The sequence below is a fragment of the Lepidochelys kempii genome, chromosome 9 (assembly GCF_965140265.1).
Source record: "Lepidochelys kempii isolate rLepKem1 chromosome 9, rLepKem1.hap2, whole genome shotgun sequence".
Taxonomy (NCBI): domain Eukaryota; kingdom Metazoa; phylum Chordata; order Testudines; family Cheloniidae; genus Lepidochelys; species Lepidochelys kempii.
The window spans coordinates 72,198,042-72,270,130 of record NC_133264.1 but is presented as its reverse complement, the minus strand read 5'-3'; the positions used below and the strand labels follow the sequence as shown (position 1 = coordinate 72,270,130).

Sequence of the window (72,089 nt, the reverse complement as noted above, 5' to 3'; positions counted from 1 at the left end):
TCGGTCCCTAGTCTGTAGCGGTGCATGGGATTCTTCCATCCTAAGCTCAGAACTCTGCACTTGTCCTTGTTGAACCTCATCAGATTTCTTTTGGCCCAATCCTCTAATTTGTCTAGGGCCCTCTGTATCCTATCCCTGCCCTCCAGCGTATCTACCTCTCCTCCCAGTTTAGTGTCATCTGCAAACTTGCTGAGGGTGCAATCCACACCATCCTCCAGATCATTTATGAAGATTATTGAACAAAACCGGCCCGAGAACCGACCCTTGGGGCACTCCACCTGATACCGGCTGCCAACGAGACATGGAGCCATTGATCACTACCCGTTGAGCCCAACAATCTAGGCAGCTTTCTATCCACCTTATAGTCCATTCATCCAGCCCATACTTCTTTAACTTGCTGACAAGAATACTGTGGGAGACCGTGTCAAAAGCTTTGCTAAAGTCAAGGAACAACACGTCCGCTGCTTTCCCCTCATCCACAGAGCCAGTTATCTCATCATAGAAGGCAATTAGATTAGTCAGGCATGACTCAGGACCCTCTTAGAACAGCAAGGACTGTAAACAGTTTTTAAATTGAAAGTTGGGTTTGCAGCACTAGTGTACACTATACATTCCCTGTGTCCTGGAACCAACCCCCTGGTCCCACTGATGAGGGGTTCAGGCATGACTACCCCAGGATTCCCACTGGCAAGAAGATGGGTAAAGGGAGTTAGACAGCTTGAAAGTAGAACAGATCCTTGAGATATTAAAAAGATGTGCTGGTAATGTAGTACTGTTTTTGACATACCTGAAATTATTGTAAACTGGTCTTTGGTTTCTCATGGCCACTGCTGTGGAAATCAGACACCTTAAGGCTTAACTGCTGTTAGGCAGACAGCTAACAATTTCAAAGAAATATTGAAATTTTAATTCTGTATATTTCTCCAGGAAACAGACCATGTTACCGAGGTGGAAATCTCTCAAAGCATGACTTAAGGCAAAGCTACACCACACACTAACTCTATCCCCCAAATGGCTGAACAGCAAAGTATAATGAATCAGATTTGCCTGATTGAAAGTTTGCAGAAACTAAGTTGTTACATCAGTGTATGCAAACAGTGCCTTGGGACTCAAGCTAAATTAGAGGCTCTAGGGTCTGAGAGCATAGAAAATCCAGAGCAAAAAAACAAACAAAAATATTAGAATTATAGTCTTTATAGTAGAACCACAATGTGGAAAATACAGAAGTAAGTTTAGTGAAATTATAATAGTCTTAAAATAAAATTGTAATTTTTTACCATAACAAAACTGTAGTTTTTTCTTATGATATAATATTACTGTAGTAAGAATGGTAATGAGATAAATGTATATTAATGAAGTTTAGTTTCTGAAGTACATGCTTGCTATATTCAACTATAGGTCTTCTAATATTACAATATAGTTTTTATAGATTATACAGCAACTGTGAATTTACTAGAGTGTAGAGACTCTGCTACTCCAGCTTCTTTACTGAACTCTGTTGTATAAACGGCTTTTGATCTTCTTCAGCCATTGCTACAAATCACACGAATGGGGTGCCAGCCTCATCCACTATATTCTTCCTTTTCATTTATTTGAGTTTTCCTTTGTTGAAGTGGTGAAGGCCCATCCATTTTTTAGGACAGAAGGATCAGGGCAGTAGTCCCTGCTCACCAAGTGTCTAATTTATAAATTAATTGTGTCTTTCATCTACAGCCCATGGATTTTACAATATTGTATGAAAATTCAGTTACAATAGTAAATGTTTGTTATTCTATCTATGCATACACAAACACTTTATATTAGAAACCTGCTCCATTAGGAGAGAGAATGCAATTAGGTAGTCAGAAGCCTAGTAAACTCCTACCAAATATAACCAAATCCAGACAGCTAGGTTTCCATTCTTAGCAAGCCAGAGTTTTCCACTCCATATAAAATTGAAAAAATTCCACAGCTGTTCAAGTCTTTTGTGAAAAGTGGCATACTTTATTATGAGAGCTGTCCTAGTAATTGATAGTCTCCAATACATTCAATGAACTTTACAGCTCAATTCTATTGATTAATCATGTGAAGAAATTGCAACTTTCTTGCATATATTAGTCAAGCAAAGTTGTTCACTGGATAATTTCTACAGCCCTTTTACACAAGCAGTTTCCGGAAAGTATTCAAAATTCAAGCCATTCTGATCTGACATGTAAGCTGTATGGAACAATGGTGTTTACGGATTTGGGAAGTGTAACTTTTCAGATCAGGATTCTGGTGAAAACACCCATGAACACAAATTGAATATTTAACTTTCCTTTCAAGTCTAGAACTCTGTACTTGAAAGTGTGATAGTGGTGCAAAGAGAGAGTTTTCATACATTTTAACAAATGTGATCCTAGTTTAAATTTTGCTGCTGCCATAAACATCTATTCACAGTGAAACTGGTGAAAGTCTTGTATTAGGCAAAACTATTACTTTTTCATAGGTGGAAATCTACCGTTTCATAGCTCAGTCTGATTTGTGAGGTAAAATGACAGTTTTCAACTGGCAGAAATGAGGCTTCACTTTTTCATCTGCTCACAATGATTTTTGGCTAGTTTAGTTTTCATATAGCTATCCCTGGGCAAATTCCTCCTGTTTTGCTTACATTTCCTGTATATATAGAAAGAAGACATGAAGGTACATCCACAAAGCAGCTAGACAGTATCCCTGCCTAGTGCTCCCTTGAACAATAGTTTGAAGGAGCAGCAAACACTTCAATGCCCTACTGGTATACTCTACTAGTTTAAGAGTATGGATAGTCCCCTCAGCTTTCTCCATGTACAGCTGGAAGCTAGTGCTCATTGACTTTTTCCAAGCAGCAGTTCCATTCTAATTGTTCTGCTCTAGACATGAACCCTGAGATATACAGCATGGATGGCTCTACTCTTCTTTGACATGTTCTGGAGAAAGTAAAGTACAAGCTTTTGTCTCTGAGCTGACATTGCCTGCCTTTAACTTAACAGTGCCCCAGTCTCTTTCAGGGATATTTTGAGGTTGCTTGAGTGTCTGGCAACCTATGCAAATGAGCTTAGCTCTCATGACTTCAGCGTAGCTATGCTGAAAACAGAACCATGAGATAGATCCTCAGCTGCTGAATGCCTCAGTCATGAATGAGGAAAAATGGAGTTCCCCCTTCATATGTCAAAAAAATCAAATCCTCCTGGCTTATTTTGATGTCTAGTGGTCATTGCCCTGTTCTCCTACTATAATCAGCATTTCTTCTTCACTGTGACCATCTCACCCCAATTATGGTCCTGAGTAATTCCATCAAACAGTTTAGATCCTATTTTAACCTATTGTTCCTGCTCTCACGAGCACCTCATGTTGGTTAGGTGTGAACCGCTACACTCTCTCTCTTTCTGCTCCCGGTGCCCCGTCAGTGTTAACCTTGTCAGGTGTGTCTATATTGACTCAGCCCTCCAGCTAAGTCACACATTGTCTAAAATATATGAACATATGAACAAAAACCCTTCCAGGGTAAAAGGTCCAATGGGGCCTGACCCTGTGCCCTTGTTAAAGTCTTTATCCCCTGTCTCTGGATTCAGTCCTCACCCCCTTCTGTGCTAGCTCTAAGACCTCGTCTGCCTGCATATAGAGCAGTGTCCCCAGGGCTTTTGCCCTGGACATACTTCACCTTTAACAGTTCTTATTGCCCCAGCTCTCCAGATTGGATTTGAAGGATTGACCTGTCCCCTTTGCAGGATTACCAAATCCAACAAATGGTGGGTCCTCTGCAGGCTCTTCAGTCCCGCCTTTGAGCCCTTTAAATTCTAGCCCCTTTCTTGAGTTTCTAAACAAAACTTGCCCCCTTCTCGGGGCTTTGGCCACTCTGTCAGTGGGGGGACCTGGACCTACTCCAGGTCTCAATGCAGGGACTCTACAAATAACAAAAACACATGCTGCTTTCTTTAATATTTTCTGCTGCTGCATTCCCTGGGCTGCTTCCTGTTCTGTCCCAACACCTTTATCCATTACTTTAGGATTATGGTCCTTGGGTTCTCTGTTCCCTGCTTCAGAAGGCTCTTCCCCCAGTATCTTTACCTGGGGAGTTTCATAGCCATCCAGTCCTTCCTCACGCTTCTGGTCTCAGCCAGCAGCTGACCTTCTCTTCCCCTGTTGCTTCTTTTATCTGAGCCTGCAGTGCTCTGATGGGCAAAGAAGCAGCCAGTCTAGGCAGGCTTGGAGGACCCACTTCACTGCTCCTTTTCCGGGGAAAGTTATGGTAGGACCACAAGGCCTCCAGCAGGAAGCCTCAAATGGCCTAGTACACCCTGTCACAATTCTGGTCAAAGTTGTAAGAACATCTCACTTTTACATTTCTGGGACACAGTTAATCAGATACTATTTACAAACAACAAGACATCAAATTCATTTTATTTTAATTAATCATCTAGAGTAACTTTTCATTCTTATGAAAGTTTGCAAATGTGTCCTACATACACATTTCAGTTATGACTGAGACATATTCAATATGCACTTTTACTGGGGAAAAAAAGTTAAATTTCTAAGGGCATGTCTACATTTGCCATTTAAAGTGCAAAAAGTCCCTTTTTTGCACAAAAACCATGGGAGCGTCTACACTTGCTAATTACTTTTTTCAACGCAAAAAGAAAACCATCTCCACGAGAGGCATACAGCTCTTACCGGTGATGCTTTTGTGATGAAGTGCAAGTGAAGACATGTTCTTCCTGTTTACACAGCTTTTAGCCTCCGGAGGATATCCCATAGTGCCTCGGTGACCACAAGACCATCGTCAAAGTGGAGAGAGCTGCACTGTGGGAAAGCTGCCCTAGAGCGCTGCTTTCATCGGAGATGGAAATGCTGCTAATGTAAATGCTCTCTGATGCCTGAGGAACTGAATACACAAACCAGCACTTTACTTTCAATGGTTCCCTATCACTGGTGAAACTTACAGCACAAAAACTCTGCAAGTGTAGACATCCCCTAAAAAGTGAGAATTAGGGTATCGGCTGAATGGTAGTATATCTACAGAGGACGTCATCTGACTTACTTTCTTATGCTGGAAAAAAAAAAAACAACAAGATCATTTTGATCCTTCAGCTACTCAATAATTATGATATTAATTGCAGGAGACTTAATTGTGTTAAGATTGATTGATGCACTTATATTATAAAAATGAAGTTAATTTGAACTTAACTTTTTTATTAAAATAACCATAAATCTTTCTACCAATAATGCTGAATGTAATGATAAAATGTGGAAAATGAGAGGTGCATATTTTTAGCTCTGGAATCCCAGAAGGCTTATATATGTCAAATCAGATACAGTATTTGCATACAAATACCACCACCCTTTATTTGAAATACATTGAAGAATGATAAATTCAGATAAACCATTGCTTTCTTCAGTAAAGTTTACTTTTCAAACACATGGATCTACTGTAAAGAAGTGTTGGGGTTGTTACTGTTAACTCTGCTTATTGTGAGTGCAAAATGCTAGTTTATATTAAAAATGGAAACAAAATAGTTTCTCGAAAGATGTGCTAATGTTCCACAACAGAGAAATAAAATGAACAATATACATGAAAATATTCTTCAAAAGTCTACGTATATTGAACACACATTCGCAGTCATACACATTGCTGTAATGAATGACAAATGGCACATATTCTTTAAGAGGTTGTATTGATTTTTGAAACAGTTGAAGTTAGATAGTTTCATTAAGAATGCATACTTCTTAATTGCAACTTACTCCAACAGTTTTAACGATAGTAAATCAATCAACATATATGAACAATTATAGAGACTCAAAGACAGAAGATTCATTCTTAATACTTTCCTCCATTAACTAGATCATAGGAAAACTATATGGCTATGGAATTGTTAAAATGCACATTTTACAATTATTATTTTTTTACAATATAGTATCAGCTAATTTGAAATAGATAGCACAATATCTGTAATACTCCTGTACAACTTCAAACACAAAAAAATAAATCCAAAACATTCTAAACAATTTTAGCATTTATAAATTGCAGGACTAAAGTGACAATAAGGCACGTAGTGTTTCAGGCATGGTAAGCGCTGTCCTGGACACACAGAAAGACAGACAAAATGCAAGGAATGTGCTTTAGTTAAGGCCATAACTTCATTAACTCATGTGGGAACTCATACAGTTCAGGTCATGATTCCATGCACTATAAGATGGGTAGAAAGTTGGCTAGATTGTCAGGTTCAATGGGTAGTGATCAATGGCTCCATGTCTAGTTGGCAGCCGGTGTCAAGTGGAGTGCCCCAGGGGTCAGTCCTGGGGCCGGTTTTGTTCAATATCTTCATAAATGATCTGGAGGATGGTGTGGATTGCACTCTCGGCAAATTTGCGGATGATACTAAACTGGGAGGAGTGGTAGATACGCTGGAGGGCAGGGATAGGATACAGAGGGACCTGGACAAATTGGAGGATTGGGCCAAAAGAAATCTGATGAGGTTCAATAAGGATAAGTGCAGGGTCCTGCACTTAGGATGGAAGAACCCAATGCACAGCTACAGACTAGGGACCGAATGGCTAGGCAGCAGTTCTGCGGAAAAGGACCTAGGGGTGACAGTGGACGAGAAGCTGGATATGAGTCAGCAGTGTGCCCTTGTTGCCAAGAAGGCCAATGGCATTTTGGGATGTATAAGTAGGGGCATAGCGAGCAGATCGAGGGACGTGATCGTCCCCCTCTATTCGACATTGGTGAGGCCTCATCTGGAGTACTGTGTCCAGTTTTGGGCCCCACACTACAAGAAGGATGTGGATAAATTGGAAAGAGTCCAGCGAAGGGCAACAAAAATGATTAGGGGTCTGGAACACATGACTTATGAGGAGAGGCTGAGGGAACTGGGATTATTTAGTCTGCAGAAGAGAAGAATGAGGGGGGATTTGATAGCTGCTTTCAACTACCTGAGAGATGGTTCCAGAGAGGATGGTTCTAGACTATTCTCAGTGGTAGAAGGGGACAGGACAAGGAGTAATGGTCTCAAGTTGCAGTGGGGGAGGTTTAGGTTGGATATAAGGAAAAACTTTTTCACTAGGAGGGTGGTGAAACACTGGAATGCGTTGCCTAGGGAGGTGGTGGAATCTCCTTCCTTAGAAGTTTTTAAGGTCAGGCTTGACAAAGCCCTGGCTGGGATGATTTAATTGGGGATTGGTCCTGCTTTTGAGCAGGGGGTTGGACTAGATGACCTCCTGAGGTCCCTTCCAACCCTGATATTCTATGATTCTATGATTCCTTCCTTAATTATTTCTGTCTGATGGAGGGCTACTGTCAGCACCCTACCCCTCAACACTTGGTCCCAGCCCATTGATGGAACCCCAATGACCTCACCTCATATGAGGATCAAGGGACTGGGGAAAAGAAGGTTGTCTCCTCACTGTACCAGACATTAGGAGCCTGCTACATTGTGACATTTTGAACTTAGCCTCCTGACCCATCCTGAGGAGGGGAAAAATTTCCTTCCTCGTTCCAAAAAGGTGACCTCTGTGATGGCCACAGCAGACCAAAAACAACCCTCGTCCTATACCACTCCCATGGTGGGAATGCGCCTTTGCATTTATTACTGGCATGAAAAAACAACAAATATTTCTCTATCCCCTGGACAGAGCCTTGATAAAAATTATTTCATTTCAGTTCTTCACAAATCTAAATTCAACTAGAATTAAAGTGTTCCCTCTAGCTCATGGTTACATGATATTTTTTTGGGAAAAATAATTAGTTTTACATCTGAATTAGAAATGTGTGGTTTAAACATCTATGTACATTGGCCATTGTTAAAGTTACAAGAACTACCTGTACCAGTCACAGAATGGGATTAAAAAAAAACAACCCCAAACACCTTTTATATGGGCTATTACTCAACTAAATGAGTTATAATGTTTTATGCTCTCCTCTGAAATACCTGGCTTTACCACTGTTAGGGACTTGTCTATACTACAGGGACTACAATAGCAGCAATGAAATGGTTTTTTCCCATTGCTGTAGGAACTCCACTTCCTCCAGCGGTGGTAGCATTTTTCTGTGGGCCTATTTACATCTACACCCAGGTTTAGGTTAGCATAGGTACAGTGCTCAGGCATGTGAATTTTTCATACCCATGAGCAACATATCTATGTCAGTCTAAATTTTTTGTGTGGACCAGGCCTTAGGAAAATAATCGTGGATAAGATGTGCTTTTGATCTCTTTTGACATGGCAAGTCTTATTTACTGACTAGAATTGTGAAAATAGATGTTTTAAAGTGATATTTAAAAAGTGATATTTAATGAAAAATATTTGTAGTTTTGTTCTAGACCATTTTAATACCCTTTACTTTACCCTCCAGTCACCACCCAAAAAAGTGTGCAACACAACTGGAAATTTTGTTTCAGAAAAAATAAAAACCCATCTACACTTTCACTTAAAAAATGAGACCTTTGTCAAATTCATACCATGCAATTCCATAGGCTCCATTATTAAATTGATCAAAATTTCTAAACTGAATCACAATATGAAAGAAGTGTATTTCTGAAGTTTTTGAATACTTCATCCAAGTTTATTTCCAATCACCTTTAGTCAGATGACTTGCACTTTGCAGTGAGCATCATCCTAGGAGGGGGTGAGGAGATGTAAAAAGGAGAATGGTAGTTGCAGCTGCTCAGCAACTTCCATGTTAGACCTACTATTAGAAGCATTTTCAAATTTTCTATGGTAGCACTAGAGTTATCTGCTGAATAAAAAGCAGATGAAACAGAAGTAAGGGAAGGCAAAACAGAAAACTGTTTTTAATGGTTCCCTTTCCCATTATGTCATTTTATGGTACCCTAACTAAATGTGCTGATCAAGTAACAATGGTACATAAACAACAGTGAACAGCTCGCATACAAGCGTTGTGCAAAATATTTGCATGATCGCGTTCAAAATGTATCTCACTAGAACATTTCAAATCAAATATTTCTGTGTGCACTAGCACTTGGAGTTTGCCACTTAATACAGTGTTATATAATGCACAGCTATGTATTTATCTTTTTAGTATGAACTTCAGTCTACTTAGTCTATGTAAGTGATTTACAGACTGTGAAGGTTTTTGAACTCCTGTCATTCTTTAAAAAAGAGTTACCATACTTTTAAATGTTTGGTGGTGGTCAGTGCGTGTGTGTACACATGCGCACATTAATTGCAAATTTCTTTCTGTACATTATGTGAAACTGAATACAGCAGGCATGGCCTAGTGGGAAATATACATATTTATAGGAACTGGATATCAATGTTTGAAAACTACAATATACAGTTTTAAGCTGAAAAAAATGTGCATGCACAGCTGAGCCTGAAACGATGGAAAGTCCTTTGAATACTTGATGTGAAAAATCCTGTAATACAGTGACTGTTTAAGAATGGAAAGAATTTTTGAAGTACCTGCTGACACTAGAAAGCTGACCCACTGCTTTATTAACCAGTAAGCAGAGTAAGAAGCTGTACTGTCATTTGAAAAATGGTATAATCTAATAAAATGGATAAACGGAAGAAATGAAGAAAACAATTTTAAAGACTGTATATGCTGCACTTTGGGAGCTGCATCGTGATATTATAATTTCTTTTTTCTAAATCTATAAATTATAGAAATGTCAGAAGATCATAATCAGTTGATAGGTATATCCATCTATTGGTAGCCTAGCAAATCTTAGGAGAAGTTCTTGCAATATCATAACATATTGTCCACCCAATTTCAATGAAGATCATGATGTGTTAGCATCTAACCAATATGGTTTCTCCAAAGGAAAATCAAGTCTTAGTCTTACTAATTTTTAAACATATCAATTAAGAAGTAGATAAAGGCAAACCAGTTGACATAATTATAGACTTTTAAAAGGACTTTGACAAGGTACTTTTCAAGAAGCTACTAAAGAAACTAAGTCATGCGGTGAAAGGCAAACAGTTGCCTTGGATCCAAAACGAGGTCAAATGGCAAGAAACAGACAGTAGGAAGAAAAGGTCAATTTTCATCATAGAAAAAGGTGAACAGCTAGGTGCCTCAATGGTACAAATTAGTTCTGATGTTCTTTACCATATTTACTAGTTATCTGGAAGGTGGTAGTTGTGGTGGGGGTGAACACTGAGGTAGCAAAATTTGCAGATTGTAACTTTATTTACATTTGTCAAATCTAGAGATAACAGAGGAACTTCAGCGATCTAACAAGGCTAGGTGAATTGGCAACATGATAGCAAATTAAATTTAATGTTGACAAATACAAAATAATACACAATAGAGGGAAAAAAATAAAGTACTCATACACCTTACAGGGTTCTAAATTCACTGTATCAACCCAAGAAAAAGACATGGACATCATTGTAGACAGCTGAAGGAAAACCTCTTCTCAATATGCAGATGCAGGCAAAAAAGCAAACAGGATGTTAGAATGCTTCAGGACTGGGATGGAAAATAAGAAAAATATTATAATGCCATTATATAAACCAATCGTCTGGTCTCATCTTGAATATTCTGTGCAGTGCTGAGAACCCCATCTCAAAAACAATATTGCAGATTGAAAGGGGGCCCAGAGAATAGCAATTAAAGTGATTAGGGGCATGAGAAACTCTCATATGTAGAGAATGAAAAGACTGGGATTATTGTCCAAGAAAAACAAGCCTCTACACTCAGCTAGATGGCAGTTCTTTGATTGTCTATCTGTATGTAACACTAGCAGGGTGGCTTGCCCCTTCATGGATAGAGGTTGGGGGCCTGAGATGTCTTCACTAAAGGGGTAAGTCAACCTAAGTTATGCTACGCCAGTTACATGAATAATGTAGCTGGAGTCGACGTACCTTTAGGTCGACTTACCCCGGTGTCTTCACTGTGCTGCATCAATGGGAGATGCTCTCCAGTCGACTTCCATTACTTTTTTCGGGGACCTGCAGTATCAGGGTTGACTGAAGAGCACTCTGCTGTCTATTTAGTGGGTCTTCACTAGACCGGCTAAATTTATTGCAGCAACGTCAATCTCCCATAGTGAAGACCAGCCCTATGTAGACACACCTGAGTAAAAAGAACAGCAGGAAGCTTCAGAGAGGGAGAAGCTCAGGGAGAGAGAGACTACAGAGTCTACTGGCCATGAGTATACTCCAGGAGGGAATCCTGAGTTTTCAGGGGAAAAAAGGATTCTAGACTGGGAAGGCCTGGGAGACCCCAGCGAGAAGACTGGGAGCAGGGGCTTGAGAATTTTTATGTTAATATCTCTGGTGAACTTAGGAAGAATGTGTTTGTGGAGTGCTTAAAGGGCCCCGAGCACAGAGACAGAGCACTGCAGAGCCTCCCCAGCCACGAGGCGGCGCTTGAGAGGCGCCTGCCAGAAGACAAACATGTTAACTTTTGAATGCTGCATCTGATCAATTCTGAGTTTTCAGGGAATACTCTAAGCCAGGGATGCTGGAACAATTTTTATACTGGGGTGTTGAAAGTAGAAATCATGTATTTGTTTGTTATAACTACTTCAGGCTAGTTCCAGCATCCTGCTCTAAGCATAGAAGAGAAGAACCCTAACAATTTTGATGAACGTCAGCAGAGAAGCAGGAAATGGGGGGCACATGAAGATCCCGACACCTTGTTAGCAGACACAGCAGCTTGAACCAGCTCTGTATTTCTCTATGAAAGTGGGTTTCAACCTTTTTTCATTTGCGGATTCCTACAATTTTTTGGGAATCTTAGTCATAGTCTACAGAACCCAGAGGTCCTCAAATCACAGGTTGAAAAAAATCACTACTCTATAAAATGCCAGTTAATACCGGCCATCTCCTCTTTGCTCATCATCCTAAAAGAGTTTAGCATGTTAAAACCTTGAATGACTTCTCACCCAGACAGAAAGAAAATATATAAAAATGGTGGAGATATTGTGGAGGGAGGAAGGAGGAATGGGTGTGCTCACAGAGTTCTTGGCATGCGGGGGGTGAGGGGAAAGCTCTTGTGTGGGGGGAGGAGGTAAGGGGATGTGACAGAGTGCTGAGAATGAGCACTATTGTCACTGTAAATCCCATTTATTCCCCCAGAGTGGGCCTGATTGAGGGAAGGAGTGGCTAATTACTAGATCATCTTGGGCGGGGGAGTGCTAATAAACTAATTAGATCATTAACAGCAAGAGAAGAAAAGGAGCACAGGACGGAAGTGTAACAGGTGGGAGAAGCTGGGCTGGCTGAGGCCAGGGACAAGTCACATTTCTGCATGTAAGGATCTCTTCCCTCTCTCCCGTCTGACAAAAGGGGATGATATTTCTATGTCACTGAACAGAATTGCTGCACAGGACTGTAAAAAGGGTGGTGGCTGATACAACAAAAAACAAAGCACACAGAGGTGGTTACAAACCAAAGGTGTCAGAGACATTTGTGCAGGAAGACAGGAGTGGACGGCCACACCCTGTCACAGGAGGACACAAAAAACCCCTGGCATGGGGGAGGTGGAAATGAGGACACACACACTGCCTGTCATGTGAAGAAGAAATGAGGCACAAGAGGGGTAGGGGTGAAATTGGGGGTGCACCGAACCCCTTACATGGGTTGGGAGAATGGGAGACCCTAGGGCACACAAAGCTCCAAGCATGGGGGAAGAGGGAATGAATGGGAGACAGATCTTTCTCAGGAATCAGTCTGAGTGTGTGTGATAAACATTCCCACCTCCAGCAACGAAGGCCCTTCAAACTTCTCCACCTTCTGCTCCAAGTGTGACTGAGTCTCATTTCTTTGATCTTGCCTTCTTTAACAAACATGTATATTAAAGGGGAAAATATATACTGCAAAAAGATGCTCCTCTGCATGCTCTTCTCCCCTGGGGAAAGGATAAGAGAACAAACCACACGTGACAGATTTTAATCATGTTGCTTAATGTTAAAAAAAAAATAAAAATAAAAATAAGTCTGCAGCAAGACTCGGAATCCAGGTCAACTGACTCAGGCTCACACTGTGAGGCTAAAAATAGCAGTGTAGACATTCCTGCTTGGATTGCATCCTGGGCTTGGAGACTCACTTCCATTGCCTGGTTTCAGAGCCCAAGTGGGAACATCTACAGAGTTATTTTTAGCCCCACAGTGTGAGAGCCCTGCCAGCCTGAGTCAGTGGGATCTGAGACTCACTGCTGCAGGATTTTTTTTTTTTTGGTAGTTTAAGATATACCTTCAGATACTGTAGCAATGAATACACTGTAAGAACCTGCACTGAATAGAATAGATTACACTAGAATGAGTCGGAGAGGAGACACAGAGCCCCAGGTATGTGGCAGAGGGGGGAAATGGAGAACAAACCAAGACCCTGAAATAGAGGGGGATGGAGGGTGACACACAGAAAGTTTGTGGGAGGAATTAGCTCAGCCTACAGATGCAATAGGTCTGTGACCCTCTACTTTATTGGGATTCTTTACCTTAAAATAGTGGTGCCCAACCTTATTACACAAGAGGACCACATAAACCTAATCAGAGCCTTGTGTGGGCCAAACAGATTTTACATATTTTATTGAGATTTGAAGTCACCTGTATTGATTTATATTTTAAGTTCAGCATGGTAGCTATTTAGGTAGAAATAACCTCTGTACAGTATTGTCTATTTACACACATCTGTAAACTAAAATTTTAACATGATAAAACACTAATTAATTGGCCATTAGTATATTGTGTTGAAACAGGCAATGGGCCTTATGAAATGCTATGCTGGGCTGTGTACAGCCTGCATGTTGGGCACCCTGTCTTAGAAAGTAAATGAATAAAAAGGGACCAGAAAAAAGTATATAAAATAGATGACCTACAGAAGGTAGAATAAGAGTTTCTGTTCTCCCTGTCTCATAACACAAGAACAAGGCACCATTCAGTAAAATTTAAAAGGTGGCAAATTCAAAAACAAGAAAAGAAAACATTTCCACAAAATGTATAATTAAACTGTGGTACTTGTTGCCGTAGAATGTTGCTGAGGCCAAAAACTCCACAAGAGTAAACAAAGGACTGCATATATATGCATAACACGAGTATTCAGGGTTATCATAGATTTAATGTGTATTTCTAGTGTCATTCAACTCAACACAAACCTGTCAACAAGGAAAAGTTTTTTTAAAAACCTACCTCTATTAAACATTTCCAAACTGTTTTTATTGCTGTATTATATTTGCAAGGAAAAATGCAACCTTCCTAGGAAAAAATAAAACACTAAGCTAACAAATAATAATATCCTGGAAATGGTTACGAAGATTTACAAGAATGAATCCAAAATAAGCAGCTGCGATTTTGCTTTTCTCACTGGCATTTCTCTCTTGGCATTTGTGATCCTTTTAAGTAACAACACTTTACCTAAGACAGAAGGTGATTTTTTTAAAACACCCCTGTGATGCATGGCTAGAAAGGTTAAACATCCTGCAAAATAATTAACCCACAGAAGACATGGGAGATAATGTTTGCAGTTTTGTGTATTTACATGTGTATGAGTAGGATGGACAATGTAATCAACAGTCCCTGTCTATGCTGTATTCTGTATTCAGAATACCGGAAACCTACTGACCGCTATTCCTACCTACATGCCTCCAGCTTTCACCCTGACCACACCACACGATCCATGGTCTACAGCCAAGCTCTGCGATACAACCACATTTACTCCAACCCCTCAGACAGAGACAAACACCTAGAAGATCTCTATCAAGTATTCTTACAACTACAATACCCACCTGCAGAAGTGAAGAAACAGATTGATAGAGCCAGAAGAGTTCCCTGAAGTCACCTACTACAGGACAGGCCTAACAAAGAAAATAACAGAACGCCACTAGCCGTCACCTTCAGCCCCCAACTAAAACCCCTTCAACACATTATTAAGGATCTACAACCTATCCTGAAGGATGACCCAACACTCTCACAAATCTTGGGAGACAGGCCAGTCCTTGCCTACAGACAGCCCCCCAGCCTGAAGCAAATACTCACCAGCAACCACATACCACAGAACAGAACCACTAACCCAGGAACTTATCTTTGCAACAAAGCCCGTTGCCAACTCTGCCCACATATCTATTCAGGGGACACCATCACAGGGCCTAATAACATCAGCCACACTATCAGAGGCTCATTCACCTGCACATCCACCAATGTGATATATGCCATCATGTGCCAGCAATGCCCCTCTGCCATATACATTGGTCAAACTGGACAGTCTCTACATAAAAGAATAAATGGACACAATCAGACGTCAAGAATTATAACATTCATAAACCAGTCGGAGAACACTTCAATCTCTCTGGTCACGCGATTACAGACATGAAAGTTGCGATATTACAACAAAAAAACTTCAAAACCAGACTCCAGGGAGAGACTGTTGAATTGGAATTCATTTGCAAATTGGATACAATTAACTTAGGCTTGAATAGAGACTGGGAGTGGCTAAGTCATTATGCAAGGTAACCTATTTCCCCTTGTTTTTTCCTAACCGCCCCCCCAGACGTTCTTGTTAAACCCTGGATTTGTGCTGGAAATGGCCCACCTCGATTATCATACACATTGTAAACAGAGTGATTACTTTAGATAAGCTATTACCAACAGGAGAGTGGGTTTGTATGGGGGGGGGGGGAAGAGAAAACCTGGATTTGTGCTGGAATTGGCCCAACTTGATTATCATACACATTGTAAGGAGAGTGATCACTTTAGATAAGCTATTACCAGCAGGAGAGTGGGGTGGGGGGAGAGAAAACATTTTGTAGTGGTAAACACCCATTTTTTCATGCTTTGTGTGTATAAAAAGATCTTCAATACTTTCCACAGTATGCATCCGATGAAGTGAGCTGTAGCTCACGAAAGCTTATGCTCAAATAAATTGGTTAGTCTCTAAGGTGCCACAAGTACTCCTTTTCTTTTTGCGAATATAGACTAACACGGCTGTTACTCTGAAACCTGCTGTATTTTGATAATTCAAAGGTCAAAAGAACATCCTATCATGTAAATGAATTGTAAACACAGGATATCTGTATTCATCTCTCTTTGAAATGTACTGTGAATGGTGGAGGAACAAGCAAATGACCTTATGTTAATTTGTATAGCTAAGTACAGGTCATGGCCCTCCTTCAGAGTCATCCTAATTACCCTTTGGTCCCTGAGGAATTCCAACTTGTCAAAAGACATGAAATTATATAAAAGATGCTTGGGTCCTGATTCTGTCATCTCAGATCTGCTTAGACTTTATCAGGGGAAGTTTGAGTTGCAAGACTGAGGTCCCAGTTACGCTGGTATGCCCTGAATGAGAGATTTGGGCATTGGACTATGACCTATGAACTGAATTCTGAATTTGCAACTACAAAGCTCACCATCCCTGCTATGAATCTGAACCTCAATGAACTGAACTCATGTATGTATATATATTGATCTTTTAACCATAGTCTCTCTCTTTTGTTTTTAATAACTTTTAGTTTAGTTAATAAGAATTGGCTGTAGCATGTATTTTGGTAAGATCTGAAACATTCGTTAACCTGGAAGGTAATGTGTCTGATCCGTTGGGATTGGTAGAACCTTTTCTTTTATATGATGAAATAAGATTTACAGAAATTTTCATCATATTTGGCGTGGGTAGCTGGATGGAGGCCTGAGGATGGATCACTTTAAAGGAACTCAGAGTAGCAGCCGTGGTAGTTTGTATTTGCAAAAAGAAAAGGAGTACTTGTGGCACCTTAGAGACTAACAAATTTGTTAAGTCTCTAAGGTGCCACAAGTATTCCTTTTCTTTTTAAGGGAACTGTGTTGCTTCGACTTCTGAGTAACTAGTAAGGTAATAAAGAAGCTGTTTTTTTGCTGGTTTGGTGAATCTAAGTATTGGAATATCCACCAGCTTTATGGGGACTGTCTGCCTCATTCTTTGGGGTTCATCCTAATTAAGTGACCACAGCTGGCTCCCCACCAGGACCCCAGTCACAACCCCTCCTTACTTATGTTTCCAGCCTGAACCAAACACATCTAGTCAGTGCTGTTAATATGGGTTCACTGAGGGCAGAAGATTGTGTATGTAGCATACATTGACTGAGCAACAAGGAAGTTCAGTTGTGTATTTAAAAAAAACCCCAAACCCATATTTTCCACAAATTGTTTCCCGCTCTTCAAAAAATAAATTAGTCATAGCGAATAATGCACTAAGCAAGACACTTAAGCACATGCTTTACATGCTTCACTTTAAGGCAGAGTTTAATCCTATTTACATTAGGTCTCAAGGTTACCCCTTTGGGGTGAAGGCAGGCCTCTTGCTTACCTCATACACCATTCGCTAGGCAACCACAGTCCTCTGGCCTGGTCCTGTTGCTTAGCCCCCTGGCTGTTCCTCTAAGCAAATCCACCCCCTTCCGGGGGATATAAAATAGTTTCAGGACCCACGAGAGGTCCAGGTCCCCTTCTTCTCACAAAGAAGGGGAAGTAGTCTTGCAGGGAGTCTCAATACCCACCCTCTTGTGTGGCTAAAGGCTGTGAGATAATCCTGGGGATTATAACAAAAGAAATAAACCTGCCCATCTTTTTTCCTCAAAGAGTATAGACTAGCCTCATAAAGAAAAGGAGTACTTACTCTCAAGCTGTTCCTCATCAATGAGCCCACTACCTTTGCTGGTCTGGGAACTCTAGCTCATTTGAGAGAATGACCCTCACCTGGCCCGAGTTTTTCTTTTGAAAGCCTGCCTCCAGGCCTGACAAGACAAAGGGGGGGGGGGGAGGCTGATTGTGAACACAGATATTCTTTATCTCCTTTTTGACCGGTGGGAGGGTTATTTGCCATACCAAACTTCAACTCAACATAGCACATGATTAAAAGGAAGGTTGTGGAATCAGGGCCTTTAGCATTTATGGGCAAAAGTTATGAGCAAAAAGGATTTTTCCTTCATAACAGAAACTTTGGGCAGGTGACAGAAATCAACTGTCAGCTGGCAAACTGAAATTCCTATTGCAGGTCAGGCTGAATTATAATAGCCAGCCATGCTCACAGATCCATTTATTTTAAACTGCTTATAGTAGCAGGATTGAACAAACACACACTGTTAAGGTATAAAATTATATAACCTTACTGTAAATCTGGTTTTTCATACCGTAGTCTCAACACATTAAAATGTTCTTTACAATGTTAAACTATTTCTGAGATTTATACATTAACCTTGCTGAAGCAGATATCTTCTCATAACATTAAATAATAAACTTAATTCAGCAAAAGAGGCTAGTAAGTGAAAATTTGTGTTGAGTTTTGTAGAAATAACTCAAATAAATAAAAAATGGAATAAATCAACATTAATGATGATATAAATGAGAAAAAAAATGGAAACAAACAGCTATCCATGAACTTCAATGTTAAGATTCAGCTGTTGCATACTGCACAACAGTAAGTAAGTTACATGAGAGTAGTATCACACAAAAGAGTTATATTGGCACATGGAGGATTACAGCAATTATTTCTTGGCAGGTAACAAACCTACTGTATGATGTGTACTTCCCCTTAAAAATAGTACAGTAATATAGTATAGTAATTCACAATCTCCGGCTGAGCATGTCCCCTGACTGCAGAACAATTATAGAGCAGAAGACAGTCATGCCCTGCAGCCGAGAAGTTTTAATTTGTATAATTTCTGTGGGCTAATCCTGTCAGGGGGTGGGTTTGCCTGCTGCATGGAATAGGCAAAAATCATAGATTTTCAAGCCTCTGGATGCCTCAAGAGCTGCAGCAATGTCCTGTGCACTGAAACACAAGTCTCACTATGTCACAAGTGTCACCATATTTGTAGTTTTACTTAAAGATTCAGCTCCTGGAGTCAAGTGATTATATGAGAATCTCAGTTTTAATTTAAGTAAATTTTAAGTCCTCATGGTTGTTGAGAGAAGCTTGTTAACAATGAAAGCTAAAGACTCAAGAACCAGAAATCAAATAAGAACTCATAAATATGAAAATACATTTTTAAAAGGAATGATTTTTAAGCCAAGTTCTTGATTTTTGGATGCCTGACTTCTGATTTTTATACACTAAGATTGACAACACTGCATTAACAAAAGACTAAGGCATTTGTACAGATAGGCATTGCCTTTGCACTCTTGTTCCCAGGGAACTGTAATGGAAATGGTTTCCTGCTTACAGCAGCATCAAAACCAAATCCCTTCCTGAGAGTTTCAGTGCTCTTCTTTGTATCAAGGAAACGATCAGGAAATACAGAAAAAATTAAAGGAATCTTTGATCTTTCACTGATCACAATTCTAAAGTCTATTCACATGGAGCATCTAAATGGAAATGTAAACTACACATTGGAAAATATGGAAAAATGTGAATGATATAAATAAAAGCTCAAAAACTGGATTAATTAGTTCTTTAGAATGACAGGACAGATCTTTCAGGTATGTAAAAAGGCAGGTATGTAAAAATTATTTTAAAGAGCTGCTACACTTCCACATAGTGATGAGGGGATAGATTTATGAGGTACACCTGAATAAGGATAATTTATTAAAAATATGATTTTTGTTCATATTGCGGTAGAAATGAAATGAAGGATTTTGCTATGAAGATTTGCTTCAATGACGGAGTTAAGCCTTGAACTGAATGAATGAGGAAACTGGGAATAATGGAAACAACTATTGATAGTATTTCTGAGTGTAGCAGAAAGGACTTCATAACAGTTAAATAAAAAGTTCAGTACGACTGCATTGTATAAAGGAAAAGACCTAATAAATTTATAACCGGTTCACATTTGAAGTTGAATAAAGATGGCAGACCCATAAAGAGTCTCTCTTCTAGTATAACTATCACAGAAAACAATCTGAGCAGTTGAAATACAATCATGCAACACTTTGAATATTTTGTAATCTCATTCTGATTTTCTGACCATTATTTAAGAAACCAGCCAAGAAGAAATATCTGAGCAAGACAGGAATGAAAAGGGAGTGAGTACACTGTGTCAACTGTAAGTTTTGAAGGTAGCAACACCACCACACTACACTGACCTTTAAGGCTATATCTTCACCTGGATCTGGGGATGTGATTCTCAGCTAGTCTTCATCGCGCGAGCACAATAAAAACAGAGATGTAGTTATGATCGCACAAGCAGTGTTGAGTGGCAACGCAGGCTAGCCTCCCCAGGCACATACGCATGGGGCCAGGCAGGTGTGTACTTGCCGTGGCTAACCTGTGTGCTGCTGCTCGCTGCTGCCTGTGCTACCGCAGCTACACTACTATTTTTAGTGCAGTAGTTCAATGAGAGCTACCACAAGTATGTTTACACAAGCTGGGAATCACACCCCTAGCTCCAAGGGTAAATGTAGCCTAATGGTATGTCTACACTCTAGCTGGAAGGTGTAATATCCAGTTTGAGAAGACATACCTGTGCTCTGATTAGGGTAGCGTGCTTAAATTAGAGGTGTAGATGCAGCCATACGAGCGGCAGGATTGGTTAGCCACTCAACTATGTACTTAGGGTCTCAGACAGCATTGTATCTGGGGTGGCTAGCCCCTCCTGCTGCTCACACCACCACAGCTACACTTCTATTTGTATTCGAGCTAGCATGGGTGTATCTCCAGAAGGGAAGATGTACCCTAAAACATTATTGCAAACAGTAGCAGTACTTTTTTCAGTCTTCTCTCCCTCAGAGGCCAGGCATGAAGAGAAAAGAACATTCTGATTGTAATGTAAAATCATGAACATGGTTGTACAGAGGAGGATACAATTAGTAGAGCTAGTTGAATATTGCAGGAACAGGTCATAAACTTTAGCTCAGATTTTAAATGGACTTTTAGTTCAGTCACATTCATTCCCACAATTACTGTCTCACAGTTTAGGGAAACTGCTCCTACATTTCTACTTGTGGTCCAGCCAAGGCAACCACTCTAGGCTCAGCCATCACCTCTCTTGGTGAAGACCCGCATTTCTCTTCCATTCCACCAGGGTATTTCCATACTGCCCAGCTCTCCAGCCTATTCTGTGATCTCCCAAGCAAAGTCAGGTTGCCTAATAAGCCACCATCTGTGCAGTCTCCCTCGTACAGGCAATGGAATGGTTGCATGCAAATTACTTGTGGTGTAAGGATGGTGATTGGTTACATCTGCTATTACAATGGTCTAAGACTCTTTGTATGATATAGATACATATGTTGATGTTGCATAGGTCTAATTTATAAAGTCAAAACAGTTGAGAACTTAAAAAACGGGCAGCAAAAGACTGTGAAACACAGTGATGTTTTAAACTGGTGATATTTTAAATAAAATCAGTTATCAGCCATGCTTGTAACTGCTCTCTTTGCTTTACATTGACTCTGTAGATATTTTAGGCTTCAGAGTAACACACAGTGAAGATTCCTGGAATCTTCTTAGAGAGATTCAAATATATTTCAGCAAATTTGAATGTGTTTTCATTCCATTATTCTCTGTAATGATACGACTCGCCTGTGATCCTGGAGAGCCTTTGCCCCAGAATGCAGGGCAGCTACACTGGAACCAGAAGAGTGAGGCCATGTAACCTGGAATCAATGTGACGAAACAAATCATAGGCCCTAGGGGAGCCAATAGATCTGGGACCACTGCAGCTCAGTTTGCTAACACTCCCTCCATGTACATACAAAATGATTCTAGAAACCCTTACCAAGTCCTTCCTCCCCTACCTGCACATGTTTTGCAGGAGATGATGCTGAGTACCTGTCGGTCCCATTCACTTCAGCAGAAATGGTTGGTATGCAGTATATCTCAGGATCACACCCTTTGTTTCCTTAAACAAACTATGCCTTTCATTTTGTTACTGTTGTGCTATCCACAGTTTACAGCAGAAAAATAAATGTTATATAATACTGCACTGACTGGGGGGAGGGGGGGAAGTATAAAACATACCAATAGATGGCAGTGTTATTCTATTTAAAAAAAAAGCTCCAGAGTGAGATTAAGTATAGTCATTTAAAACATTTATGATGAACAATAAATTAATATAGCCAATTATTACAATGGAAATTTTTAAAAATGGCATATAGCTTCTCAGATTAGATCAGCCGGCAGCACTTTTAAAATGTATTTTGATCTGTTTAATCACCCCAATGGCCATCTTTATGGTACTAGTAACATACTGCTACCTAGTCTTCCATAGATAGGACTTTTTGTTGTACAGCTCCTCTATCTAATTTCTTTACCTATCATTTTGCAGGACAGAAAGGCAGACCTGTGCAGGTCAGACAATCTAGGAGGCTTTTTTAAAGTTCTCAATCCTGCAGCACTAAGGCTAGCAGATCTCACACTGAAATAAATTTGGAATTTCCAGTGGCAAAGGAAGAAGAATAGTTAGCTGGAGCAGCTGAAGAGAGGAAGCAAAATAATTTGACAACTTGAAATTTAAAGCAGCAGGATATAATATTTTAACTGAAAAAGCTTTTCATTAGAATTGCTGGCATTCAAAAAGTCTATATATTTGTCTTTCTAAACTACTCCTGTTTTATCTCATGATGGGCAAGTAAAGGTATGCATCTAGGATATTTGCAACCATCTTGGATTAGGTCATTTTACTGAGGAGTTATATCATTTGCATAAAGTGACAAAGTTTAAAGAATCTCCAAACTAATATTTATTGGAGTCATACTGTAATCCTTAATGCAATTTAAAGTGAATTAATGAAGATTAGTGCATGAGAAAATATCTGACACTTGGGGATATAGCACTAGTAAGGTTTAGGGGGTATTTTTACAAACATTTAATAAGCCCGCCAAGTAAATCTTGGACTCATTGTTTTTGGACATGAAAGAATTTGAAAATCCTATTACTTGCTTTGTGCAAGTGGTCTAGAACGACTGCTGCTAAAGTCTAATGCATTTTGCATTATCACTTATTACAGCAAAATCCTACTTGTGAAGCCAAGGGAGTTCCTGAGCACACATCTACAGAGTTATTCTACTCCTCTTGCAATATTTTAAATCACATACATTCTCTTGTTGTGAAAATGTAATGGAGTGCATGACAGCTCTATATCTCCTTTTTCAAATAACATACTCTCGTTGCTGTAAGACTTTGTGAAATTAACTTATTTAAAATTTCTTTTGGCAATCATTTGGAATCTTTCACTAATTCAGGCTAACTTTCCTTTCCTTCTCCCCCCTTTTTGAGCACCTCTCAATTCATATTTGGTTTGGTCTTTGAAAACTCCTATTCACAACATAATTAACTATTGGTAATTACAGAATTATATCTTATTTCTAATGATGCAGGCCAGTGGTTCTCAAATTTTTCCATTCCAGGCCTTCTTTCCCCATCCCTAACTGGCCAAGAAATATACAGGACTCCTAACCTAAAGAAACTTCCTTCTAGATGAATACACAAAGGGGAGCTTTTGTGTGTAGATCTGAACCCTCCTGGGCAGAAGCACCCTCCACTGTGGCACTAGTCCCCACACTTGTGAGCCTTAGGGTATGTCTACACTACGAAATTAGGTCGAATTTATAGAAGTCGGTTTTTTAGAAATCGGTTTTATATATTCGAGTGTGTGTGTCCCCACAGAAAATGCTCTAAGTGCATTAAGTGCATTAACTCGGCGGAGCGCTTCCACAGTACCGAGGCAAGCGTCGACTTCCGGAGCGTTGCACTGTGGGCAGCTATCCCACAGTTCCCGCAGTCTCCGCTGCCCATTGGAATTCTGGGTTGAGATCCCAATGCCTGATGGGGCTAAAACATTGTCGCGGGTGGTTCTAGGTACATATCGTCAGGCCCCCGTTCCCACCCTCCCTCCCCCCGTGAAAGCAAGGGCAGACAATCATTTCGCGCCTTTTTTCCTGAGTTACCTGTGCAGACGCCATACCACGGCAAGCATGGAGCCCGCTCAGGTAACCGTCACCCTATGTCTCCTGGATGCTGGCAGACGCGGTACGGCATTGCTACACAGTAGCAGCAACCCCTTGCCTTGTGGCAGCAGACGGTACAGTACGACTGATAGCCGTCATCGTCATGTCTGAGGTGCTCCTGGTCGCCTCTGTGAGGTCGATCAGGAGCGCCTGGGCAGACATGGGCACAGGGACTAAATTTGGAGTGACTTGAGCAGGTCATTCTCTTTAGTCCTGCAGTCAGTCCTATTGAACCGTCTTATGGTGAGCGGGCAGGCGATACGGACTGCTAGCAGTCGTACTGTACCATCTTCTGCCGAGCAGCCATGAGATGTGGATGGCATGCAGTCCTTCTGCACTGTCTGCTGCCAGCCAAAGATGTAAAAGATAGATGGAGTGGATTAAAACAAGAAATAGACCAGATTTGTTTTGTACTCATTTGCTTCCCCCCCTCCCCTGTCTAGGGGACTCATTCTTCAAGATCACACTGCAGTCACTTACAGAGAAGGTGAAGCGAGGTAAATCTAGCCATGTATCAATGAGAGGCCAGGCTAACCTTCTTGTTCCAATAAGGACAATAACTTAGGTGCACCATTTCTTATTGGAACCCTCCGTGAAGTCCTGCCTGAAATACTCCTTGATGTAAAGCCACCCCCTTTGTTGATTTTAGCTCCCTGAAGCCAACCCTGTAAGCGCCCCTCCCAGCGTCAGAGCAATGGCAAACAATCGGGCATCTGAGAGTGCTGTCCAGAGCACTCACAATGGAGCACTCTGATGGGGCTAAAACATTGTCGCGGGTGGTTCTGGGTACGTGTCGTCAGGCCCCTGTTCCCTCCCTCCCTCCGTGAAAGCAAGGGCAGACAATCATTTTGCGCCTTTTTTCATGAGTTACCTGTGCAGACGCCATACCACGGCAAGCATGGGGCCAGCTCAGGTAACCGTCACCCTATGTCTCCTGGGTGCTGGCAGATGCGGTACGGCTTTGCTGCACAGTAGCAGCAACCCATTGCCTTCTGGCAGCAGACGGTGCAATACGATTGGTAGTCGTCCTCGTCGTGTCCGAGGTGCTCCTGGCCACGTCGGCTGGGAGCGCCTGGGCAGACATGGGCGCAGGGACTAAATTTGGAGTGACTTGACCAGGTCATTCTCTTTAGTCCTGCAGTCCTATTGAACCGTCTTATGGTGAGCGGGCAGGCGATACGGACTGCTAGCAGTCGTACTGTACCATCTTCTGCCAGGCAGGCAAGAGATGAGGATTGCTAGCAGTCGTATTGTACCATCTTATGCCAGGCAGGCAAGAGATGAAGATGGCTAGCAGTCGTACTGTACCATCTTCTGCCGAGCAGCCATGAGAGGTGGATGGCATGCAGTCCTTCTGCACCGTCTGCTGCCAGCCAAAGATGTAAAAGATAGATGGAGTGGGTCAGAACAAGAAATAGACCAGATTTGTTTTGTACTCATTTGCCTTCTCCCCTGTCTAGATCACTCTGCAGTCACTCACAGAGAAGGTGCAGCGAGGTAAATCTAGCCATGTATCAATCAGAGGCCAGGCTAACCTCCTTGTTCCAATAACAACGATAACTTAGGTGCACCATTTCTTATTGGAACCCTCCGTGCAGTCCTGCCTGAAATACTCCTTCATGTACAGGCACACCCTTTGTTGATTTTAGCTCCCTGAAGCCAACCCTGTAAGCCGTGTCGTCAGTCGCCCCTCCCTCCGTCAGAGCAACGGCAGACAATCGTTCCACGCCTTTTTTCTGTGCGGACGCCATACCAAGGCAAGCATGGAGGCCGCTGAGCTCATTTTGGCAATTAGGAGCAGATTAACCACCACACGCATTATCCAGCAGTATATGCAGCACCAGAACATGGCAACGCGATACCGGGCGAGGAGGCGACGTCAGCGCAGTCCCGTGAGTGATCAGGACATGGACACAGATTTCTCTGAAAGCATGGGCCCTGACAATGCATGCATCATGGTGCTAATGGGGCAGGTTCATGCTGTGGAACGCCGATTCTGGGCTCGGGAAACAAGCACAGACTGGTGGGACCGCATAGTGTTGCAGGTCTGGGACGATTCCCAGTGGCTGCGAAACTTTCGCATGCGTAGGGGCACTTTCATGGAACTTTGTGACTTGCTTTCCCCTGCCCTGAAGCGCATGAATACCAAGATGAGAGCAGCCCTCACAGTTGAGAAGCGAGTGGCGATAGCCCTGTGGAAGCTTGCAACGCCAGACAGCTACCGGTCAGTTGGGAATCAATTTGGAGTGGGCAAATCTACTGTGGGGGCTGCTGTGATGCAAGTAGCTCACGCAATCAAAGATCTGCTGATATCAAGGGTAGTGACCCTGGGAAATGTGCAGGTCATAGTGGATGGCTTTGCTGCAATGGGATTCCCTAACTGTGGTGGGGCTATAGACGGAACCCATATCCCTATCTTGGCACCGGAGCACCAAGCCACCGAGTACATAAACCGCAAGGGGTACTTTTCGATAGTGCTGCAAGCTCTGGTGGATCACAAGGGACGTTTCACCAACATCAACGTGGGATGGCCGGGAAAGGTGCATGATGCTCGCATCTTCAGGAACTCTGGTCTGTTTCAAAAGCTGCAGGAAGGGACTTTATTCCCAGACCAGAAAATAACTGTTGGGGATGTTGAAATGCCTATATGTATCCTTGGGGACCCAGCCTACCCCTTAATGCCATGGCTCATGAAGCCGTACACAGGCAGCCTGGACAGTAGTCAGGAGCTGTTCAACTACAGGCTGAGCAAGTGCAGAATGGTGGTAGAATGTGCATTTGGACGTTTAAAGGCACGCTGGTGCAGTTTACTGACTCGCTTAGACCTCAGCGAAACCAATATTCCCACTGTTATTACTGCTTGCTGTGTGCTCCACAATATCTGTAAGAGTAAGGGGGAGACGTTTATGGCGGGTTGGGAGGTTGAGGCAAATCGCCTAGCTGCTGGTTACGCGCAGCCAGACACCAGGGCGGTTAGAAGAGCTCAGGAGGGCGCGGTACGCATCAGAGAAGCTTTGAAAACCAGTTTCATGACTGGCCAGGCTACGGTGTGAAAGTTCTGTTTGTTTCTCCATGATGAAACCCCCCGCCCCTTGGTTCACTCTACTTCCCTGTAAGCTAACCACCCTCCCCTCCTCCCTTTAATCATTGCTTGCAGAGGCAATAAAGTCATTGCTGCTTCACAGTCATGCATTCGTTATTCATTCATCACACAAATAGGGAGATGACGACCAAGGTATCCCAGGAGGGGTGGTGGAGGAGGGAAGGAAAATGCCGCACAGCACTTTAAGCGCAGCACTTTAAAAGTTTACAACTTTAAAATTTATTGAATGACAGCCTTCTTTTTTTTGGGCAATCCTCTGTGGTGGAGTGGCTGGTTGGCCGGAGGCCCCCCCACCGCGTTCTTGGGCATCTGGGTGTGGAGGCTATGGAACTTGGGGAGGAGGGCGGTTGGTTACAGAGGGGCAGCAGTGGCAGTCTGTGCTCCAGCTGCCTTTGCTGCAGCTCAACCATACACTGGAGCATACTGGTTTGGTCCTGCAGCAGCCTCAGCATTGAATCCTGCCTCCTCTCATCACGCTGCCGCCACATTTGAGCTTCAGCCCTGTCTTCAGCCCGCCACTTACTCTCTTCAGCCCGCCACCTCTCCTCCCGGTCATTTTGTGCTTTCCTGCACTCTGACATTATTTGCCTCCACGCATTCGTCTGTGCTCTGTCAGTGTGGGAGGACAGCATGAGCTCGGAGAACATTTCATCGCGAGTGCGTTTTTTTTTCTTTCTAAGCTTCACTAGCCTCTGGGAAGGAGAAGATCCTGTGATCATTGAAACACATGCAGCTGGTGGAGAAAAAAAAAGGGACAGCGGTATTTAAAAAGACACATTTTATAAAACAGTCGCTACACTCTTTCAGGGTAAACCTTGCTGTTAACATTACATACATAGCACAGGTGCTTTCGTTACAAGGTCGCATTTTGCCTCCTCCCACCGCGTGACTACCCCCTCAACCTTCCCCCCTCCCTGTGGCTAACAGCGGGGAACATTTCAGTTTAGCCACAGGCAAACAGCCCAGCAGGAATGGGCTCCTCTGAGTGTCCCCTGAAGAAAAGCACTCTATTTCAACCAGGTGACCATGAATTATATCTCACTCTCCTGAGGATAACACAGAGAGATAAAGAACGGATTTTGGTTGAATGCCAGCAAACATACACTGCAATGCTTTGTTCTACAGTGATTCCCGAGTATGTGTTACTGGCCTGGAGTGGTAAAGTGTCCTACCATGAAGGACAAAATAAGGCTGCCCTCCCCAGAAACCTTTTGCAAAGGCTTTAGGACTACATCTAGGAGAACCGCAAATGCCAGGGCAAAGTAATCCTTTCACATGCTTGCTTTTAAACCATGTATAGCATTTTAAAAGGTACACTCACCAGAGGTCCCTTCTCCGTCTGCTGGGTCCAGGAGGCAGCCTTGGGTGGGTTCGGGGGGTACTGGCTCCAGGTCTAGGGTGAGAAACAGTTCCTGGCTGTCGGGAAAACCGGTTTCTCCGCTTGCTTGCTGTGAGCTATCTACAACCTCCTCCTCATCATCATCTTCTTCGTCCCCAAAACCTACTTCCGTATTGCCTCCATCTCCATTGAAGGAGTCAAACAACACGGCTGGGGTAGTGGTGGCTGAACCCCCTAAAATGGCATGCAGCTCATCATAGAAGCGGCATGTTTGGGGCTCTGACCCAGAGCGGCTGTTCGCCTCTCTGGTTTTCTGGTAGGCTTGCCTCAGCTCCTTCAGTTTCACGCGGCACTGCTTCGGGTCCCTGTTATGGCCTCTGTCCTTCATGCCCTGGGAGATTTTGACAAAGGTTTTGGCATTTCGAAAACTGGAACAGAGTTCTGATAGCACGGATTCCTCTCCCCAAACAGCGATCAGATCCCGTACCTCCCGTTCGGTCCATGCTGGAGCTCTTTTGCGATTCTGGGACTCCATCATGGTCACCTGTGCTGATGAGCTCTGCATGGTCACCTGCAGCTTGCCACTCTGGCCAAACAGGAAATGAGATTCAAAAGTTCGCGGTTCTTTTCCTGTCTACCTGGCCAGTGCATCTGAGTTGAGAGTGCTGTCCAGAGCGGTCAGAATGGAGCACTCTGGGATAGCTCCCGGAGGCCAATACCATCGAATTGTGTCCACAGTACCCCAAATTCGAGCCGGCAACGTCGATTTAAGTGCTAATCCACTTGTCAGGGGTGGAGTAAGGAAATCGATTTTAAGAGCCCTTTAAGTCGAAATAAAGGGCTTCATTGTGTGGACGGGTGCAGGTTTAAATCGATTTAACGCTGCTAAATTCGACCTAAAGTCCTAGTGTAGACCAGGGCTTTGACAAAGTCCCTCACCAAAGGCTCTTATGTAAATTAAGTTGTCATGGGATAAGAGGGAAGATCCTTTCAAGGATTGAGAACTGGTTAAAAGAGAGGGAACAAAGGGTACATTTTCAGAATGGAGAGGGGAAACTAGTGGTACTCCCCAAGAGTCAGTCCTAGGACTAATCCTATTCAATTTATTCATAAATAATCTGGAGAAAGGGGTAAACAGTGAGGTGGCAAAGTTTGCAGATGATAATAAACTGCTCAAGATAGTTAAGACCAAAGCAGACTGTGAAGAACTTCAAAAAGATCTCACAAAACTAAGTGATTGGGCAACAAAATGGCAAATGAAATTTAATGTGGATAAATGTAAAGTCATGCACATTAGAAAAAATAACCCCAACTATACATACAATATGATGGGGGCTAATTTAGCTACAACAAATCAGAAGAAAGATCTTGGAGTCATCGTGGATAGTTCTCTGAAGATGTCCACACAGTGTGCAGCGGCAGTCAAAAAAGAAAACAGAATGTTAGGAATCATTAAAAAAGGGATAGAAAATAAGATGGAGAATATCTCATTGCCCTTATCTAATTCCATGGTACACCCACATCTTGAATACTGCATACAGATGTGGTCCATTCATCTCAAAAAAGATATACTGGCATTAGAAAAGGTTCAGAAAAGGGCAACTAAAATGATTAGGGGTTTGGAACGGGTCCCATATGAGGAGAGATTAAAGAGGCTAGGACTTTTCAGCTTGGAAAAGAGGAGACTAAGGGGGGATATGATAGAGGTATATAAAATCTTGAGTGCTGTGGAGAAAGTGAATAAGGAAAAGCTATTTACTTGTTCCCATAATATAAGAACTAGGGGCCACCAAATGAACTTAATGGGCAGCAGGTTTAAAACAGAAAAAAGGAAGTTCTTCTTCACAAAGTGCACAGTCAACCTGGGGAACTCCTTGCCTGAGGAGGTTGTGAAGGCTAGGACTATAACAGGGTTTAAAAGAGAACTCAAATTCACAGAAGCTAAATCAATTAATGGCTATTAGCCAGGATGGGTAAGGAATGGTGTCCCTAGCCTCTGTTTGTCAGAGGGTGGAGATGGATGGCAGGAGAGAGATCACTGGTCATTAGCTATTAGGTTCACACCCTCTGGGGCACCTGTCATTAGCCACTATCAGTAGACAGGATACTGGGCTGGATGGACCTTTGGTCTGACCCAGTATGGCCATTTTTATGTTCTAAGTGAATCTGGGCTCTGTATGGTGGGAGGGGCAAGATGGGGTGGGAAATATACATCAACCCTCTAGAACCCCGCAGGAACTCTACTGAAAAGGTAATGACCTAGGCTGTATCACCTTTTCTGTAGCATCTCATCAGAAAGTCCTCTTCAAGGGCTCCTTGGGGTACTGGCCGTTGAAGAAGCGCTGGCTGCACAGTTCTATTGAACTATGATGTTAGAGGAGAGCAGAGAGACAGGGGTTCCTGGAGTCAGTACAGAAGCCCTAGGCTTCTGGGAGAACCATCCAAATCTCATACAGATCCTGGAGTCATCTGCATTTTTGGTGGTTGAACCACTGTGCATCCTACAATAGGGAAACTGCATGCCTCCCCTTGCATCTGAAGAATTTGGAGAAAACAATGGGAACCCCTCCTAAGCTACCTTGCATGGGTTTTTACCACAAGGGGACACAATCTACCTCAGGGTCTGAAGGGAACTGACTTGGATGGGAATTTTGCCAGAAGAAGGATTGGTGTTTTGATCATATCTGATGTAGCCATGAGAAATTCTGTAAACTGGAAATATTCAGAAACTGCAAACATTATGCTTGGGTGCCAGATTTCCTGTTTCAGAGTCATGCCTTGCTGGAGTGTAGAGGAGACCCTTTTATTAAGCGTTTAAAAAACAAACAGATGTACCATGTGAAGAGTTGGCTGTTGTCTTTGTCCACTCAAGAAGCCAGTCTAATTGTACCTATCTGCTGCAGATTGGTAAAATAAGACTTATATGTGTGCTGACACGTTAACAATAATGCAAATTAACTTCAGCAAACAATGTCCATTGAGTGATTTTATTTTAGTTTTTATTTTATAGTGTTGTGTTTTGCTTTCTTTCTTCTTTTTTCAGATTAGCAATTAAATCTTATGTTTTAATGCCAGCAATATCAAATCCAGATTTGGAAACTGGAGTAAATTATGAAGCCTTCTTTAAATGTTAAAAGCAGATTAAAGAAGAGAAGATTTAATATCAAGTTGTGAGAGGAACACACAGCTGGAGAGTAAACTCTTTAAAAAATAATCTATAAACTCCTGTAGCATAAGCAGAGCTTAATTAAAATGATGGCACTTTAAAATATATTTGGTCCTGCTCCGACACTGCCAGGCCCTCTCAGAGGTCCAGACAGGCCTGGGCCACTTCCAGCTTTTTGAGGCGCCTAGCCATAATAAAAATAAAAAATGACGACACATGAAAACAAAATAAGGCACAAAAAAAGTGAGACACATAATTTGAATATTTTATTTAACAAATGCTTTTCTAGCCTCTCTCTTTTATGGGATGCGCATAAAAACAAGTTGCAAAACTTACCAAATACCAAAAAATTAACCAGTGTTTAAATTTGAGGCCCCCTTTGAGCTTGAGGCCCAGACCAAATGGCCCTCCTCCCCCCACCCTCTGATTGGCCCTAAACACTGCATCCAGCTGAGGTTCCTAATCCTGGTCCTTTTTTCAGCAGATCCTGTTTTTTGGAAAGTAAATTTTGTGGCACTGGAGAAGTATTACAAAGGTTTTCAGCAGCCAAGAATTCTTTAGCAAGATTCCTGGTGCCTGCATCCCATGAGTGCCGGGAGGATTGTTAGCATTGCTAGTGGTGCTAGACGTCCCACAGAGGGTGGGGCAGAGGCAGAGCAGAGCCCTAACTCTACCTCTCCTCCCTCACGGGCTTTGTCTGGGCCTGGTGGTGAATGGAACAAACTCCTCCAGTGAAAGAGTAGCATTTCCCAGGGGCCAGAGAAGCATTTAGCATCCTCAGCAGACAGAATGCCTCTAGAAACAGTCTCCTGCCTTTAAAAACAACCAGAGTAGAACCCTAAATATTTAAATCTGCATCTGTGAAATACTGGAAACAACTTTCTACTGGTACATGCACTGTAATGGATATAAATGGTCAGTGTTTTTTTTTTTTTAAATATGAATTCTCTGCTAAAATGAAAATAGTTTGTTTTGCTCCAGTCCAATTACAGCAGTTGAGTGAACTAATCCGTTTAGCTTCTTCTAAGGAAACTCCTCTGATGCATGAATGATTGTTTTAATCAAATCTAACATCTTCCAAAATTTGCTGATTTGCTAGTGCACCTTAAAAGGCACAGCTAGCCTGATCATGCCTTCTATCTATCTTTTGAGGGAACACTTTCTGTTCACCTGCTAATGTTACCTTTTATTTGTCATTCTCAGGTAGGAACCCATTACACTCTTGTGAGTTTCTGAAAAGCTAAGCGAACTGCTTCCTCCTCTCCTCCTCCTACCCATTGCTTTTTTACTTTATAAAAGTGTGAATGCTTCATTAACACTTCCTGGGTTATAAACATCTATTGGGGAAAAAAGTATGAACAACCTGTATCCTTTATCCATTACAGATAAAGCCCAGCCAGGAAAACTCTATGCACACCTAGGGGTTGAATCCTTTCTTTCTATACCCTAAAGCACTGCAGAAAAATCTGGTGTGATGGCCTGAAAGGGAGATATATTTTTAATCTTTGAGACCTATGAAAGATGAGCTTCAGTTGCTTGTACTGTTGTGCAGTTGTTGATGTGTATCCTATGGCACTTAGGACACATCATCTGGGGAAGATGGGTGCTATATTGTTTAATCTACCTAAATTCTCGACAGAAACGATGATATATGTCATGGAAGGACGAAAGTTCAACAGAATAACATTAACTCTAGAATCTACAATTGGAAGCACCATATTGCGATTATATTTTTGCTCTTTTGCAAGGATTCAAATGGGGACAAGGAGGAGAGAAGAGAAAGAAAAGTTAAATGTAATCAATCTGCCACTCTGTACTAATATCACCTGACAAGGAAGAAAACAGCAATCTTGTGATAATTATATGGCTGATATTGGGAGTTTTCAGACAAAAAATATGCTACTGATGAACTGTAATGGTAATGCATTGCTGTATCATAGTCCCCGAGCTGTGCACTTTTCCATTGTAAACCCATCTTTTCAGGGATTTCTCTCACCTATTAATAGTCAGTCTAGACAAACTCAACATGCAAGTCTTAGGCATGAAAAAAAACCCAAAACTTTAAAATATTGTTGAAATTGATTCACTAGTTTTCAAATCCAGTGTAAAGAATAAAATAAATTTTATATATGTGACTGATTTTAAACACATTTTTGCATGTTAAGCACAAATAAAAGGCAACAGGCCTCATTTTTATTGAGACACAACCACAGCAAATTAGTCAAAATACATTTTGTTAATTTTTGAAATCTAACAAAAACATCTGATAGTCTTTAAATGGAATTTTTTCAGATTTTTTGTTCTGTCTTCAGTGCCCTAAAATCAATCATTTACCAAATATAAGATTTTAGCTCAGTGTGAACATAGGAATTAATTGTGTCAGTTTGTCACCTGTTAGATCTGTAATGTGTTTTATATAGATGTATCAATCCATATTATTCCCTTCCCTGCATGCTGTTTACTTCTGGAGGATGCATCTCTTTATAACTGGACACATCCATTGCTATCAAAAGCTAAAGAGTGACTAATACTGTAGTCTGATAAGACAAGGATGTGACATCTTAGACTGTTGTAGTTCTTTTAAAAATGTTATAATGTCCATAACCTGTGTGCAGACCCTCCTCCCTAAGCATGATGAACATAAGAGGGTTTCAGGTTCAGGATTGGGCCCCACCATTTGCAGCACACAAAATGGAATGGTATACAGCTGTCTGGTGCCATCATACTGCAAACACTTTTCTGTCTGTCCCACACCCACAACCCTCCCAACCAGGTTAAGAAATATCTGAAGTTCCAAGATTACACAGCAGGGATGGCGAAAGGTCAGTTACTATTAAATGTTTACAGAAAACACTGCTAGCAATTCTAAATGTATCTTAACTCACAACACAGAAAAGGGGTGTATAAATGTTTTTAGGACTTGGTTCACAGGCAGAAAATCAAAACACATTTCAAGTAACAATACAGGCAAAGCATCTGTCACTGGACAATGATTAAAGCCTGGTCTACACTACACAGTTAGGTTGACACGAGCTACCTTGCATCAACCTAGCTGTGGAAGTGTCTTCACTTAAATTTGGCTCCCTCCAAGGCAAGTGCCTCTCTATGACAATTTAGTAACACCACCTCCCTGCGCGGTGCAGTGTCACGCTTGATGTAATTAGGTCAACGCACTGTCAGTATGGTCACTGTGTTGCTTACGTCGACTTACTGGCTTTCAGGAGCTCTCCCACAATGACCACCTGACAATATAATTGATACAAGTGCGCCAGGTGAGGATGCACATTGCTGACACAAGGAGCTAAGTGTGCACACATATGAGATTTAATAAATGTGGTGGCAGTATGCCGACGTAAGTTAGGTCAATATAATTTTGAAGTGTAGATGTGGCCTAACTGGCTCCTCTTTCCCTACTCCAAACATTGATCAGTTTCAATCACAGTAGTGATTAGTACTCCATAAAAGCTGCTAAGTGCAGTTAGCACTGCTGTCAAGGTTCCTCCCCCACTCTGAACTCTAGGGTACAGATGTGGGGACCTGCATGAAAGCCCCCTAAGTTTATTCTTACCAGCTTAGGTTAAACGCTGCCACCATCAAAGTGTTACACAAACAACAGGGGAAGTGCCCACTTGGAAACGTCTCCCCCCCAAAATATCCCCCCAAGCACTACACCTCCTTTTCTGGGGAAGGCTTGATAAAAAAATTTGCATAGGTGAACACAGACCCAAACCCTTGGATCTTAAGAAGAATGAAAAAGCAATCAGGTTCTTAAAAGAGAATTTTAATTAAAGAAAAAGTAAAAGAATCACCTCTGTAAAATCAGGATGGTAAATACCTTACAGGGTAATCAGATTCCAAACATAGAGAATCCCTCTAGGCAAAACCTTAAATTACGAAAGACACAAAAACAGGAATATATGTTCCATTCAGCACAACTTATTTTATCAGCCATTTAAACAAAACAGAATCTAAATGCATATCTAACTAGATTGCTTATTAACTCTTTACAGGAGTTCTGAGCTGTATTCCTCCTCTGTTCCCGGCAAAAGCATCACACAGACAGAGAGAGCCTTTGTTCCCCCCTCCCTCCAGCTTTAAAAGTATCTTGGCTCCTCATTGGTCATTTTGGTCAGGTGCCAGTGAGGTTATCTTAGCTTCTTAACCCTTTACAGGTAAAAGGGTTTTTCCTCTGGCCAGGAGGGATTTAAAGGTGTTTACCCTTCCCTTTATATTTATGACAACTGCTGATAAACAATTATTAAAAAAAGAATGGGTTCATCACCATCTCAAGCAAATGCTGATAAAGTTGTTGAGAGATTGAGTGCTCCTGATAACAGAGGTTTGTAAACAAGTGTGAACAGTGAAGACAAAAGCTTTGCACAATAACCACATTACAACTTCGCTGATACTCTCAACAGTGCAACCCCAACCTTAAGGTGATAACTAGTGAAGGTGCCCTGTTATACTTGTCTGTAACATGTAAATTGTCACTGGAATGAATGGCTAATGACCTTTGGCTACAGAGGAACAAAACCCTTTCAAAGCTATGTAGCTCCACAATGTTCACTTAGTGCTTTTCCAGTAGCTTTGCACACGATGTAGAGGTGTCCCTCAGCACAGGCAGATGTCATCCTCTGCTTCCCTCCTGTGCCAACATGTGTACACAGATGGCATCTCTGATTTCTCTTGCCTGCTGGGAACCAGGACCAGTCTGCAAGGGGGTGAGTTCCAGCTGTCTATAGAGAGTTTGTAAACCAGACTTGTCCTGAGCCCACTCGCAAACACTCCCCTTTACCCTCACAAATGTTATGAAGTGTGCAGCAGGTGAGAATTACACACATGGCATTGGCCAGTTTGGCATCTAGACAAGCGTGTAGGCATCACCAATGAAATTTCAGCTTACAAAATGTGCACTCCATTACCGTTCTGCAGCTACTGAGTTTGTAACTGAATTCACTTTTCCCGGACTTCAGTGTCAGGGTACAGTTTTCTGAGCCAAATTAGAAGGGAATATGTGGGGGTCCTCCAAAATAACAGTTGGCACAGACACATTCATAGAATCATAGAATATCAGGGTTGGAAGGGACCTCAGGAGGTCATCTAGTCCAACCCCCTGCTCAAAGCAGGACCAATCCCCAATTAAATCATCCAGCCAGGGCTTTGTGGAGAACCATATAGTTTCTGGGAAATTAAGTCCCTTCTTTCCTCTTCAAGTATAATCCCCATCTCCACAACACACTGGCATCACATACTTTTCCAGTGTTGGTATTCATGAACCTGCCTCTATGGTCCACTAAGCCTTGCAGAATGAACAAATTGTAATCTTTTTGATTCATATACTTACTCACCCCTTTTGATAGGCAAAATATTGGATATGGGTGCCATTTGTGGCCCCACCACAGTTTGGAAACCCCACATTCTGAAATCCAACTCTTGTTTCTGGAATTTTCCCTACGGCAACCACCCCTGGTAGATCAGTGTCAATTGCCTTGCAAACCTGCACAACCATGAACCTGGCAGTTGAAGTTTCAACCCTGAAGTGGTTAGCAATTAAACTTATAGCTGTCTGGTGTTGCCAGCTTCTACAAGGCAATAGCTACCCACATCTGCTCTGGTATGGCTTTGCTGAATCAAGTGTTCTGGCACTTGAGATTTGGTACAAGCCCCTCACAAAACTCCACAAAGGCCTCTTTCCTCATTTGAAAGTTCTGAAGCCACCATTTGTCATTCCAGGGTTCCAAAAATGATATGATTCCACCACAGGGTGTTGGTTCTCCTGTACCAGAATCAATGGGCCACCCATTGGCACACCATGGCAATACCAGTATTCACCATATTTTTACCCTGGGAGCTGAATGAATTGCCATTCACCCTTCAAGGTCAGCCGTCTTCTATGTGTCAGAAAGTTCTGTCCAAATTCCATCCAGCATTTTCCTGATCATCTACTCTGCTGCATAGACATTTGTCCCATGCTAAGGAGTTGGAGCAGAATCATATCATCTTCCCATGTGTCTTCCACCCAGTGTGGGCAACGTGATCAGAAACTGCCATCAGCAAATATTTGAAGCTGTGGGAGCGGGGGGATTGGTACCAACATCACACAGCAAAGTGGCTCCCTGTGCTCACAGAACCCTGGGATGCCACCCCTGAAATGGTAGTGCTAATGTCATGTAATGGTGAAAATGTTCACTTGGGTATATGTGTGTACATAGCGATATATCTGTGTCCAGCACAGCATATATAGACACTTAATGGTACGCGGGAAAACCTAAGCATGTACATGCTCAACTAACCAAGTATGTGCACATTATAGATGTAATCTAAGTCACTTTTGAAAATGGATTTAGTTAGTTTTGGTATGAAATCCTAGTGACTTTACTCATACATATAGTGCAACTGACTTCAGTCAGACTAGGTGCATGGGTAAAATGAACATGTACAGGCCCAATAAGTTTAATTCTTTTGTTTTAAGTGTGTATTTTTATTGAGTATTCATTTATTCATTTACTGAATTCATTCAAACTGAGTATCCATCTGTTTTTATTCATCTACATATTTGCCTTTGGGATGCAATGTCAAGTGTCACTTTTACTTTGGGGAGAGGTCTTTTGAATAGCTAGATGAAAGAATGTTGTTCTGACTAAATCCACATTTTTACACTGGAAGCCAATGGAAAGCTATTACTAATGATATGCATCTCATTAGCAAATGGAACCCTTTTTAAAAGTAGTCTTCATCTATTTTTTATAATTATCATCACTGTCTCCATTTTCTTCCTCCTCCTCTGAAGTGAAACTTGAAATATGTGAAAGCTTTTACCGTAGAGATCATTATGAGGAAACTGAGGTAGAGAACACTAACTGGGGCAATTATGTTTCTGCCAACTGTAGCACTAAATCTAACAATTGGACATGTGATTATGGAAAGTTAGTTTCTTCACTGGATTCTCACTTTACCAGTAATTAAAAAGGTATCATCTAATAACTATAAGTGGTAGAATAAAAATGCTTTTTTTGCTGTTGAATATGCAGATTGATTCTACTCTATGGGGTTGACAAAAGCTCCACATTATTCAGGTCTTCCATTACTACAGTGAAAGAGTAGAGCTGTGGTCAGTGATGGCCACGGTTTTTCCTCTCTTACTCTTATCCTAATGTTTATAGATATACAAGTTAGAAAGAGTGATACATTATCACTCTCTCATGAGCTGTAAAGTGGGTTTACATTGGTGTTACTGAGGATACAGTATGAAAACAATGGAGATGTAGGGTTGTAGCTGAGTTCATAAATTGGCCTGAAGAATCTCTATTACAGGTGATAATGTATGAATCAAAAAGAAGCACCTTAACTGTGAGAGCCTACAGTAAAATTGCCTCACTGGTGGTTCATCTTTTCATGTGCACACGGAACAGGTATGTTCAGGAAATCAGTAAGACACAATGAATATAGAATCTCGCCATTTCATTTTTACCAAGTAATCTTTTAAGGAATCACTTTTTAAGACTAACATTGCCTATGCTGTAGACCTATTTAGCTCCTCTTAACTTGGCACTGGCACTTGTTTAGTCTTATTGGAAAGCCTCGCACACTTTGCTTTAGCAAACAAAACAAATGTGGCACCTCAGTTACAAATACTATTAAGTATTTAAGCAGGCCTCTTTATAGCAATTATTCAGAACACACTTTCTCTACAGCCAGGTATGTTCTTACCAAATGATAAACAAGCCTAAACACGAAAAATCTACAGCACCCTGACTCTTCTGACTGGGAAATGAGTGATTAAATAGCTAAGCATGCAATGTAATTACTGACACACGGAAAGAAAGCATATGTTTGCTCATTTGTTTTGTTTTTCCCACACCATCAAGAATTGGAGGTTACATTTATTTTGGCTGAGTAAGAACACATTGTTACCATACCACCCAGATAGACACACCTTTTGTCATTTGTAGCAAGAATATTAAGGGACCCAGACATGCCATCATTATGTGGTACCATTCCAACTAAAGTCAGTGGGAGCAGCACCTACATATCAGAAGGCAGAATTGGGCCAAAGCACTACTTAAAATGAAAGTCGGTAACTATAATGTAATCCTGGGCTAAATTCTTTTCAAAAGTACTCCGGTACAACTTCACTGAGATTGGACCAGTGTAAGTGAAATGAGGAATATTTGATCTACAAAGTAGCAAAGGCTACTGGTATTGAAATGTTTTTATTTGTTTAAACAAACATATACACAGCATATGCAGTAATGGTAATGAATTTCAAATGTATGTTATCAGCATTCCTTTAAAATCTACATATAGGAATAATCAATTTAAAATATATGTATTACGTATGGGAAAGTTTATAATTTTATAAGAGTATAAATTGTAAGTTTTTCTTCCCCCATTCAATTCCCCATATGAAATACTTGGTCATAATTTAATAGAAGTTTTAATGAATGGTTAAGCAATTGTTATATAACATCCAAGAAATACTGGTTGTTTATGTTTTAGAACCATCTATAACACCTACTGCTGTGCTCTAACATCTATTAGAAATGTGTGAATCCTTTCCTCAAGTATATATAAAGAGTATAGTTATACAAAGTGTGAACAAACTCTTGTTAATGAGAAGTTAGAAACATTTTAAATAAAAATTCATACTTTTAAAACATTATTTTTGTTTATTTAATTGTACTTGTAACAGATAAGACAATTTTCTGAAGTATCCTGAAAAACACCTTACTGAATTAAGTTTAAGTATCTTAGGAGTTCATTGCTTTACAAAAATCAAATGTTTATACATTATTGTGGGATTGTATAGAAGGTATGTAGCAGGGTAAGACATGACTAATGCAAACCTTGCTAAGTATTATGAGTGCCAGTTATGTATGAAGCTTATGCATTTTGAAGCTTCACCTTCAGAAGTATTTGTCTGCTGATCCCCTGTTACATGAGGACAAGATCAGAGGCCCAAACAGTACAAAGGAGTGACTCTCAGATACACAGATGTGCTTGTTCTGAGCCAACGTGGTTATAAACTTGTAAACCAACAGATATAAATCATCCACTTCCTAGAAGGAAGAAGCATAATGCTTTTTCCAATTGGTTAGCATGATTTTTTGATCTACAATATTACTATTAAAATATCTACTAGCTGGTTTTGTTTCTTTCTAATTTGGTATTATTAAACAACTACTCCATAACATAGCTGGTCAGGAATCCACCTGTGGATTCCTGACCAACTATGTTAATTCCTGCCCAATCCTAAAAGCGAATTACTGCATCCAGTATGAAGGAGCAGTGGCAGAATTTCTGAAAATGTCAAATCTTTTTTAGCCCAACCTTGCTAAACCCACAGATGTGTAGAAATTCCCTTATGTCCTATTAATAGTATTGATGGATTCAAAGATTCTGTTTTGTGCTCTGTTACTTTACAAGGACCCTTAAAAGTGTGAGACCAGGAGTCAGAATACACTGTGCTCATTGACCTTTTGCTTCAGTATGTCATTTCAGTCTCTTGTGCAGAGAATGTCTGGTTTTGCTCTGAGGTTTGGGGACAAAGATTTTCCTTTGAATAGTAGCAACAACTGATTCTACAGAAGCCAAACTTTATTAGAAAAAGTCTCAGCAATTCTTTTTTTTCCACCTTCCTTAAAATTATTGGCTCAGGATGTTCCTGCTTGATTCACGTGCAGAGGGGAACCTCCCTGTGAGGATCCCCTTTGAATATGGGGAAGGGATTTTAATCACTTTTATTGGCATTTCCTATCCTTTCTTCTGGATGGAACTTTACAAGTCCAAGGTCTGAGGTGGGGATAAGTGTGAAAGCTGAATGAGCTGAGAGAAGAAGGCAGGGTGTAGGGCAAAGCATACTGTCCTTGTAATGGCTCCAAGGAACTTAAGCAGAAAGGTTAAATACTACCTGAGGCTTTATTAACTTTTGCACTGAGCGGCTCCCCTGGGGTTCTGGCCCACCAGGGGCCAGTACTCATGCAAAAGTGTAGTACTTCTGTTTGGCTGGCCTGGACTGGTCATGTATTCCTGGGGTACATAGATTTATGGGCAAGCACCATGGACTGTTCTACAAGTCCCATGACCTATCCCCCATCCCTCTGATAGGATGATCAGAAGAACTCCACAAGGGGATATTCATGCAATTTCCCTCCCCATCCCAAAAGCCCCTCTTGTGGTTTGTCCAGGAGGGCATGGTTAAGTACTTGTTAGTTTGATGATAAAACAGCTGCTTCAGGGTAGCCATTCTGTATCCACCAACCACACGTAAATTATCTATTCCTATATGGAATTGTAGAGAGACAAGGTGGGTGAGGTAATGTATGGAACCATATCAGATTGAATAAGGTTAAAAGATGTAACCTGTTCTCATCTATGCAATAGTTAAAGAAGTGGAGTAACCTGTCCTTACAGTTCTAGACATGCAGGCTACAGCTCCCACACTGATGATGTAAGGGAAATGTACTCAATAGTATCTTTTTTATACAAGTAACTAGCATGAGTGTCAATATTGTTCAGTTTAGTATTAAAGGATGATTGGATAGTAAAAGGCATGTGATTTAAGTTTATCAAATTTGCATCAGGCACTCATCAAAGTCATTCTAGGCACATCTAAATTAATTCTGTTGCATGTTGAATAATCCTGTACTCCAAGATAACTTAAACAGGCTGTCACCAGGTAACTAGTTGTTACACAAAAGTAGTGGTAAATTCTTTTGGGACAGGTGGAGAGCTGTCTTTCAGATGCCTAAAATAAAGGGAAATACGCTGCATCGATGAGGCCTCCTCAAATTTCAATGAGTTTTAAAGGGTGCTGCTTTTTAATTATATACAGAAAAGTCAACGTTTTTTTTTAAAATTACATACAGAAGAGTCAACGTGGTTTTTGTAAAGGGAAATCATGCCTCACCAAAATGAGTAGAATTATTTGAGGGGGTTAACAAGCATGCAGACAAGAGTGATCCAGTGGATATAGTGTACTTAGATTTTCAGAAAACCTCTGACAAGATCTCTCACCAAAGGCTCATAAGAAAAGTAAGCTGTCATGGGATAAGAAGGAAGGTCCTCTCATGGATCAGTAACTAGTTAAAAGATAGGAAACAAAGGGTAGGAATAAATGGTCAGTTTTCATAATGGAGAGAGGTAACTAGTGGTGTCCCTGAGGGGTCTGCACTGTTCAACATATTCATAAATGATCTGGAAAAAGGGGTAAACAGGGAGGTGGCAAAATTTGCAGATGATACAAAACTACTCAAGATACTTAAGTCCAAAGCACACTGCGAAGAGTTACAAAGGGACCTCACAAAACTGGATGACTGGGCAACAAAATGGCAGATGAAATTTAATGTTGATAAATGCAAAGTAATGCATATTAGAAAACAATTCCAACTATACATATACAATGATGGGGTCTAAATTAGCAGTTAGGAGGAAAAGACATAAAATATCTTATTGCCTCTATATAAATCAATCTTGAATACTGCACGCAGATGTGTTTGCTGTATCTCAAAAAGATATATTGTGAATTGGAAAAGGTACAGAAAAGGGCAACAAAAATTATTAGTAGCGATTAATAAAATTGGGATTTTCAGTTTAGAAAAGAAACTACTAAGGGCTGGTATGACAGAGGTCTATAAAATCATGACTGGAGAAAGTACATAAGGAAGTGTTGTTTATTGTTTCTCATAACACAAGAACAAGGGGTCACCAAAGGAAATTAATAGGCAGCAGGTTTAAAACAAACAGAAGGAAGTATTTCTTCACACAATGCACAGTCAACCTGTGGAACTCTTTTCCTGAGGATGTTGTGAAGGCCAAGATTATAATAGGGTTGAAAAACGAACTAGATACGTTCTTGGAGGATAGGCCCATCACTGGTTATTAGCGAGGATGGGCAAGGATGGTATCCTGATCCTCTGTTTTGCCAGAAGCTGGGAAAGGATGACAGGGAATGGATCACTTGATGATCACTTGTTCTGTTAATTTGCTCTGAACCACCTGGCATTGGCCACTGTTGGGAGACAGGTTACTGGGGTAGATGGACCTTTTATCTGACCCAGCATGAACGTTCTTATGTGCTTATGTTCTTAAATGATTAATATGGGGGTTGCAGGCTACTGCACTGAGGTACAGTGTAACACAACCATGGCATGGTACCTTCTTCTACACCCCCCATATCACAGACAATGCCTTTTTGCATATCACAGACAATGCCTTTTTGCAAAAAAATAGAGTCCTTACTTTTTGTAATGCATTTGGAAATCATGGATAAAGGTGGCTGTATTAGAATTAATACAGTAAAAGTTTTGTGTTTAAGAAATATATTCATTTGTATGCTGTATCGTTCAGACTTTAGTACTTTTGATGAATGCTCCTTTTTACCATGTCTCATTTTGTGACTAGACTGAAAAAAAAAAAGATTACGTGAGAAGCCTCTGTTATTTCACAGTTTGGAGCAGGTGAGGCAGAAAGAGATTATTATCTATGGCTGGTTACAAGAGATGTTAGACTGAGTTGTCTTCTGGTGCAAAATAAAATCAAAAGGAAGATTTATTAGCATTAATTTAGCATTAAGTAATAGAAAAGCTTTACCTATGGAAGGTCATTTTTATTTAACTGGACTCCTATAGTCTTTGCTGTTTGAAGGATTATCTTTCTGCTGTGGTTTTTTGAAAGTTGAGCACATTAAAGAAAATCATTATTCTGTCATTCAGTGATTGCTTTTCAGTAGCATGCTGATGCTTTCCTGATGGAACGTTACTTTGCTGGGTCCTGCTTCCTGCCTGCTGTGAGAATATCTACAGTGGGTCTTCCTTAGTGATGGGAGAACTGGTTTGCATAAAATTAGAACGGACATAAATGTTTCATTTTCCTTCAAACCAAAGAGTCAGACTTTGAGAGGTGAAAATAAATTTGGTTAACTTGAAAACAAGAACGCAAATTTGGGTGGCCAGACAGCAAGTGTGAAAAATTGGGACGAGCGCGGGGGGTAATAGGAGCCTATATAAGAAAAAGACCCCAAAATCAGGACTGCCGCTATAAAATTGGGACATCTGGTCACCCTAACACAAACAAACAAACCAGTCTCTGGCCTTCATCCTGAGGTACCAGAAGCAGAGATTTGTTGAAACAAAGCTCTACTTCTGGTATCATAAAATAAAATGAATACTCCTAACATTTTAAAATTATGTTTGAGATTTTGAAGTGTTTTACAAATACCAATAGCCAGGTAGTTCCACTGAGGCACAGACTAACTGAGAGACAGAATAGATGTTTAACCCTTTTTGCCTTTGAAAAGCTCCCTTGAAGTGTCTTGTGCAAGGTCACAAAGTGTGTCAGAGGCAGTGTGAGGAAAAGAACCCAAGTCAGTCCCACTGTATTAACTTGTGGACATTGTAGTCTCTTTAGGAGGCCAAATTAAAGGAGATTTGAGAGAAGACTCCATGGTTTCTTTCATCAGGCATGCAATAAGTCCTACTAGGGAAAGGTCTTCCAATTGATGCAAAGGCATTAGGATTAGTGATGGTCAAACCTCAAAGAGCTAGGGTGGTGGTGGGGAAATGAGCCCTAGACAAATGAATTAAATATCCTAATATCTGGATGTGTAACTCATCCCAAGCTTTTGGGTGTGGAAATGGAATTGGCAGTACTAAGACACACCAGGCTGTCTTGTGAGTTTTGCAGTACTTCTTCCAGATTTCAGCTGACTTTTGGTTAAGCAGAGTTCAGAAAATCAGGGCTGTATTGTAGTCCTTGTTACTGTTAAGTCAATTTATATTCCTGATCAGGAAGGGCCTTCCTTAGGAGGTAATTCATTCTCCAAGATAATTTATTGTAATTAATTATTCTATCTAGCTTTTTATACTGTACTTATCACCATGGTTTCTGTCACATTTACCTCTTTGTGAAGACCAAAAACAAGGGAATGCAGAGAACTGGTGGGGTTAGTGATGTAGATACTGGGAACTAGCCTAAAAGCACCAATTCATTACAGATAGGTCACTTGTAAGGAACAGTCCTCACAAATGGAATAACACATAATGATGATATTTAGGACTTAGAATAGTCGACATTAAGAAGTTGACATTTACCTAGTTGCTACAATATGCAATAGGAAAATTACAGTTGTTTGCACCACTTAGAATAGGAAATAACTAAAGCATCTCAGATACCAGGGTGTAGCAACTGTTGATTTTCCAATGACCACTGCACATTTCATCTTAAAAGTGCGTTAAGAATAATGGGAAGCCTCAGCCTAGTTGCTAACAGAGAAACTGAGGTTAATCCTAACAGGTTCCCTATTGGACCAATGATGTTTAGATATGGATGAATCTATTTTCCGTGTCTGGTAGTATTTTCTTCTGAGCTTAGCTCTTCTTCTTTCATCACAGAGCTGAAATGATAATCCTAGGACAGCTGACCCACAGATTCTGAGGAAGAGAATAACAAACAGACCTGTGAATAGTTTGCTATTGGAAATAGATAAGGAAAAGCCATCTGTGACCGAAGCTTATCAAGATGATTCATCTCAGCATTTATTGTAAAGTTTTTATTTTTTTGTTTAGTAAAGTATGATGGGAAGTGGAGCAGAGTCTGGCTTGTTAATATTGGTAGATTGAGCATTTGAAACCTATTAAAAAGACTGCAATTTTTGTTGTCTATTTTTTGTTTCAATTGATTAGTATTCCCATTTGTATGACATTGCACCCTTACAAACTGATTAATTTGTTTCTATCAATGTAGTGATTCAAGCAGTTTGAGAACAAAAACATGACTGTAGGAATGGTTATATTGGCCTGTTTAGTGTGACATCGACAGGATTAATTAGCACCTACAGACAGCGACCTACTGTGCTCATTACAATGAGATGGGAACGTTTTGTCTGGATTGGCAGAAGAAAGGCAGTGGCTCCTTTAAGGGTCCCCTTCCCTTCAGGTGTTGGGAAAGGGGTCCCTGGGAGTGATCAGCGAGCAGGGGAGGAAGGCACCACCTGAGAGTGAGCCTCAGGAAAGCCATTGGCTCCTCTGCACATTAGGGAGGTATCAATGGACACCTGCCTCTCCCCTCCAGCCTGAGCCCACTCTCATGGTAGGTGTCCAGTGAAAGTACTCATCCCATAGGGATTTTGTTTCCCTGATAAATCCGAATTGGAAGTGGATTTAGGATAAGGCATTCCCTAAATAAGTTGGGGAACAAGGTTGGGCTCCTAATGTCTGGCACAGCAAAGAGACAACCCCCTTTCTCCAACCTCTTAAACCTCACAAAAGGAAAGGGCAGCAGGGTCCCAGTAACAGGCTGGGACCACCTGAGGGGATGACAGCAGTCCTCCACCAGGAAGAAGTGATTAAGGAAGCAATCATGACTGGCACTGTACCAGTTTTTGCCAGCTAGATCCTAGATGAGTTAAATTAATAAAGCTGAGGCCAAATTAAATCATACCTATTGCATCTCATCTTTCTGTGTGTCCAGGTCTAGGTGTTATAGAGTCAGAGTTTAAAGCCAGAAGAGACCACTGTATCATCTAGTCTGACCACCTGTATATCACAGGCCACCAACACCACTCAGCACCTGTCCATTAAATGCAACACCTGAAATTAGACCAAGATATTACAGCCCATAGGAGACTAGACTGTTCTGTGCTACAGGCAGAGACTGGGAGGTACAGAGGTGCACCAGAGCTTGTGGCCACTGCAAAGGCAGGGAAATGATTAAGTGAGATATACTCAGATAATCTTGGCAAGTAACCCACACCTAAACACTGCAGAGGAAGGCAAAAAACAACAAAAATCTCAAGGTCACTGCCACTCTGACCTGGGGAAAATTCCTTCTCAACCTCACATATGGCCATCAGTTAGACCCTGAGCATGTGAGCAAGAAGCAGCATCTGAGAGAGAGAGAATGTGCTAACTGCTTAGGCTAAACTATCTATTTGATCTTGTATTTAGCTTTGACAATCTGAGTACCTTTCCTAGACCCAAAGAAGAGCCCTGTCTAAGCTTGAAAGCTTGTCTCTCTCAATATTACCCCACCCTCATTGTCTCTCTCTGTGAGACAGTAACTGAGTCCTGCTCTTGATTAAATAAATGTGCAATTCAAGATGCTGCAAAAATAGCTCTTTATGGATATAAAACAATCCATCAACATGATTTTGCTAACTAATAATAGTCTGTGGATGAACTACAGGACTTTTGCAATCACCACACAGAATCCTGGGAAGGAAACTTCTGCTCCCAAGTTTCAGCTGAAATCAGTCACTTCATAATGTGCCAATATTCCATCCACATGCAGCTAGACTTTCCTTAGCCTTGACCTCTAAGATCATCTCATTTTCAGAACTCCGACCTCCCCTGCTCCCAATACTGGGGACAGACTTCCCGCAGACACAGCACTGACAAGAGAAGGAAAAAGATCCTGCTGAAACTGTATATGTACCACACATTGGAAACATAAGATTCTAGTAAAGCTACTGCTTTGTACCCAACTGGCATAACTTTGAAGTGACAAGAGACACCCAAAGTCCTTAGCTTCCTCGACTGGCTCCCTATAGATATAAGAAAGCAAACATTCCTTCTGTTTTGCAGGATGGATAATATACAGTATGCTGAAGGATTGATGACAGACATGCACATGCAGCAGAGAAGGGATTTCTATGCTTTTCCTTCCAGTTCATTATCCTCGAGAACTTTTTCCTTAAAAAAAAAATTTACCCTTCTGAATTCCAGTTCTATTTAAGGAATTCAATTAGTTTATAGATTTGTAGAAATTTAAGGAGAGAACATTTTCTCCCATTTAAGTCTATTCTACTGCTGTTTTGTATGAAAACCCTATTTTCTAGCCAATATTCAACAAATGCTAACTGTATACTTTACATTTGTCTATACTATTTGTGCCAAACATACAATCTTTTAATTTATTTCACACTCCGATATTCCTTTAAGAACTCCCCTGGATAGTTATAAACATTCTTTACTGGCTTCAGAGCATGACTTATCTATTTATACTGTAAGTACTTCAGGGCCAAAACTGTGGGAACCTGTGCTACTGGTTCACAGTGGTTACAGAGGATCCATGAGCCTCCACCCAACTCCATGAATTTCATCCACCAGAAAAAGCATGCACTCTGGGCCTTCTGCACAACATTCCCCAGTACTGTGGCATTCAGAGTCAAGCGCATTACAGATGGACCAGATATAGGAGAGGGTGAAATAGGGGTGTATAGATGCATGGTCCTGTGGCCAGGCAATTCTGCACACTTACAATGGCCCATGGGGCCATTGCAACTGCAGTGCAAGTGAGCTGTCCTCCCAAATAAGGGAGATGTAAACCGATACTCCTCCTTCTCTGCATTGCATGGGATGAACTCCACCTTGTGGCTTTATTCACTAGCTAAAGATCATGCATATCTACGGCCTATAACAAAATCTCATTTTCCAACTCCTGTAATCTGACAGGATTTCCCAACACCCTGATATGACCCTTTTGGGGTAAGTTACACAACAGTCACATCTCCTCATCACCTTTTTCAAGGGAGATCACCCTGAGCTCCTGAAATCTTTGCTTATGAAATACCAATTTATTGCCAGTCCAAAGAGTAAACTTGGGTTTGAGCTAATACAGCACTGAATTAGGAATACAGGAGACCTGAATACTGAGGGAGCTCAGATCTTTTGTCAGGTTTCCTGCAGCCTGGCTCATGACTTGTCTTAACATGACAGCAGATAGAGATCAAATAATATAGTCTTGCTCAGTAGATTTTTCAATTTAAGTTTATTACTTTAAGTTACTGTTTACACCCTCTTAATATTTCTGTTTATTTAATGTATTTAAGTCACTAGGTACTTTAAAAGCCATCCTCTGCACTTCCTTTAACCCGATTGGGAAACACAGACCCCTCTGTACAAAGTTACCAGTTATTTATTATTTGCTAAGGGCCACTGTGCTCATCAATGTACAATATACAAATAAAAATAGGATCCTGGAGCTTACAATCTAAGATACAGGCAAAAGTGCAAGAAGACTGCACTGGGAGACCTAGAGAATGGTGATAATAATATAGAAAGTATTAGGCAGTTTTGGTAATATAATGGCAATGGCTTTATAAAGACAGGGGTTGACAGCAATATAATGAAATAGGTTAGCATTTTTTTGTGGGCCTCATGGAAAAGTGGTTATTTAAGAGAGATTTAAATGGAGAGAGTGGGAGCCTGGAGCAGTGAAATAAGCCATAAGGAACAGCATTTCCAGGCAGAGAGGGGAGTCTGCAAATATTAAGAAAGTCATAATTTATTTGTTCTCCACTGTCCAGTAAAGACTGTTTTGACACTGCTTCTCAGTATTGAAGATCTCACTTGTCAGCAAAGCCCACTAATAGGAAAGATGTAATTGTGATTGGTTTTTTTTTGCTTTTTCAGTTGAGATCCATGAAAAGTGAAAACACCAAAACTGAAAATATCTAAATCCATCTATGACTTTTGGTGATCTTATGGCACTGAACATTTGTCGTAATTGTTACCACAGAAAATGGTATGATTGGCTGAAGTGTTCAAATAAGTTATTACAAGAAGGACATGTTAATTAGCTCTCCTAGTTTGCTTCCTAACACAAGAGATTCTCCATAGGTATGAACAAAACATAAGCACACATATGGTAGAACTAAAATCTATTTTTGTTGAATAGAGTTCTCTTGTTATCTCAGCATGCACTGCATGAGACCACATATCGTTTTTCAACCATCTGCACATCTTACAGCATTGTGGACCAAAAATACCCTAATTATCCAGACACCAACATTTTATTTGGGTGTTTTGTAATCATGAGTTCACTGGTATATCATTAATCATCAATGGTTTGTTTGGTATCTGTGTAGATGCCAATGATGCCACTTGCATTTCTATAGACATTATATTATACAAATCAGATGATAGAAGTTAATGCTATGCTATGAAGTTAATGCTAAGAACAAGTATCCAGTTGTGATCATCCCTTGTTGAATGGCTAGTGGAGAATGTCAGTTATACTGTGAGTACGAAGTATCAAATGGAGACTGATGGATTGTCATGGTGTGGCGACTCACCCCCGCAGTGCCTCCTGCTGGTCGTCCAGGGAATTAGCGTTCCAGCCTCCAAAGCGCCCTCTGCAGGCTAGTGTCCTGCTTGCTGCTGGGCCCCCCCATGTCCCTCCTGGACCCTGGTGCCCCTTTTACCCAGGGCGCTGGCTCCTGGCAGTATTCCCACAGTCTCTGGGTCTCCCCTCCCCGGGGAACCCCCACCCAGTATCCCCACCTCACCTCAGTCTTTGGCTACTGCCAGTCGCCATTGAGCCCCCACACACTGGGGCAGACTGCAGTAGAAAGCCAATCATCACAGGCAAGGGGGGTTTGGACCTGCTGCCTCTGCCTACCTTTGGCTGCCCCCTGCAACCCCAGTACCTATTTAGCCTTACTCTAGGCCTGCAGCCTGGGGGGGTTTCCAGGCTGAGCTCTCCAGCTCCTCTGGCCTTCCCCCAGCCCTGCTCCACCTCAGGTATTCTCTCAGCTTCCCAGCAGCCAGGCCCCTCTCCCTCAACAAGGTAGAGGGAGCATCTCTACTCCTGGCCCACTGCTCTCTTATAAGGGCAAGCTGAACCCTGATTGGGGCATGGCCACAGCTGAGTCTACTTCCCCCAATCAGATGGGGAACTGCTTGCTCCCAGGCACAGCCCTCTCCTGGGCTGTTTTAAGCCCTTTAAGGCTGGAGTGGGTGACCACCCCGCTACATGGATACAAAAGCAACTGCTCAAATGAGAACCCCTAACTCTTCCAATGACATCATCTACAATGGTACAATTTCCAGTTTAAACCCCAGGCCATCAGTCCCATGATCCCACCCTTGGTCATGCCCATTTTGGCACCTATCTCCCAAAACTGCCTTCACCCTTTTCACCAAACCCTTACCTGCTTCCACAATGGACTGGAAGATCCTCTTTAAGTGGTAAATAGCTCTACAACTGACATATAAACAGAGAGAGCTACAAGTGACCATGTTGCATGTTAAAGACAATGTAATCTTCTCTTAAGGAATCTGGGAGTGTAAACCTACTAATTCAGGTGGTTAAAATGCACCAGAAAACTTGGAATCCATATCAGGGTACTCACTAGCTTATTGTACAGATGCCTATAAGATTTCACATACTACCTAGGAGCTTATTTTAGAACAACTACAACAAAAAATTGTCGCAGAAAGGCAATGGCAGGCTAACTTGGTAGACAGAATTCACTTCATGCAATTCACGCAGCTGTTGTAAATGTATCTTAACCCATAACAGTTGTCTAAATATGTCTGAGAAAAAGGATTAAAGGCAGATTATGATCAAGAAACAGTTTGGGGGATACTTTATTGTAATGAATTACAAAAAGTAAGACCAGATCTCCCACACTTCTTACTGAGAAAGCAGTTAACATTTCAATACTATCATTTCTGAAATAAAGAGGATTCAAAACACTAGTCAATTTATTATATAAGGCGACTGTAAAACTACATCTGCAACCATGGAAAGCTCTAGGTCTTTTGTTTTTTAAAAAAGTATTTGTGTGTGTGTGTGTGTGTGTGTGTGTGTGTGTGTGTGTGTGGTTCCTAAAATAGTCACCCCAATATTTATGAACATGAAGTTGAAGCCAGACACGCCCTCTCTTGTTATTCTGGGGCCCAATTATGTTCAGGGTACATGAAAAATGTCTCACTTTAGAGAAGAAATTATTAAAGTGCACGTGAGAAACAGCTGCTAACACGATAGCCAGAGGAGAAGGTGGTCACGTTTCCAAGGAATTCTGAATTGCGAGCATGCACACACGGCAGGAGAAGTCTGGTCTCCATATAAGAAAATTCCTTAACCTTCCTAGTTAGCTTATCCCTCCTCTTTAAACTAGAAACAGTAAAGCAGGAGGTGGTTCATCTATGAAAAAGAACAGCTCAGAAGCAGAGAAAGAGCCAGGGCCCACCAATTAAAAAGGGGTGTATTTAAAACAGAGTATTCACCCATACCAGACTGGAAAACAACACATCAAAACCTGAGCTTGACCTGTTCACCTACCAAAACCAGTATGGAAAACAGTATTTACAGCAAGGTGCTCACTTTTATCAGTCATTTGAGTAGCAGAGACTTGGGTAATGCAAATCCCCTATTTTCTCCACTTCACTGCCAAATAACGTCAAAGTTGGTTACATTAAAAGCACCCTTCTTCCAGCTAAGCAATAATAGATTATAAAACCTACTAAAAACAGCTTATTACAGGATTTAGGGTATTCCTTCCCCCACACACATTCAAGAGACTGTAACAGGAAATCAAAGCCTGTGTCCTTTGTGCCAGAGCGGAGCCTACAACTCAATGGTGCGCAACCTGCGGCCCATCAGGGCTAGCCGCTGGCGGGCCGCCAGATGGCTTGTTTACATGTGCATGGTTGCTTGCAGCTCCATAGCTAACTGTGGCCACTGGGAGCTGCGGGCAGCTGTGCACAGGTAAACAAACCATCTGAGGCTTTCTTTGATGAGCTGCGTGCGGTCCATGGGCTGCAAATTGCCCACCACTGCTACAACTAGCCAATAGACACATTGTTAATTTTTTTTATTTATTAAAAAAATCACAATCTCTGGGCATGTGCTATATATTCATTGTAAAGCCTAATAGTAAGTATACACATTAAAGTACTATACCTTTCTTATACAATAATTAAGAACTGTGCAGTGCAGTAGACAACTGGAAAAAATTAAAGAGGCATCATCACTGTAGGTATTCAAGAAGAGGCTAGAAAGGAGGAAGATGTAGATATTAGTTACTAAATGGATTACAAATGGATGATCAAAGTAGTGTCAAGTCATAGCTCTGAGTCTATGTACTTGGCATCTTGGGAGAGACACTCAGTTTACTTGTGTAATCAATACATTTCAATAAGTATCAATCAGTCATAAGTGCCCTTCGTCACTTTTATACGCACACCATACAAACACGTCTGCCATGTGAGCTAATCTTGCTTTTGGCATATACTGATCTCAAGTGAAGGGAATTTATATTATTCCCTTATCATATTAACCAAAAACTATTTTCAAGTTTCCCCCTCCTATTTCCACTGGAGTCACGGGCTCTTCAGTTCAAGTTAAGTGCCTGAAAGCAAAAACTTTACTTTTTATAATTCTTTTTCCAGCTCATGTTCACAGAGCCCCGACATTTTCTTATTCTAGCCATGAATAATGGATGGGCTGTTGTTTTATAACTTCCAAGGAAATTCCACAAGATTATAGATTGTAATAAAGCTAACATATTCTTCCCTTCACTGTCACATGACCACCTTTAACACCGTTTAATTCAGCAATAACCCCTACTGATTTGTATTACAAAAACCAAAACACACTTGTTCTGAGTAAATTCACTCACACAAGGTATTCTAATGATTTGCAGCATAAGTCCCCATACAGAGCGATGACATGAAACAATTTTTAAAAAGAAAATAAAATCCTTTTTTGTCTGTAATATGCTGCCTGTTCTACAAGCTATATGCATGCTATGTGGAGGCAGTATAGTCTAGTGGTTAAAGCAGTGAATTGGGAACTAGGAGACCTCTTACCTCTTCACAGGGTGAGAGGGGAGGATGCTGGGATGTAATAATTTCAGTGATGAGAAGTGTGGGTGTGATTAAATACTAAGTAACTGATGTACTGGCATAAGACTTCCTACCTTTGCTCAAAGTTCCAAATCCATCAGTCTTTGAGTGCAGGCACTTTCCAGGCTTGACTGCATATTTGGTGGGGTGCAAACACTGACATTCACATACTCTCTTCCTTATTTTGCTTTATAAATGTGTTATTTATATAACTTTTAGATATTCAGAATTCTATTATATAAACAAAATTATCTACTAATAGAACTAGTTTGTACATTATTTTTCTCCGTAAAATTTGAAAATTTTTAAAGACATTTTATTTTGAATTTTTCTTGAGGTTTTTGTGGAAACTATTTTTTGGGGATGGGCAACTGAACATTTTTGAGTTTTGGTTGATGAAAATTCAGAGGTCTTGAGTTTTTCTGTTGAAACCCCCAAATTTTGACAAAAGCAGACATATTTAACAAAATATTCCAGTTTGTTAAAAAGCCATTTTTGTCAAAAAGATGTTTAAGATGGAAAAAATATTACCAGCTCTAATTACTATATTTCCCATTGGATTGTTCTTTTGCTTTCTCTCTTGGAGCATCAAAATTTCAACCAAAAATCCCCTTGCTTTCTTTTATAAAAATGTGTGCAGCTATAACCGTTCTATAACCATGATCATATTTCCAATCATTTGAACAAACTTCTGAAAATTTTACTAACTGGAGGAAATGGAATGTTCATTGAATGTTCCAGTTGCTGGATAGAATGATTAACATACATAATCCACATATGTGATTTAATGCACTTGTTAGAGGGATGCACTATCCTAGATGTCTTCTATAGGCACCACCACAATTCTTCAGCCCCACAGAGGAGGAGTGTGGCTGTAAGATGCTACAAAATGCATCTATGCTGACCCAGAAATGTGCTTGGAAGGAATGGTCACCCCAACATTATTTCTGCTAAGTATTTTCAACTTTTACAGATGATACTGCAGGTTATATCTGAAGATTGACCCATAGCCTCACAGAGATGTGGCTGAGCAAACAATCTGATTATTTGGATTTTATTTTCAAGAATTTCATAATTGCTGACCAACAAATGCCAAATTTAATAACCATTGAACAACAAGAGGCATTTTACCAGGAGAAAAATCCTATTATGCCAACTTGGAAATTAAAAATTGAATTTGAGAACCAGTAAGATTCTTGGCTGGGGATCAATTGTTTACATCAACTTTTTTATTTTAAGTAAAATAATCAGAAATAGATTCTACAGCCATCAGAAGCCAACATGTTAATTAGCTTACTTATACCGGAATGAGATCATTACTGTTAATATTCACTGCCTTCTGATTAATTTATAAATTGCTTATTAAAACTTTGTGGTTCATGATTACCAAGTTTATTAACTTTAATAAAGATATCAGACAATAACTCCCTTTTCACATTGCTGACCCTGAAGGGGAAACCAACCACAAGTGCTCTTTTAACTGATTAACCCATGTTACTCCCTAAATGTTTCTCTCCTTTCCAAATGAAAAGTCCCACCTTATAAACCAACAGCAGATCATTTTTAGAAGACAACTAGGATATGTTGAAAAAAGAAAAGGAGTACTTGTGGCACCTTAGAGACTAACAAATTTAAGGTGTCACAAGTACTTCTTTTCTTTTTGCGAATACAGACTAACACGGCTGCTACTTTGAAACCTAGGATATGTTGGGGAGGGGTTGGATTCCAAATAGTACCATGTATTTCAGCATCTCTTTAAGGCTACTCTGGTTGGAGCCATTTAAATATCTGGACTCTAAACCTCTCCTCTCCCTCTTTAGGTTAAGTTTAAAAAAAATTTCTATATTGACATTTTCTAACACATTTGCTTAAAAATACACCATGCTGCAAACTGCAATATTTCTTCATAAGAACTGCCATACTGGGTCAGACCAAACATCCATCTAGCCCAGTATCCTGTCTTCCAACCGTGGCCAATGCCAGGTGGTTCAGAGGGAATGACAGAACAGGTAATCATCAAGTGATCCATCCCCTGTTGCCCATTCCCAGCTTCTGGCAAACAGAGGTTAGGGACACCAAACACATAGATGAACACAATTTTTTGGGGAAGAGTCAACATGGTTTTTGTAACGGGAAATCATGCCTCACCGATCTACTAGAATTCTTTGAGAGGGTCAACAAGCTGAGGACCAGGGTGATCCAGTGGATATAGTATACTTAGATTTTCAGAAAGCCTTTGACAAAGTCCCTCACCGAAGGCTTTTAAGCAAAGTAAGATGTCATGGGATAAGAGGGAAGGTTCTCTCATGGATCAGTAACTAGTTAAAAGATAGGAAACAAAGGGTAGGAATAAATGGTCAGTACTCAGAATGGAGAGAGGTAAATAGTGGTGTCCCCCAGGGATCTGCACCGGGACCAGTACTATTCAACGTATTCATCAGTGATCTGGAAAAAGGGGTAAACAGGGAGGTGGCAAAATTTGCAGATGATACAAAACTGCTCAAGATAGTTAAGTTCAAAGCAGACTGTGAAGAGTTACAAAGGGACCTCACAAAACTGGGTGCCTGGGCTAGAAAATGGCAGAAGAAATAAAATGTTGATAAATGCAAAGTAATGCACATTGAAAAACAATGTCAAATATACATATAAAATGATGGGGATTAAAGTAGCTGTTACTCAAGAAAGATCTTGGAGTTACTGTGGATAATCTTCTGAAAACATCCACTCAGTGTGCAGCGGCAGTCAAAAAGGCTAATGGATTGTTGGCCACCATTAGGAAAGTGATAGATAATAAGACAGAAAATATATTGCCTCTGTATAAATCCATGGTATGCACAGATCTTGAATACTGCATGCGGATGTGGTCACCCCATCTGATGAAGAAAGATATATTGGAATTGGAAAAATTTCAGAAAAGGGAAACAAAAATGATTAGGGGTATGGAACAGCTTCCATCTGAGGAGAGATTAATAATACTGGGACTTTTCAGCTTGGAAAAGATATGACTAAGGATGGGGTATGATAACAGGTCTATAAAATCATGACTGTAAATAAGGAAGTGTTATTTACTCCTTCTCGTAACACAAGATCTAGGGGTCACCAATGAAATTAATAGGCAGCATGTTTAAAACACACAAAAGGAAATATTTCTTCACACAACACACAGTCAACTTGTGGAACTCTTTGCTGTTATGAAGGCCAAGTATCCCCTTATCCCCCGGGGAGGGGGCGGTTCTGGGTTAACGTGCAGCAGAAACCCACCTAACCACCCCACACACACCCCCAATTCTCTGGGATGATGGCTTCACCCCTCCCCGCACCGCATGGCTAACAGCGGGGAAGATTTCTGTTCAGCCACAGGCAAACAACCCAGCAGAAACGGGCACCTCTGAATGTCCGCTTACTAAAACCACCCTATTTCAACCAGGAGACCATGAATGATATCACTTTCCTGAGGGTAACACAGAGAGATAAAGAATGGATGTTGTTTGAATGCCAGCAAACACCGGGACCGTACGCTGCAATGCTTTGTTTTGCAATGATTCCCGACTATGTGCTACTGGCCTGGCATGGTAAAGTGTCCTACCATGGAGGACGGAATAAGGTTTCTGCCCTCCCCAGAACCTTTTGCAAAGGCTTTGGGAGTACACCCAGGAGAGCTTTATGGAGATGTCCCTGAAGGATTTCCGCTCCATCACCAGACACGTTAACAGACTTTTCCAGTAGCTGTACTGGCCCAAATGCCAGGGCAAATTAATCATTAAACACGTTTGCTTTTAAACCATGTATAATATTTACAAAGGTACACTCACCAGAGGTCCCGTCTCTCCCTTCAGGGTCTGGGAGCCCACCTTGGGTGCGTTTGGGGGGGTACTGGCTCCAGATCCAGGGTGATAAACAGATCCTGGCTGTTGTGGAAACCAGTTTCTCTGCTTCCTTGCTGTGAGCTATCTACAACCGCCTCCTCATCTTCCTTGCTCCCAAAACCCGCTTCCGTGTTGCCTTCCATTCCTTGGACGGAGTCAAAGCACAGGGTTGGGGGGCATGCAGCATGTTATAGCCTCTGTCCTTCACGCCATTGGAGATTTTTTCAAATATTTTGGCCTTTCGTCTTTTTGAATGGAGTTCTGCCAGCATGGATTCGTCTCTCCATACAGCGATCAGATCCCGTACCTCCCTTTCGGTCCATGCTGGAGCTCTTCAGCGATTCTGGGACTGCATGGTTTCCTGTGCTGATGGGCTCTGCATAGTGACCTGTGAAGGTGAGCTCGCCATGCTGGCCAAACAGGAAATGAGATTCAAAAGTTTGCGGGCCTTTTCCTATCTACCTGGCCAGTGCATCTGAGTTGAGGGCGCTGTCCAGAGCGGTCACAATTGAGCACTCTGGGATAGCTCCCAGAGGCCAATACCATCGAATTGCGTCCACACTACCCCAAATTGTCCCAGCAAGGCCGATTTCAGTGCTAATCCCGTCGTCAGGGGTGGAGTAAAGAAATTGATTTTAAGAGCCCTTTGAGTCAAAAAAAAAGGCTTCATCGTGTGGACAGGTGCAGGATTAAATCAAGGTAACGCTGCTAAATTCGACCTAAAGTCGTAATGTAGACCAGGCCTCCGTGAATATCCAAGGTGAAGTCTCCCATTAACACCTCTGCAATTATAGAACAAAAAAGGGCTCAGTAAGTACTGAAAGGCAGAGTTGCACACCAAAATCCCTTTTCATTGTTTATGTGCAGACAGTATTGATGCAAAGAATAGCTTATGGACAGCTGAATTCTACACATAAGCAGCCAAAATATGATAAAACAATAGGCACATAATTTATATAACTAACAGCAGCTTCCATCTCCTCATTTGCACAGTGTGCAAGTCAAATAAGCAGTTGTATTAGGGGCTGATATAAAGTAATATTCATATAAACTTAAGGCCCATAAGTTAAATGGTAGAGCTGAGAGCAGAAGCAGCATTATTAACTTCCTCTCCATATTGTACAGGCCCTAGTTTCTATCAGAGCTGATATTTTCTTAATTGCTGTGACATGCTGGGTATGCTGGGTAACTGTATGAAAAGACAACTATGTGAAGAGAACTATTTACAGAGGTGCTGCAACTGCAGCTGGTATTCAAGACATGAATATATTGGTGCCTCCTCCAAATGATGCCTTACTGTGACCTATGCTTCTCTCTCCATGGTTTCTTGAAGGCTGATACATCTTTCCATTCAACAATTGTTGTACCTTTTCTGCTAGCATTTACTGACATGGTGAGGCTGGAGGTTACTAGTACATAGCCCACCATAGGGACATAGCCTTTACTGCCATCCCATTGAAGGCTGTTAGGCCTCATAGTCTACCAAGTAGGATGGGCTTCTAAGCAGTCTTGTCCTTCTTGATTGAGTTATTGCTCTTGGTAGGGGCTTGGTTCAACCCTGTTGCTGACTTCAGTCTGTTGGATGGCTTCCAGTTTGTCTTCTGTGGTATTCATATACCTGATTTTTTCTGATGCTCCTACATCAGGCCATCTGATGGCTAAGACTCTCTCTCAATCTTCCTGGTCCTGGCTTGGCCCAATCTGTCTGGGGTGGGCGGGCTGTCTACTGGCTATTTCAGTCATCTTGAGTTTCAACTCCACTGCTGTCAGGAGTCTGTTACTAACTCATATGGCCATCATCCCACCATGGCTTGGATTATTCCCTATTGCCATTGCTTTGTGTGGCTTATATGATGGCTGGGCCCAGACATGCTCTCCTATGCATAGTGTCTCAAGTCTCTGGCTCCTTTGTTGTAGCAGGCTGCCTGCCTTGCTTGGCATTCTCTTAATTGTTTCTGTGTACCGTCTGCCATTCCTCCATTAGTCCAGCAGACCACCCCTCCAGGGAAGCAGAGTCTTAGTTCTCTGGCCCATCAGCCTCTGTCCTGGGCTAATAGTCCCTAGGAGAGTGCATTGTGATGGTCTCTTTCCATCTATTTTGTCTTTGGCATTGCCACTAGGCTCTTGGCTTTCTTTACTGCCAACTCTGCCTTCCCATTGCTTTGTGAGTACCCAGCAGAAGACATTTTCTGCTGAAATTCTCATTTGGTGATGAATTGTTTTAATTCTGTTGCAGTGAATTTTGGCCCATTGTGTGAGCATTGTATGTCAGGCACATCCTCACACATTCGGGACCATATTTAATGAAGTCTTGGCCTCATGCCTACGTTTGTTATTCCACCGGACGATAATTATGTAAGGGGACTGTTGCCCCGCTTACTAACATTCAGTGGGGGTGTTTTAGTTGCTAGCTCCCAGTACTCAAAGGGGAAGGGTCGATGGGGAATCAGGACCCTGAGACTGACAGTTCCCAGGAACAATGGGGAGAGGCCAATGCTCCAGGTCAGCCTGAATGACAGGGCGGGCAGGCTAATCAGGGAGTCAGGAGGTCCGGTCCTCTGTGTGAGCTGGAATTGCCTGGTTCAGACAGAGTGGGGCCGAGCTAAGGAGAAAGCAGGGGCTCAAGCTGAGCTGGGGAGCAGAGCTGTGCCAGATCCAGAGGGACCAGAAAAGCAGCCCAGAGAGAGCAGACCCTGTCCTGGGAGCAGAGCTGCAGCCCCAAAGCCAGAGGCACAGCCTAGAGAGAGCAGACTTGCCCTGGGAGCAGAGCTGCGGCAACCAGAGCCAGAGGGGCCAGAAAAACAGCCTACGAAGCAGGTCAGTGCTGGGAGCAGAGTCACAGAAGCAGCCTGCAGAGCAGACCTGCCCTGGGAGCAGAGCTGCAGCAACCAGAGCCAGAGGGAGCAGAGAAGCAGCCCAGGGAGCTGGAGGCAGAGCAGCAGAGACACAGTGGTGGAGCTGGGGCTGGAGCAGTCCGGAGCTGCGTGCGGTGAGCAGCTGGGGAGAGCGAGGGGGGACCCTGGGCAGTGGGCCCAGCACAGGGAGACGCCTCAGCCAGGAGGCTCTGCAGGCCAGACTCAAAGGGAGATTGGTAACCCCGACAGGGCGGAGGCAACGCTGGGAAGAAGGGCCCTGCCACCTAGAGCCTGTGGCTACCACCAGAGCGAGTGTTCAACCCACAGCATCCCTACAGCACAGCCAGGGCCTGAGAAGAAGGCCTGGGACTTACAAGGAACAGACTGTGAACTGCCCTGACATTCCAGAGACACTGTTTGTGAAGTTCCCTGCCACAGAGCGGGTTGATGTGTTTCCTTTAACCTTTCCCATTTCCCCTTATTCTTTTTAAAATTAATTGTTGATTAAATAACTTGCATTTGCTTCAAATTGTATGTAATAATCAGTGGGTCAGAGAAGTGCCCAGTGCAGCGAGAGTATCCTGGAGTGGGGACACCCTAGCCCCTGTCCTAGGTGACTGCAGCAGTGTTGGGGACACTGGGGCAAGGCCACTAGGTAACTCGAGGGGATGGAAGACCACGAGTGTCGATGAAGCCCCCTCGCACTAGGCCCAGGTGTCCTTGGCCCCCCCTCCCGCCTGGAGACACTCGCAGCAGCTCTGTGTACTAGGCCCAAGTGTCCTTGGCCCCCCCGCCTGGAGGCACACACAGCAGTTATGCTGAGGATCTGCAACAATATGTTGCAGAGTCAGATTGCCTGAAACTAAGCAAGGCCAAACAGGGCAGATATGGAAGAACAATGCTGAATAAAGCAGCTTTATGTATAGTTTAACAAATGATACAGAGAATCAGGGAACTAGCTGGGAACTGGATTGGCTGTCTATATGGATACTTGGGGCAGCTTGCTATTGGATAAATATGCTGGGAAAAAGGATGTATAAAAGCCTGTGTAACTTCCTGCTTTGTGTGCAGGATTTGAGATTTTATTCTCCCTGTACCTTTTTGCAGCTGCAAATAAACTTTTCTGCTTCTCCACCCTGTTGTGATTATTGGGTGTAGCACACCGGGTAATGAACCACTCAAGCTGTTTTTCAGCCTTTCGGCACTGGGTGCCGGCAACAGCTTTTGGCGTCCCTGGGTGGGCCAGAGGCTGCAATTTAGCCTTGCCCGGACCCCTCCTGGAGGTCGAGGATTGCGGCGAGAACCGACGCCCAGTGCGCACCGGTGAGTTTACCGGGGCCTCGGAGGAGATGCGATTTGATCGACCCCAGAGGGCACAACGGTGCAACGCACTCATATAGTGGAGAAGCAGTTGTGGTAGACGACGGTGAAGAACTGGTCCCTTGCAGTTGTGGACGACGGTGAAGAACTGGACCCTTGGATAAGGTAGGAACCTTTTGAAATCCGGATTATATGCTCTGTTGGAACCTGGGGACGCCCAGAGTTACCCTGTAGGTATGGGACAGAGACAGAGCTCAGGGGTTAGGGCACAGTGTACGCCCCTAGAGTGCATTCTAGCAAACTGGAAGGTATTTGGTGCGGATCCAATGACTAAGAGCCAATTAAAACGATTCTGTACAGTTGACTGGCCTCAATATCAACTAGAGGACCAGGAGTGGTGGCCACCAGGAGCGTCAATTAATTACAACACGATCCTTCAGTTACTCCTGTTCTGTCAGAGAACAAGGAAATGGAATGAACATATGTATGCGCATTTGTTTCTGACTTTATGTACTTGACCAGATATTTTACAGCGCTGTAATCTGACTCCGACTGGTTCGGTAGCAGCTAATGTTAGTCCCCAGACCCCCACCCCCACTGTAATGGCAGAGCCGGTGTCCCCTTCGGCCCTTACACCCACACCTTGTAAGTCCCCAATGGTTGGTCTATACACCTTAATCACCGAAACTAAAGTCGCCCGGTCTGGATCGGACAGGCGTCCGGCCACGACTATGCAGGTTTATACTCATGTGCCCTTTAATCCTGTGGATGTGGCTGCTTTCAAAGCACAGGCAGGAGAGTTTTCCACCAACCCAGGCAGGTTTATATCAGTCTTTGAGGGGTGCCTCAGTAGTCACAAGCTGGACTGGGATGATTGTAACATCCTCCTGCGAACCCTATTGTCTGAGATGGAAAGACAACAGGTTGTGTCCAAGGCAAGGGAGGAGGCGCAGAGACGGTACGACTGGGATCGTATTAATATCCCTGACCCGGATGCACAAGTCCCCCGAGCAGACCCCAGGTGGGATCCAAATGATCATGGGGATATGACCCGCCTTACCTCCTATAAGGAGTTGCTTTTGCATGGACTCCGTCACTCGGCTGTCCGACATAATAATTGGGCAAAGCCATATGAAGTAATGCAGGATTTAAAAGAAAGCCCAGGGGCCTTTCTACAGCATATTCGGGACACCATTCGACAGAACACTAATGCAGACCCCTATGATCAGGCAACTGAGTCAATTATTAAGGGAATTTTTATGAGCAGAGCAGCCCCTGATATTAAGAGAAAGTTACAAAAAAAGGAGGATTTAATGGGTATGACCATGGCACAAATCTTAGAGACTGCAAACCAAGCTTATAGTCTAAGAGAGACAGAGAAGGAGAGAAAGCAAGTGAGATTGATGGTAACAGCGGTACAGGCCGGCACTAAGAGAAGTGGCCGGGGAGGAAGGGGCCGTGGACGCGACCATCCGGGCCCGCAGGAGAGACGACTGGGTTGCAACCAGTGTGCCCTGTGTCGACAGGAGGGACACTGGAAAAATGAGTGCCCAAAGAGGAAAGAAAAGGGGGGTGCCCCTATGATGGCGATGGCGGAGCAGGAATAGGGGTATCAGGGGAGACGGACCACCCTACCCCCGGAACCCCGAGTAAAGATGCGGGTGGGAAGCTCAGAAATAGATTTTTAGTGGACTCTGGAGCGGCCCGAACTGCCGTAAATCAGCCTCTTCAGTTGCCAGTAGCAGATTCCCTTACTGTGGTGGGAGCCACAGGCAGGGACACCAAGTGCCCAGTGTATGCCCCAGCGGAATGTGCTTTGGGAAACAGGACTATATCCCACAAGCTGGTATACCTCCCTGAGTGTCCAACACCTCTGCTGGGACGGGATCTACTTTGTCACCTCGGTGCCACCCTGCATTTTACTGAGGATGAAATAACCCTTACCTTACCCCCTGAGAATGCATGGATCATGACCCTTGCAGTTGAGCCCTCAGCCATGCAAGCCCCAGAATGGAGCCCGTGGGAAGACCAGGTGTACCCCGTCGTGTGGGCATCAGGGATTCCAGGAAAGGCCACCCACCAGACCCCCATTACTATTCAGCTCATACCAGGGAAAGGCCCAGTGCAAGTAAAACAGTATCCAATCAAGAGGGAAGCCAGAGAAGGTTTACAGGAAACTATAGATCGATTCCTAATGTATGGTATTCTCCAGGAATGTCAGTCAGCCTGGAACACTCCCATTCTACCCGTACAGAAGCCTGATGGCACGTATCGGCTGGTACAGGACCTAAGGGCAGTCAATGAACGGGTTAAGACTCTGCACCCTCTTGTCCCTAACCCGTTACACCTTATTGGCTTCTATAGAGGGATAGTATACCCATTTTTCAGTCCTTGATCTGAAAGATGCTTTCTTTACCATCCCAGTTGCCACCCCGTCACAGGAGATCTTCTCCTTCGAGTGGGAGGACCAAAAAAGGGTTAAAAAGCAACTTTGCTGGACAGTGTTGGCCCAGGGATTTAAAAACTCCCCCACCCTCTTTGGCCAGGCTCTGGCCAGGGACCTACAGGAGTGGGATAAGGAGGAGGCCCTCCTTCCGCAGTATGTAGATGATTTGTTAATTGCCACTGTGGGCCAAACACCCCGCCTTAAAGCCACCGTGAGCCTCCTGAATTTTATTGGACTCCGGGGATATCGGGTAGCACGGAGTAAGGCTCAAATTGCCCTCCCAGAGGTACGGTACCTCGGGTTTCACATACAGCAAGGGGAGTGTCAGCTTTCAAGCGAAAGAAAGAAAGCTATCTGTCAAGTTCCTACCCCAAGTAACCGTAAGCGGCTCAGGGCATTTCTGGGTATGGCAGGCTTTTGCAGGATATGGATCCCAGAGTTTGGACTGTGGGCTAAACCCCTGTACGACTGTGTAAAAGGAGCAGATCATGACCCCTTCTATTGGACCCCAGAGGCTGACAGGGCATTTAAAATCCTGAAAAGAAAATTGATGGAAGCCCCGGCTCTGGGCCTGCCGGATCTCTCTAAGCCGTTTCAGTTGTATGTACATGAACGAAGGGGGGTGGCCCTAGGAGTGCTTACACAGCTGTTAGGAGCATGGAGACGTCCCATAGCTTATTTTTCTAAGCAATTGGATCAGGTTGCAAAGGGTTGGCCGGTATGTTTACGGGCAGTCGCAGCTACTGCCCTATTGCTTGAGGAAGCCGAGAAGCTAACATTGGGAGGGGTTATGCAAATCTATACTCCCCATATGGTCCGAGCCTTATTGGATGCAAAGGGAGGGCTTTGTCTCACCCAGGCTCGGATTGCTCGGTACCAGGCTAAGCTGTTAGAGAACTCTGAAGTCACCCTACAGCCTTGCCCGTCCCTTAACCCAGCCACCCTCTTGCCAGAAACAGAGGAACAGAAACATGACTGTTTAGAGATCATAGATGTCCAGTACTCCAGCCGTCCAGATTTAAAGGATGTACCCCTCCCAAATGCAGATTATGAGTGGTACACTGATGGTAGCAGTACTGTAATAGATGGGCAAAGGAGGGCGGGTTATGCTGTTGTGACGCTCCATGACACCGTGGAAGCTGAAGGTTTGCCTGCTGGGACCTCTGCCCAGCTTGCTGAACTGATAGCCCTGACCCGTGCACTTGAACTGTCAAAAGGAAAGCGGGTCAACATTTTTACTGATTCAAAGTATGCTTTTGGTGTGCTGCATGCTCATGCTGGCCTATGGAAGCAAAGGGAAATGCTGACAGCCCAAGGCTCCCCAGTCAAGTACGGGCCCCAAATCCTCCAGCTCCTAGAAGCCGTACAACTTCCCTCGGAAGTGGCGGTGGTACACTGTAAAGCCCATCAAAGGGAGGATCAAGATGTGTCCAGAGGTAATGCCCAGGCAGATAGAGAGGCTAAGCATGCTGCCACCCTGCCATCCCCTCAGACTGAGAATGCCCATATGCATGCCCTTATCCCATCAGTAGGGGAACTTCCAACCCCTCAGTACTCTGGGGAGGAGAGACAGCTAACTGACAAACTCGGTCTCCGGGAAAAGGAGGGATGGCTCCATTCCCCAGAAGGGAAGGTCCTCTTACCAAAGGGCCTAATTCGGCCAGTGCTGCAGAAACTACGTCAAACCACTCATGCTGGCAAGGAAGCACTTATCCAACTAATGGGAAAATACTTTATCACTTCCAGACTCCGACCCCTGGCTGCCCAGGTACAAGCAGACTGCTTAGTCTGCCAAAAGAATAATCACCGACGGGGACATCCTGTGCCACCAGCTGCCCTAGAACCCACTCCGGGCCCTGGACAAGTGTGGCAAATAGACTTTACTGAGTTTCCCCGGACCCAAGGGTTCAAATATCTCCTTGTTACAGTGGATCGGTTCAGCGGATGGCCAGAAGCCTTCCCATGCCATAACTGCAGTGCCAGAACAGTGGCCCTCAAGTTTGTTAAGGAGCTCATTCCTCGCTTTGGACTTCCCCTGTGGATGGAATCTGACAACGGGACACACTTCACGTCAAAAATCATTCAAAGCATCTCACATGCCTTACAGATCCCCTGGAAACTCCATACGCCCTGGAGACCGCAAGCCAGTGGTGTAGTGGAGCGTACCAACCAGATCCTTAAATGGCATCTCTCAAAAGTGTGCCAAAAAGCCTCACTGCGATGACCTGATGCTTTACCCCTCGTCATACTCCGCATCCGCGTTCTCCCAAAGGGTAGATTAGGGCTCAGTCCCTTTGAAATTATGTTTGGAAGGGCATGGCCTATGAATGGCACCCCGGTTCTGTCAGGGGAATGGGAGTTGGGTAATGGTTTTTTGTCACAGTATATGTGTTCCCTGTCTGCTGTTCTCTTGTCTCTTCACAGGTATACCAAGGATTCCCAGCCTCTCCCCATGGACACTCCCGTCCACTCATTACAGCCTGCTGACTCTGTGCTTGTTCGCACCTGGAAAGACGAGCCTCTCCAGGAAAAGTGGAAAGGACCCTATACCGTCCTGCTGATCTCCCATACAGCGGCAAAGATCGAGGGACACAAGAACTGGATCCATCACTCTCGTCTGAAGGCAGTACCCGCCCCCTCGTCAGCAGAACAGTGGACCGTCCAACCTGCTGACTCCTCATCTAGTGACGATCTCGGGCTAAAGCTACTGTTTAAAAGACACAAATAGTGGGCACCTTAATGCTAAAATGGGCCCACCCAGGTACTGGAGACCCTGGGTTGGGAAGACTCTGGTGATAATTAATTGGGTAACATTGTTATTCTCTGTATTGGTATTTCCAAACTGTGCATATCGGGATCATAACTCCTTTGTTTTGCTTGCGCACCATGTTGCTAATTTAACAAACCAGACTGATTGCTGGGTATGTGCTCCAACTCCACTATCCCCCAAAACGGGAATGCCCCTTGACATGCTGCCCTTGACCCTAGCAGAATTAGCCACCACCAAAGAGCAGGAAAGAACGGACTCGCTGTTCTGGAATAAGACCTCTTTACAGCAGGCCACCTATCAGGACCAGGAGTATTCAGTTGCAGTACTCACTGAGGGAGTGTTATGTTTTACCCGAAACCAATCTGATCACTATGGGCGTCCTGTGGGAAAAAGCTCCTGTGTTATTACACAGTGGGCTGATGGGTATTGGATAAAGACCAACAGGGGAGGCCAACAGTGTGGGTGTAATGGTTCCTCCCCTTTTAGGGAAACTCTTACAAATAATCTTACCACAAAAAAGGGGTTTGGAAATGTAACTTGCCATCCAGTTAACATCTCCAATGTAGCAAGCCAATGGTGGGTTTGTAGTGGTCCCTATGGCGAGTGTAATTTGAACGGCACAATTAGAAATGCCCCCACTTGTACCCAATCAGGAGGATGGGATGCCCCCCTAGGGGCATATGAACTGTTTGGAAAAGCAGCCTTAAATATCCCAGGAATCCCCTTAAGAAACAGTCCTTACTGGGCCCTACAGGGTCACTATTTTGTATGTGACCGAAAGGCTTACAAGGTGCTGCCAGCCAACTGGACAGGTAGCTGTTATATAGCTCATGGAGTTCCTCATCTTTCCATAACTGCCACACTGCCCAAAGGAAAGATTAGAAATGCCCGAGACACCTCTGTTGAGTCACGAGAAAAGACCCTGCGGCGACTGACTAAGGCATTGGAGGGCAATATGAAGAATCCCCTCACAACCGAGAAGCTTGTAGGGTGCTCTGTAGTGGGAATAGCGCCACTGATTTCCGGACCAGCCATGGCATGCATAGGCCGTTATACTATAAGGCTGCAGATGGTACTTGAGAAGGTGGCCTTGGAGTTAGAGGACTCGGTTAGTGATTTAGGGTCAGCAGTAAAAACATTAAATAAAGAGGTACAGCAGCTCAGGACGTTTTCCCTCCAAAACAGGCTGGCTTTGGACTATCTCTTGGCATCCCAAGGAGGGGTTTGTGCCCTCATCGGGCCCCGATGTTGTGTATATGTAAATGATAGCAGTTATGAGATCTATGAAAAGGTGGTACAGGCTGAGGCCCATGCCCGAGCCAGAGCACAGGTTGCCTATACTGCCCCAGAGAACGATTGGTTGCAAACCTTGTTTTCAGGCTGGGGTTTGTCATCTTGGCTTGGTGGTTTATTTAGCCTGCTATTGAGAATTCTCTTTCCTGTATTGCTTGTATACTGGTATTATGCTGTGCAGTATCATGTGTTAGAGCCCTTTTGCAAAAGTTAATAAGTCACTCTCTTCAGGGCTATCACAAAGTGCTTATGCAAAGTCCTATTGTAAAGAAATAAGTAGCCCAAGTGAGAAAACTCAGAGCCAAGGTTGTTGAGTGTTCTCAAAGGGGGGAGTTGTTGGGGACACTGGGGCATGGCCACTAGGTAACTCGAGGGGATGGAAGACCACGAGTGTCGATGAAGCCCCTTCGCACTAGGCCCAGGTGTCTTTGGCCCCCCTCCCGCCTGGAGACACTCGCAGCAGCTCTGTGTACTAGGCCCAAGTGTCCTTGGCCCCCCCGCCTGGAGGCACACACAGCAGTTATGCTGAGGATCTGCAACAATATGTTGCAGAGTCAGATTGCCTGAAACTAAGCAAGGCCAAACAGGGCAGATATGGAAGAACAATGCTGAATAAAGCAGCTTTATGTATAGTTTAACAAATGATACAGAGAATCAGGGAACTAGCTGGGAACTGGATTGGCTGGCTATATGGATACTTGGGGCAGCTTGCTATTGGATAAGTATGCTGGGAAAAAGGATGTATAAAAGCCTGTGTAACTTCCTGCTCTGTGTGCAGGATTTGAGATTTTATTCTCCCTGTACCTTTTTGCAGCTGCAAATAAACTTTTCTGCTTCTCCACCCCGTTGTGATTATTGGGTGTAGCACACCGCATAACAAACCACTCAAGCTGTTGTTCAGCCTCTCGGCACTGGGTGCCGGCAACAGCAGGGCTGTGGGTCGAGCCCCCCAGGAATCCTTGTTGGGGTTACAAGGACTCTGACAGGAGAATGGAAAGGGAGGCTACAAAGGTAGGGAGGCCTTTGGGTAAAGGAAGTGGGCGCGAGGACTCAGATCCTTTTGCTAGCCCACTTCACTGGGGTAGTGCAGAAGCCAGGAAAGTTCCCCACAATAGTGGGACTATTCCCTCGCTTACAATTAGGGTTCGGATAGCTAGCATAAGCTATTTGCACCAATACATTTCCCCAATGGTTTAAATATGTTAATGTATTTTTGCTCCATGGTCACATGTACTAAAAAGCCCCCAAAATCTGCTATTTTAAGATCAATCTGTTCTTTTGTGGCTTATGTTTATCACAAGATACATATTGCTAAATCTTATAACACAGGTCAAACACATAGGCTAGCTATTCAGACCTCATGCTAACTACGAGGCCGTATTAGGCCTCAAGCTTATTGAAAGGCCTTTTTCAAATACTTTAACATCTTATTGTCTCTTACTTGTATTATAGCTTTAATTGTTTGTATTATTACTTCCTTAAGTATTTAGCTTTTACTAACATATACATTATAGTTTAATCCTAGGTATGGCCTGTCCAAAATCAGGTTGGTGTCAAAGGTCAAAACCACCTGATCGTAACAGGGTAGTTCAGTATCTGTATTTATTCAGTCCTTGGCCTTTGCAGAGAACGTCAACCAAAGAGCCTACCATCCTGCTTTCTTCAATGGGGGTATTTAACCAAAAGGAATTAGACTCATGTTGCAAAGGCCAGTAAATGCAGGTAGCTCATAATGACCTTTTCAACCAGTGACCTAAAGCTATAAGCCTCTCCTTTATGTTACCCTAAGAGTGGAGACATTTTTAAAATCACTGTGATGGTCTGAAACAAGGTGTGCTGTGTCAGGAGTTGACTCTGTATCCTGTCACTCAAATCCCCACCAGTATACATTAACTGGGACCTGACTGAAAGGCAGGCAGTTGGCAAAGGATGCCAATTAACTGAATAAAGATACAACTGAGGAGCTAATTAGGTGAAAGTCACCCGCTACCTTGGACTATATAAGCTGACAGGAATGCAGTGCTAGGGGGGAGAGTAGGACGCCTGTAGGAAGGCAGGACTGGCTGCTGCTAATACTACATCCTTCCCAGAAGCAAGTGGGGAAGCGGGCTACTCATTGTAAATAGTATGTAAATAGCACTCAAGGCTACAGCCTGCTGAAGGGATATAATAAGATACAGCAGAAGTTAAGAACACCTAGAATTGTGGTAGTGAGTTACTAAAGCTGGAAAAGACTCTCAGGGGACCACCCTGTGACAAGACCTTACTTTCGCTGCCTGAATTTGCTGCATTCGAGGAGAGGCTACTAGCATTGCAAGTAGGGCTAATTAGATTTATCTAATTGTGGTGGGGGTTCAGCTATGTCCCATTTCCCTTTGCACATTATACATTCTTGTGTTGGAAGGAGAACATCCTTTTTTAAAGGATGTAGCTGGGACAGTTGGTAAATGCACTCCCAAGAGGCTTTAAGCCTGCTACAGGCTTCTGCAGGCAAAATTTCTCTAAGTATCACTGCATGGACAGTATCTCCCCTCACTACCCACAAAGCAGACAGCCAGTAGTCTATAAAACTTAGAGCCTGATTCTACAGAATCTTCTATCATAAGCCATCCCATCACCTTAATTAGACCTTTAATAGTCCCTTTCCTCAATGTAACAAATGCTGGAAATATGGAAGAGCTGTACCTATGGATATGAAATATTTAGCATTTTAGTACCAATTAGTATGCTGTCTGCTTTCTAAAAAGTTACGCCAGTTTTCTGTTTTATTTGGAATTTTAGGGTTGGGGAGGAGTTGCACATCCCACCATATAATTATAGATGGATCTTTTCACTAAAATAACTAAAATTTAAAAATATTTCACATTATTACAGCTGTCTTTTGAATATAACATTCTGAAAAGCTGTCACACAGGGAATATGGGCAGAATAACAACTTAGTTTGAGAAGTGTCATTTAAAAAAATTTTTTTTACATATTGACTTATTTTTAAACAAGAATATAAATATCTGGAATGGGGGAATCACATACTTTGCTGCAGTGCTTGTGTGTCCAATTAATGAAGAGTTTAGTTTACATTGTCTGTTCAGCAACACCACATAGTATATCTATTAGTTTTACAAACAAAATGTCATATAAAGAAATATTTGATCATGTTAAATGCTGTATAAACTATAAATATGAAAAATGCAGTCAGGAGCTAGACAGCTGTTAATATAGTAGCTTTTCATCTATTGATATCTGGCTGGGGTCACAAGGAAAAATATGTTTTGCAGTGCAATTTACTGATATTTTAAAAATATTATTTACTACTAAAAACATTATCTTGTATAAGTATTATGCTCTCCAGCACACTGCAAAGAGGATCTTCACAGCCACTCCCAAATGATTGCTCATGCCCAATTATTTTAATGGTAATATATAGTCTGCAGGTGGAGTAAGGTTGTAAAAAAGTTCCTTCATCAGGATAAGCAAGTACCAAAGACTG

At 42.5% G+C, this 72,089-nt stretch overlaps 1 protein-coding gene across 1 annotated transcript; it reads right to left on the bottom strand.

The window, feature by feature from the left end:
- Positions 1-27,110: 27,110 nt before the first annotated feature.
- Positions 27,111-28,882, bottom strand: LOC140916943 (uncharacterized). Its single transcript, XM_073358838.1, has 2 exons — positions 28,238-28,882; positions 27,111-27,649 (listed from the first exon to the last, which is right to left on the bottom strand). The coding sequence occupies exons 1-2, from the start codon at positions 28,818-28,820 to the stop codon at positions 27,129-27,131; spliced, it is 1,104 nt and encodes a 367-aa protein (XP_073214939.1). The 5' UTR covers positions 28,821-28,882; the 3' UTR covers positions 27,111-27,128.
- Between the last annotated feature and the right edge of the window lie 43,207 nt (positions 28,883-72,089).

Excerpts from the sequence above, each read along its gene's own strand:
- LOC140916943 (XM_073358838.1), bottom strand. The coding sequence starts at position 28,820 with ATGCAGAGCTCATCAGCACAGGTGACCATGATGGAGTCCCAGAATCGC. Across the intron at positions 27,650-28,237 it reads AGACGGAGAAGGGACCTCTG|CTGCATGTGTTTCAATGATC; the intron begins GTGAGTGTACCT and ends TTTCTCCACCAG.